The 66,904-nt window shown below is 30.8% G+C and overlaps 10 protein-coding genes and 1 pseudogene across 12 annotated transcripts in view; 8 read left to right on the top strand and 3 right to left on the bottom strand.

Moving 5' to 3' along the window:
• Positions 1-4,962: 4,962 nt before the first annotated feature.
• On the top strand, positions 4,963-5,978 carry LOC114174714 (uncharacterized). Its single transcript, XM_028059552.2, has one exon. The coding sequence runs from the start codon at positions 5,117-5,119 to the stop codon at positions 5,678-5,680; it is 564 nt and encodes a 187-aa protein (XP_027915353.1). The 5' UTR covers positions 4,963-5,116; the 3' UTR covers positions 5,681-5,978.
• A 6,951-nt stretch (positions 5,979-12,929) lies between these two features.
• LOC114174110 (S-adenosyl-methionine 4-1-methyl-2-pyrrolidinyl-3-oxobutanic acid methyltransferase-like) lies at positions 12,930-15,569 on the top strand. Its single transcript, XM_028058869.2, has 4 exons — positions 12,930-13,036; positions 13,161-13,574; positions 14,694-14,948; positions 15,036-15,569. Exons 1-4 carry the CDS (start codon positions 12,962-12,964, stop codon positions 15,399-15,401), a joined length of 1,110 nt encoding a protein of 369 aa, XP_027914670.1. The 5' UTR covers positions 12,930-12,961; the 3' UTR covers positions 15,402-15,569.
• A 1,459-nt stretch (positions 15,570-17,028) lies between these two features.
• LOC146888514 (uncharacterized) lies at positions 17,029-17,958 on the bottom strand. Its single transcript, XM_085670133.1, has one exon. It carries the CDS (start codon positions 17,956-17,958, stop codon positions 17,029-17,031), a length of 930 nt encoding a protein of 309 aa, XP_085526259.1.
• Positions 17,959-19,146: 1,188 nt separating this feature from the next.
• LOC114174204 (heavy metal-associated isoprenylated plant protein 43-like) lies at positions 19,147-20,163 on the top strand. Its single transcript, XM_028058995.2, has 2 exons — positions 19,147-19,432; positions 19,553-20,163. Exons 1-2 carry the CDS (start codon positions 19,348-19,350, stop codon positions 19,879-19,881), a joined length of 414 nt encoding a protein of 137 aa, XP_027914796.1. The 5' UTR covers positions 19,147-19,347; the 3' UTR covers positions 19,882-20,163.
• Positions 20,164-33,247: 13,084 nt separating this feature from the next.
• LOC114173489 (AAA-ATPase At5g17760-like) lies at positions 33,248-37,138 on the top strand. Of its 2 annotated transcripts, none has more exons than XM_028057931.2 (2): positions 33,248-34,487; positions 36,274-37,138. In XM_028057931.2, exons 1-2 carry the CDS (start codon positions 33,498-33,500, stop codon positions 36,811-36,813), a joined length of 1,530 nt encoding a protein of 509 aa, XP_027913732.1. In that variant the 5' UTR covers positions 33,248-33,497; the 3' UTR covers positions 36,814-37,138. The 2 variants fall into 2 exon arrangements, with proteins under 2 accessions (XP_027913732.1, XP_027913733.1); XM_028057932.2 differs by having other exon boundaries at positions 33,256-34,487; positions 36,304-37,138.
• Positions 37,139-37,997: 859 nt separating this feature from the next.
• On the bottom strand, positions 37,998-39,916 carry LOC114173997 (AAA-ATPase At2g18193-like). The gene is made up of 2 exons (XM_028058715.2): positions 38,667-39,916; positions 37,998-38,543 (listed from the first exon to the last, which is right to left on the bottom strand). Exons 1-2 carry the CDS (start codon positions 39,690-39,692, stop codon positions 38,148-38,150), a joined length of 1,422 nt encoding a protein of 473 aa, XP_027914516.1. The 5' UTR covers positions 39,693-39,916; the 3' UTR covers positions 37,998-38,147.
• A 3,150-nt stretch (positions 39,917-43,066) lies between these two features.
• On the bottom strand, positions 43,067-44,617 carry LOC114169025 (AAA-ATPase At2g18193 pseudogene; annotated as a pseudogene).
• Positions 44,618-48,965: 4,348 nt separating this feature from the next.
• LOC114169015 (AAA-ATPase At2g18193-like) lies at positions 48,966-50,680 on the top strand. Its single transcript, XM_028054027.2, has 2 exons — positions 48,966-50,048; positions 50,156-50,680. Exons 1-2 carry the CDS (start codon positions 49,062-49,064, stop codon positions 50,543-50,545), a joined length of 1,377 nt encoding a protein of 458 aa, XP_027909828.1. The 5' UTR covers positions 48,966-49,061; the 3' UTR covers positions 50,546-50,680.
• Positions 50,681-52,328: 1,648 nt separating this feature from the next.
• LOC146888513 (uncharacterized) lies at positions 52,329-54,422 on the top strand. Its single transcript, XM_085670131.1, has 6 exons — positions 52,329-53,095; positions 53,263-53,364; positions 53,455-53,485; positions 53,560-53,786; positions 53,879-54,028; positions 54,206-54,422. Exons 1-6 carry the CDS (start codon positions 52,329-52,331, stop codon positions 54,420-54,422), a joined length of 1,494 nt encoding a protein of 497 aa, XP_085526257.1.
• A 3,725-nt stretch (positions 54,423-58,147) lies between these two features.
• LOC114174225 (AAA-ATPase At3g50940-like) lies at positions 58,148-60,348 on the top strand. The gene is made up of 2 exons (XM_028059019.2): positions 58,148-59,565; positions 59,673-60,348. The coding sequence occupies exons 1-2, from the start codon at positions 58,564-58,566 to the stop codon at positions 60,105-60,107; spliced, it is 1,437 nt and encodes a 478-aa protein (XP_027914820.1). The 5' UTR covers positions 58,148-58,563; the 3' UTR covers positions 60,108-60,348.
• A 3,407-nt stretch (positions 60,349-63,755) lies between these two features.
• The window catches only part of LOC114173238 (phosphatidylinositol/phosphatidylcholine transfer protein SFH12-like), a 4,566-nt gene continuing 1,417 nt past the window's right edge, over positions 63,756-66,904 (top strand). The window contains exons 1-11 of one of the 2 annotated variants that reach the window (XM_085669540.1): positions 63,756-64,036; positions 64,157-64,259; positions 64,366-64,552; positions 64,871-64,970; positions 65,085-65,351; positions 65,477-65,554; positions 65,644-65,745; positions 65,825-65,874; positions 66,040-66,139; positions 66,256-66,330; positions 66,510-66,563. In XM_085669540.1, the coding sequence (XP_085525666.1) occupies positions 64,253-64,259; positions 64,366-64,552; positions 64,871-64,970; positions 65,085-65,351; positions 65,477-65,554; positions 65,644-65,745; positions 65,825-65,874; positions 66,040-66,139; positions 66,256-66,330; positions 66,510-66,563 (1,020 nt within the window). In that variant the 5' untranslated portion in view covers positions 63,756-64,036; positions 64,157-64,252. The remainder of the gene's footprint in view (positions 64,037-64,156; positions 64,260-64,365; positions 64,553-64,870; positions 64,971-65,084; positions 65,352-65,476; positions 65,555-65,643; positions 65,746-65,824; positions 65,875-66,039; positions 66,140-66,255; positions 66,331-66,509; positions 66,564-66,904) is intronic. The other variant, XM_028057503.2, reaches the window with a different exon arrangement.

Below are 66,904 nucleotides of genomic sequence, written 5' to 3'. Positions count from 1 at the left end.
CAATCCCAACATCTTCTAACAACTAGTATTTAGTGAAAACTAAAGTAAATTATGAGCCCCTTTTGCTTTCAACACAAAGAAACAAAGTGAACTGTGTAAAGGAGATATATTTCATCCAAAACTTGGAAAAACAATAAAAGAAATAACTAATTTTCTAACGAGAGTGTTCAAATTGAAAAGAGATAACCTTAATTATATAATTACATATAGATAATTTAAATGATAACTTAAACTATTTATTCTTATATATTTATTAATAGTGATAAACATAATCTCAAATATATATTTTTTACTTTTTATTTTTCATTGATTCTTTATTATTGTTGTATGATAACATTTTTTTTAATTTAAATATTTATAAATATAAAACCGTTATTCAAAATAAAACTTATTAAAATTATATAAAATACATGTTTAAAATTAAAGACAAAAAATATAAAAGATTGAAAGTGCATGGAAATAATAAAAGAAATATATAAAATGATAAAAGAAAGTTACAAGTACCAAAAGTAAATTATTAAAATAAATTGTCACAAATTAGACGTAAATGATTGAATTAAAATTACTAAGATTTTTATCCATAAACTTGCATATAACTTAAGATATAAGTGTGTTTCTGCAACTTTAAATTTTTGTTATTAAATAATATGATTAAGTATTAATGAATTTCAATTTTGGATTGGGAAGACCCTTTGAGAAATCTCAAGAAGAGAAAATTCTGTACCGGAGAATCTAGCAAGACAAAACATTTTCTCCTCAAATACATATGTAAGAATGGCGATAAAAAGAAGAAGTTTGAGGTCAGTGGTTCTAACTATTTATAACTTTTTATGTAATGAAAATATACAAAACTGTAATAAGCTATTTTTGTTATATAAATGTAGCCTAGGTAGTGCTGACATGGGAGCTAATAAAACAATTAAGTTTAAGATTCGCAAGTGATGAGGAGCTAATTATAAACAAACTAGAAGACATGAAGATGGAGGTTAGAGATAGGAATTTGGAAAGGAGACAAAAAGTTGTTGGGTGAGAGAGAAATAATCATAATGAAAATAATTAGTCTTAATGACAAAGTTGTTACGGGTATGTCTCATGAAATGGGTGATCCATGTCCTATGATTATATTATCTATTTTTCTTTAAAGTATCGAAGAGTGTATGTAATAAACTCACAAAAACACAAAGGAATCTTTTTTGGAAATGGAGCTATGAGCATAAGAAGATTGTTTGAGTTAGGCGGAACAATATATATAAATTGAGGGAGGAAGGAGGTTGAGAGATATTGAGAACTTTAACATAGTTGTCCTCTTAACAAAATGGAAGTGAAAATTTGACAAGAAAGATCATGACGTTTCGAGAGAGATACTTAAATCAAAATATGGGTTACGAAAGAATATGAATGAAAATAACATATCTAGGTTTGACTCTCGGTGGTGAATTATTTTTATCTTCATTTCGATCGTTTTTATTTTCAATTTTTATTGATGAGATTCTCCTCTTAATTATTTTTTAAAAGTATTGTACTGTATGACCTATTGACATCCTCATCTAGACTATCAGTCAGCAGTTCAAGGATAAGCGGCTGAAGGCCATCCGTTACAGACGGACGGTCTCTTGGATTATTGATGTGACAAATTCTCCGGAGTGATTTAAGGTAGCTCACGATCGAACGGTCTCCGTCGTTCATTCTAGTGAAATTTTGTCGTCATAACACAATTATAGGGACCTCTGTCATAACGCACGGCCTTTCAGTCGAGTAACTGCACCAGAACTAAATCAGTAAGTTAAAAGTAAATTAAGATAATACAAGTGAGTAATAAGTTTAGAAAGCAATTGGACTATGATTAAGAAAACCCTAATCACGGGCCCATGTCAAAAATTATAAATAGAATCTTATAATAAGTTGGTGAGGACTTTTACTTCGCATTTATTACAACATTAATTGTAATTACCCGAAAGGACTTGAACTGACTTAAGCATCGGATCAGAGTCTTATAGACAGATACCCCGATCGTCTGGACAAACAAACGAACTGTTGGAAGCGAGAGAAAATCGAATGGAAGAAAGAAAGAGAGATCAAACGGTGGAAATCGGTAAAAAAAATCATAAGTACAAATTGAATGTTACATATAGATGCTTAATCTCTATACCAAAAACAAACATCATGCACCAAAACAAATATCATGCATATAGTCCTAGCATGTGACATAAGATCATAGTTAACGGAATAAAGTTTCAATAATATATAGAACAATGTTGGTTAGGAACTATTTCGAAAATTGAATTGATGTGAAGGTTACCTAATATCCTATAGAATTTATTTTTTCACCGTAAGATAAGAAGAGAAAGACTTTAACCTAAATAATTCTAACATTTGTAGTACATCTTTTACCTGAAAAAATTTCAACCTTATAACGCAGAATTTAATATTTATAATTTTCAGGAAAATAATTTTAATATTACTTCTTTTAATAAGAAATATCATTTTTTCCCCTTTGGGGAGAACTTGGTCATGTGTTTCATATATTACTTCTATCGTATTCCTTAATAATCTTAAATTATACCTTTTTATTCCCAATATATATTATTGTATTTTTTTAATTATTAATAATTAAAATTAACATTATGTTATAGTTTAAACGATTTATTATAACCATAAATATAATATTTATCTATTTGAATATATTTGCTTATTTTAAACATAATACTTACATGTTTTAATATTTAATAAAAAAAATTAGGCTTAAATATTTCTTTTGTCTCTTTTCGTTGATTTTGTTCAATTTGATTTTTATTTTCATTTTTGTTCAATTAGGTCATAATTTTCGTTAATTTTTGTTCTTTTTATCCTTTTTGCTAAAATCATTTAAATATTTAATGTCTGAAAACAGTATACGTCACATGTTAATTCCGGGTATATTTGATTTTTCTAATTTTTAATTTTTTTTAATTTTAAAAAAAGATTGTCCATATGTCAAGTAAACATTGTGTCACATGTCAATGTCAGTGTTATGTGTCAATTCATGACTATGTCACTGTCTTTTGTTTAATTTAGTCCTTATATTCATTATTTACGTACAATTTAATCCTAATTGTTTGTGTGTAATGGAGCAATTTTGTTTTTTCTAAACTTCTAAATTGAGATCAAATGTAATTTTTATATGTTATATTAATATTTATATTAAAATTAACATTTTTATTAATTATTTTTGAAATTCAATTATAAATTAAATATAATTCTTAGATTCAATTATTAAATAAAATATAATAATTGTGGTATTCAATTGATTATGAATCTATTATTCGGTGGTAAGACAATTGATAATATTCAAGGTGGAACAGTATGATTGAGAAGTTAAGTAACTCCCTAAATATATCATTTAATCTCGTTTAACTCAAACAAAGATGGTTACTAAAGATAAAATAAAAGTGTATTGAAAATAGTATAAATAGGTGACACATTTAGTGTTCTTATACACTATCATTTATTATAGCCAACTAGACAAAAAAATATTTGATGAAATACCTTGTGCAGGTACAATACGACCGGACTGAAGACACTCCAGTTTGGAAGTAACAGACACCATAAAAAACAGAAGACTTCATGAAATCTATTCCACCTTGTAGCAACAAGATATAAAAAATTATTTGTTGGAATAACATAAATAATTAAAAGGTTATAAACTTAATATTTATAGAAAAAAATATCTAACTAATTTTAATTATAATTATTCATATACCCCAACTACTCATTTTCTATCTTTCTCATACTGCATTACTTGTCAAGAGCTATGCTGCCTATACATAAAGCTGTTAATACATTTTGTCAGTGCCTATCCTCTTTAAAAATTGATATAAGGATCGTATAATTATTTATAACACACACTCACACATGAAAGTCTCAACTGCATAATGTTGGTTGAAAAGTTTAATCGGTACACTCCCAATCCAATACCAGGTCTTTTACTGAAGACAAAATTTCATATGAATAAAGAAGATAAAGTCTTGAAGTGACACTACATTAATATAATATAAGATAAATGTTCTAATTTAAAGGGTCGACTAGAACAAACATACATAAATATATTTACTCATTTGTGTTTAGAAAAGATACGTGACAAATAATATAACACTAGCTAGGATAGAAAAGAATAAAAGGAAAGTAAAGTGAAAGAGAATATTAAAATATTATGCAAATACGGAAACGTCAGTGGTAATATATATAATGAATTATGAAAGGGACAAATAATTTTTCTTCTTAACTTTGAAAAATAAAATCAATTAATAGACGTGGCTACTATAAATCCAAAAATAAATATAGAGGTGCAAGAAGAAGAAGCAACCTAAAATACAAGAAATAAGTGACTTTGTTGAAGTGAGAAGAGAAAAATAAAAGATACAGATGAGTAGATAGCAGCAGGTCTGATAGTTTAATTTTGGCACGCCAGTGGTAGAGAGTTTGGGAGCAGTTTTTGATTCTTTTCTTATATTACATGCAATCTCAGAATGACTCAATATTTGACTGCTCCTTTCAACTAACTTCCTAACTTAATAAAAAACTTCTCTTTTCAATTTTAAGAAATAAAAAATCAAATTTAAAAGGTAACTCTTCTCTAATCAAATCTATTTTATTTTCTCTCTCTCATTTTGTATAGTTCGAACGCAGTGTTATAGATTTGTGCGAACTCCGCATATCACCATTGAAGTGCGTTTTGTAAAGTTCTTTATTTTGTGGATAAAGAATCTGCAGAGATTGTTGTTGAACAGAATAAGTAAGGATACATGAACTTGAGACGAGTCTTTTGGCACTTAAAAGTTACTTATTCCATGCATATACCATGGAATAAAACCTTAAACGGCTATTTAGAATGTAAATTCGATCATCCACACAAACTTACTTTATGGAGATTTATATTTGATTTGGTGTTAGTTTTAAATATAAATATAATGTCATTAAGGGTTGCATTGCATGTCAGCATGTGTAAGATATTAACCTCTTAATTAAAGAACACTGTTACTGAAGAAAAAATGGCGGTGGCAGAGTTCAGAGTGTGTATATAAGAACACGAAGACGTGAAAAGAGAAAGGCTCTCTCTCTCTTTCTTTCTTTCTAGGCCATGGATGCGCTAGAGTTGAGCAACATGAAAGTAGGGAAAAGAAGCATTGTTAACAGCATTACCAAAACACTTCGCATTATTGAACTATGCGTCGCTCTCTTCTTCCTTACGTGGTTCCTCACGCGCCTCCCCTTAGCTCTGCGACTCTCCGCCGACTGTCTCCGCAGTCCTCTCTTCGTCTTCGCCGTTTTCAACGCCATCATCGCCGCCCTCCTCGCCCAGTCCCGCCGATTCACCCAATCCCATTCTGATGAGACGGTGGTGGCAGAGGCGAAACACCGGCAGATCGGTGACACGTGTACGGACAGCGATTCAGGCGCCGCAACAGATCATCTTGATAGAAGAAAAGTTTATTTCCGGAGCCTGTCGGAGGGAGAGGGTGAGGATGGGAATAAGACGGGCGGACGAGAACTCCGGCGATCGGAGACGGAGAAGGCGCGGGAAAAATCGTATCCGCAGGATAAGCTGAGCAACGAGGAGTTCCGGCGCACGATAGAGGCGTTTATTGCAAAGCAAATGAGGTTACTGAGGGAAGAGTCGTTGGCCATTTCGCTTTATAATTAAGAAGTTAACGTTAATAAACATAAAATCAAAACCTCAATCACTCAACTAACCAATGAAATCAACTGCAGTATGCACTCTATTAATTTCTTTCTTTTCTTCCCTTCCACACTTTCTATAGCTTCTTATATGCAAAAATAAATTAAAGAATTTATTATTTTTGCTTTTATTGATGTCTTGCACTTGCTCTGCAGTTTTATTGTGGTAGAGCACGTATAGATTGGCACTTGCTCTATATACAATTAATCTCTTGTTTTGCCAGAGATCTGAACTTTTCATGTGTACTATCGAATAAAAGATCAAAGGAACAGGGTAATATGAACGCTTTAGAGAGAGCGATGAAATATCATTCAAAGAAAGTGTATATTGTTGTTTTTAGTTGTTTAAAATTGACTTAGAAAGAGAAATTAGAAAGAAAATTATGGGGAAATTACAATAACATGCTATCAGAATGAGGAAGAATATATTCGAGGATCCAGGTGGATGAGCATAATAGGGATTTTGGAAGAATTGGAATCAATACCGATCCTATTCTGCACCTTAACTATTTATTGCAAACAAAAGGTAACTGAAAACTTCATTGCTTCTCCAATTGATTATTCATGGTAATACCAATAAGAGATAGAGTTATATTCCGCATATGACGTTCATGGGTGGTGCTTCTTTTGGTCTAACCAAGAAATAAATATAATGTTCGGATAATATTATATTAACATTAGGAAAACTAAAGTATTGATTCTTTTGAAATTTCGTTACATGAAATAAAAACACGTTAATGAAATTAATGTAGGTTAGGCCTTCGGCAGCTGTTGTTATTTACTAATGTCTTTGTATGTATGATTATTTTAATATATTGCATCCAAATACATTTATCAAGTTATTTTTTAAAACTCATTTACGTAAATTACTATAATTAAAATCATTCAAAAATAAAATAAATACTCATCTGCTCGTTTTAAAAAATGCATTTTCTGATATGTATTTCTCTAATATGTCTCTCAAATAAGTTAACATTTTAAACATACTGATTTTAAGGTTAATGAAACTACCAACACACCAAACTCTCGGAGGTTTAAATAGTAAAAATGTGTTTCAATAGGGATCCCTTTCTTTCTTAGGATTGGGCTAGTCCTCTGTGATTCAGTAGCTGGGCCTAATTGTTTTGTTGGGCTGAAAGTCCATTTTATTTCTTACCTTTAAGAAAGCCGATAAGGTCCATTCCCAATCTTTTTCCTCTTTTTTTATTTTTTTTTTAATTTTCTTTTACAGTATAGTTCCTTCTCATTCGAGTGTGGCTGGTTAATCCAAAGCTATCCATATTAAACGAGAAAAAAAGAAATCAATGAGATAATTAACTCAAAAGAATGTTCACTTGGGTTTCTTTTACTGGAATAGATGGTAAAATTTATCACATTTGATATACGAGTTATCCAATAAATAAACCAATCCTAGCTACTATATATTTAATCATATTTGTTTCCGTTTGAGTTAAATATCAAGACAAATTATCGACTCAAATATTACTGTGAAATTTATTCACTAAAATAGAATGAGAAGGTCTATCACCTTCAATATATGAGTTTTCTTAGTAAGAAATTTGATACTATTTTTAATTTAAAATTTTAAGACTTAATATTTTTGGATTTTGTTTTCCTTATATATCATATTACTTTTTTATTTAGTCTTTTAAATCATACTTGAATTTCTAAAAAAAAAACGAATACAATATTATTAAAATTTTTATATATTTTTTTATTTTTCATGATATTTGATCCTTTTGTCGTATTTAAAATATATGGTATTTAAAAAATTAAATTTAAATAAATTTGTCCTCAGTGACTTTTTCCTTTTTATATTTTATTTTGATTATATTTTTACTTATTTGAGACATCAAACTTCTATAATTATATGAAAACTATAGAATATGACTGATTTTTGAACAGAAAGAAATCATAATTAAAATAAAAATTATGTCACAAGGGAATTTCACGAACAATGAACAGTTGAATTTTTTTAATATCAAATTATTTATCAGTTTTTCACTAGACTTATATTTTACAACTTTTATTACCATGATTATAATATTTTTAGTGTAAATATTGTTGGTTTTTAATTTTTTATAAGCAAATATAATAGGTCTGTTGATAATAGAAAAAAAAAAAGAGACAGTTTTTCTAAATAGATACCAAGCATTGATGCAATGAACCGTTTTAAAATATTTTAGCTGCAGATCCCATGGTGTTTCCCGGCAATAATCATGAGAAGAGACAAAAAGAGGTTTGGTAAGCTAAATAAATACTCATACAACCCTTCATCCACCGGTTGTTCCTAATTCTGTATAAACTAACCCTTGATTATGAAGTTTTATTAAATCACTTTTTTCTGATCACATGTTTGTTAAAAAAATTGATCACATGTATCTCAGTGCAATTAAAAGCTATTCAATATGTTTCTCATAAACTATATTATTCTTTTAAAGAAGAATTTCTATCTATAAATAAATATAAACCAACTTCTGATTTATTCATGTGCAGCGAAGGGATATGTCTGTTTATTTTCGATATTAAATTATGATCAATGAACTGCAATATATGTAGGTGTAATAAAAAGATTTAAACTCTTGTGGTCAGAACATAGGTTATCATTATTTGAAAGAACCGTAATTTAAACTCTAACTATCGACTACGGTTTTAACTGGACCGTAACCTAAACTTTTTTAAAAAGTTGTAAACATATCGTCGCATTTTTATATGCTATATTTTTTTTTCTTTTTTAATCGTAAAACATATTATGCTTAGTTAAATGTTAGTTTTTCAGTAGTCTTAAATTCCAGAAAAATTGCTAACAATTTGTCACAATAACAACAATTTTTTTATCTGAAATTTTTAAAACAAAACATATTCAATAAAAAATGTAACACGGATAATTTTTAACTCTACCGTTTAATATTCATTTAAACAGAAAAAATATGAATATAATTTTAATTAAAACAACGACATTTTTATTTCCTTTCACAATGACTCTTAAACTAATTTGTTTTAAAATGAAAAAGTATAAAAAATAACGTCTAAAACTAAAAGTTGTATTAAACTAAAAACTAAAGACATATTTTAATTTTCAAAATTTTGAAACTTTAAATAACTAAAACTACCCAAACTTATTGTAACAAAACTGCAAAGAGGAAGTGAGGATGGAGAGGAGACGTACAGAAATTATAAGGAAATCATGTGGAACCTTATACGTCCAATGAAAAAAATTGTTTTTAATTATAAAAATATCACAATATATTTTAATCTGAGATATTTTATGGTCAGACACTAAATCACTAACGTAAATTACTTTTGTTTTTCACAAGTGATATTATATTTTGTTTCCTATTTTTAAAGAGTGCTTTGTCCAGTTGCTTCCTACCTTAATAATTCAACTCAATTTTCTATTCCTTCTAACCCTCAATCTCAATTATCATAATCTCTATCACCAAATAATGTTGTCAAACTATTTTTATGACTCCTTATTGATAACGTCAAACGAGGAAGAATGATATATTATTTAAAGTTGTGTAATTACTATGATATACATACTTTATGATATAACATAAACATAATATTTTTAATCATTCTTTTATCTTGATGTATATAACATAGACATTTTGTTTTGAATCATTCCTTCCTCTCATATCTTAAGTCTATTTAAATTATTTATCTTTTTATCATTTTGATTGTTGGTTTTACCAAATTATTTTTCATCATAAAAAGTTGTTATTCTTTACTTTAATAGTAGTTTACTTACCCTATAAGAAAATTGTTGAATAATGATCGATTTTAATAACAAAAAATAGTGACCAATTTAGATATCAATAATTATAAATTAAAAATTATTATAATTTCAAAAAATTATAATTGATTTCTAAATTAGTAACTAAAATGATTTATATTATTAATTGATTTCTAAATTCGTCACTAACATTAGCTATCAACATTTTGATTATTAAAAAATTTGATTTTTAAACATTTTTTTTACTAAAAGTAGTCATTATTTAAGAGCTATTATATTATTCAATTTTGGATATATTTTCATTAAATTGTTACCGATTGACTTCAAATAGTTATGAGTTTCACATTTTTGTTAATCATAAAATTGTGAAGAAAAAAAAATTATTTCCGGTGAGAAAGTGACTTTGATGATAGTTATGTAATTATAATTAATTTGGTGATTATTTTCTTCTTATAATTCAAATTTATTTTATTTATTATAAAAGGTACATAATCTTATTCTCTATAACTTTTTTTTTGTTTAGTTTAATTAAATACGATCTATTTTATTTCTGAAACGTCATTAAATATTTTAGTCAAATCACGTGATTCAGATATAACTTTATAAAGTTATTATTCTTCAATGATTTGGTAATTGATGTGATGGTCCACACAACCTTAACCGATCAAATAAAAACAAAAGCATTGGGGGACAAGTAGAGGAAAACACGAAAATGATTGTGATAGTGTGAAAAACAAAATGTTAGCCTTGATGAATAAACTTAAAGAAAACCCCAAGTTGTAGTATGGTGAGGATGATGCACTTTTAAAAAACTAAAAACGAAGAACAACACATGGTCCACTGAAACAACAGATATGAATCTTCAACCTCAAACAAACTGTATTTTTTTTATGCCATTTTCATGTGAGGAGAGTGAGAGAACGTCATTGCATTACGTCAAAACTTGGATTCTGCATGGTTATCTCCACCTTATTATAAACGCGTCTTTGATGTGAACACAAATTTTGTTGATCTTCATACTAACGCCATTATAGTCATAATAGTGAATTTCGGACTCAAGCATAATGTTAGTATAGAGCCATAAGTGGTATTAAAGTTGATAAAAAAATATACATCTATCGGTGGTATTAGAATCGATAGTATGGGGTGACTGACCGCATAACTATAACCATAACAAAAAGGGGTTACCGAAGTGATTGACCGCATAACCATGGGTCACCATACACCTGGATAAAAATATACCATATGAAAAAAAAAATAAGAGACTCACCATTGAGGAGAGATGGTTGGAAATAGTTCAAGTGTGAGTCAAAAGTCTCATATTGGATAGAAAAGAAAAAGTTAAACACTATATAAGAATAAAAACTCATAACATTATTGTCTTAAGGTTTTGGGGTTAAAATGGAGTCAAATGTCTTATATGTGTAAAACTAATATCATATAATCATATAAAATCACAATTTCTCAATAACCATAACTCATATGAATATATATATATATATATATATATATATATATATATATATATATATATATATATATATATATATATATATATATATATATATATATATAATCTATCATTAGTATAGGAGGTAAAGTATATATTTGTATTTATTTTTATAGCAATGGATTCATCATCGATGGATATGATTGATTTTTTTAACTTTTTAGTATAAGGTACTTAAAAACAAAGGTGATTGTATGTGATATTAGACTCATCATTATTGATGGATATGATAAGTTTTTACCCGATTAATCCATTAAGAAAAAGATTAGGAACAAAAGAAGATAAAAAAGTTTGAGTAAAGAATATAAAGGAAGAATTAGAGGACAAAACGACAAACAATATTAAAAAAGTGTTTTGATCAATAAATTTATTACATTCTTATTAGCTGGAATAATTTTCATCAATTAATTTAGTGTATTGTGAAAGTATCAATGAATTTATATTCAAGTTTATATGGAGTAGGAAGTAGTCATAACATTCTCAATTCTGTAATTAGATATATTATTTTTATAGTTTTTTATAAAATAAATTAAGGATCAATATTATTAATAAAATTCACTTATTTTACTTTGTCACAGGTAAAAATAAATTTAAATAGTTTTATGTAAAAATAAACGTTAAAATTTCTATTTAATTTAAATATATTATTTTAGTTCTCTAAAATTATTCATCAAGATTTACTACACTAATTATCCTATTGTCATTATTATAATTCCCGTCTATCCAATTATTAATTTGTAAAATTCTCCTTTATTTTAAATTAAATAAATCATTGATTTGAGTGCTGCCTCTTTTTTTTTCTTTCACAAAATTACCTTAAATTTCAATTAATTAATTGGGATCAAGTTGATGATCATTTTTTTTTATAAAGCGTAACGATAATGATAATCAAACCTGTTGTCATGCATTTATAATAATACCATCACTATTACATTGACCATAATATATTATCAAGTTAACTCAATATTTAATTTACTTTAACATGAGAACTTTCATATTCACAAGTTATTTGTTTTTTTAGTCCAATTAATTTAAGACAGGTTGCATTAATCTATTGAAGAAAAACAAATTCTTACCATACTTATCTTTTTCATTTATAAAACTGAATCTTAGTGAGAAAATAAACACGTTGACTGCCAACATAAATACTATTTAATTTCTTGAGTGTTTATAATATTTTGAAAATCAATGAATATAAAGAAGGGATTAGTATCCACGAAGTAGCTAGTCATCCATTCTTTAATGTTTAACACCCATTATTAGAGATTTTATTAAAATATAATAGAATTTAAAATTCTAAATTATATTAATATATAAATTGAAATATTAAATACTTAACTGTTTATTTTTAAATCTTATTATTTCTCTAATTTTTTTTTTGTTAATTTTATCAGATTTTTTTCTCGTATATCTCAAATTTCATTTTTTTTTTCACTTTTTACCATTTCCAATTTTGACGTGTTCTAAAAATAGTTTCAGAAAAAATATATATTCCTAAAGCACCAATCAAACACATTTCATCCAACATTTTAGTTTTTTTAATTTATTGTGTCCCTATCGTAACTCCAATCATGTTGCGCCATCTTCGGCTTTTTTATTAATCAGTTTCTTTATATATAGCCCACGTTAACCCCGGCATTAGGCGGATAAGTGTTTTTTTAAGTATCTTGGAAAGGGTTTAATCCCTAAATTTGTTGATAAAATATGATTTATTTAGGGACAAAATTTAACTTTTTAAGTATAAAAAAACGATTGCTTATGTTTTTAGATGTATATTAAATATTGATCTACCTTTTTTTTTTTTTAATTTACATATGTCATCGTTCAATATTTAAATTCACTCGCTGAGCTCACCCATGCTGAGAGCAATATTATATATTTTTCTCACAAATGAAACGTGCAAATACCCGTGTTTCTGTATATATAGGAGTGTCATCACATGAGTTTGATTGCACTTTATAACAGCACAAAAAATCAACTACCTCGGAAGAGAAACGAGAATGGAAGTAACTCAAGTACTGCACATGAATGGAGGTACCGGAGAAACAAGTTACGCAAGCAACTCTTTGGTTCAGGTATAAACGTATAACAAGTAAAATCATCTCTTTCTTTTTCTCCGATGCATCGGTGATTATGTTCAAGACAACTTAAGAAAGATTATTACTAAACTCTGAATGATTTGATAATTAACGAGTGCAGCAGAAGGCAATTTGTTTGACAAGAGTTATGAGAGAGGAAGCGATAAGTAGCCTGTACCGAAGCATGCAGCAGCCGAAACGCTTAGCAATAGCGGACTTAGGTTGTTCTTGTGGACCGAACACTTTGTTTGTGATGTCTGAAGCCATAAAATTGGTGGAGAAGCTTTGTAGAGAACTGAAGCATGAGTCTCCTGAATACGAGATCTACCTGAATGATCTCCCTGGGAACGATTTCAACAGCATCTTCAAGTCCCTTGAGAGGTTCAAAGAGAGATTGAGGAATGAGATAGAAGATGAGCATGGGATGGGTTCATGCTTTTTCAATGGGGTTCCCGGCTCTTTTTATGGCAGAATCTTTCCCCGCAAAACTCTGCATTTTGTCCATTCCTCCTACAGCCTTATGTGGCTATCCAAGGTATCATGTAATTTTAATAACAAAATTAGGTTTAATTAGTCGGATGATACCTATTTTTATTTATATGTGTTAATTTGGTATTTGATTTTAAAGATGTGTCAATTGAGTTTCAAATTTTGAAAAAGTGTCTTAATCAAGTCCCTTTCAGAAAAAAATTATTAAAATTATTAACTTAATTAATGATTTCTACTACTAAATTTTAATATAAATATAAATACTTAATTTTGTAAGTCATTTTAAATATCAATACCATTAACGGTGTTAATAATTTGTTGCTGAAAAAGACCTATTTGAGGGATCTTTTCAAAAGTTGAGACTCAATTAACACATTTGTAAAGAAAGGTGGGTACCAAACTGACACATCTGAACGAAAATGAATAGCATCCGACTATATCAAACCATAAAATTACACCAACTTTGAAAATCGATTTAGAAAAAAAAAATATATAAGATGTTCAAAAATAGAAAAATAATAGTTGATTCCTGTCAGAAAAAAAACCCAATTTAACACTCCTTTTAATAATATAGAATAGTATATATAGAGAGAGAAAGAGAGAGAGAGTTTTAAGGTATAAAATAAATAAATATTATTAAATTATTGTTAGTTTGAGTTGATAAATAAATATTTTTTATTTCATAGATGTTAAATTATAAATAATAAAAAATATGATTTAGATAAATAGTATAAATAATATAATAATATGCCCTATGAAAAAAAGTAAAATTAAATTAAATATATCAAAATATTTATTTATTATCAATACTATTTATATAAAAATAAATATTATCTAGTGTGTTACAAAATCTAAAATACTGTTTTAAAGAAATTTATGAAGAAATTTTCACCAAAATTATACACATATTTTTAATAAAAAAGAAACATAATGTATTTCAGCGATAATTTTTTTTTTGTTTAATAATTTAAATTACGAATATTAATATCAATTTTTGTCGGTTTTTGTGTGTAGTTCTTCTTGTAGTATACTTAGTTGTTCGAAGATTAAATTTAACAACATTTGAGTTGGTAAATATGAACTAACACAGCTTCTATGTGAGTGAAAGAATGATTTGGAATTGAAGAGGAAAATAAATGATTGTTTAATATTGATGATTGATTAGGTTCCGGAAGGTGTAGAGAACAATAAGGGCAACATTTATATGTCCAGTACCAGTCCCTCAAACGTCCTCAAGGCTTATTACGAACAGTATCAGAAGGATTTGTCGTTGTTTCTGAAGTGTCGAGGGGAAGAAATGGTGGAAGGGGGTCGCATGGTTCTCACAATTTTGGGAAGAAGAAGCCATGACCCATCTAGCAAAGAGTGTTGCTATATATGGGAGCTTTTGGCTAGGGCTCTTAATCACATGGTCTCCAAGGTAAATGTTCATTAATAATCTTATTACTTAATAAATAACATGTTAGTTTAATTTTTACAATCTATCTGAAGAAGAATTTGTGGACAGGGAATCATAAAAGAGGAGCAAATGGAGGGTTTCAACATCCCTCAATACACACCTTCTCCATCTGAAGTAGAATTTGAGGTTGAAAAGGAAGGTTCATTCACCATTACTGGTATGGAAGTATCTGTAGTACCTTGGAATGCCAACGATGATGGTAATTTGTCTGAATCACTCAGAAACGGAGGATACAACGTTGCAAAGTGCATGAGGGCTGTTGCAGAACCATTACTGATAAGTCACTTTGGAGAAGCTATCGTTGAAGAGGTTTTTGACCGCTATCAACAAATCTTAACCAAAACAATGTCTGAGGAGAAAAATCATTTTGTTAATGTCACAATATCTTTGATCAGAAAACCCAGATCAGCATGATGTTGTTTGTATATTTGTATATATAGTTTCTTATTAAAACCAACCCCAAAAAAAACTTCCTCCGTTGTGGTTGCTGTGTGTCTAGTTACACTAGTCATTTTTATTGTGTTGTGCTGCTGGTTTCTCAGAGTATTATGTAAAATAAACTAGTATTTATTATGTAGTACTGTTGGCTTGTTATTATTATCAATGTGATTTATGCATATTATGATAACTAGTTTTCTTTACATGAATGGATTTTCATGTTAATTTTATACTGAGTTCTAAATTGTCCAAAACTTCTGGATCTGGAAATAGTTTCAAAACAGTCATTTTGGAATGTAGAAAATTTTCAAGAACAAATATTTCGGAACTGAAAGAATGAATCTTTTTATTGCAGGTTTTCGATGTGCATCTTCCACCATACAGTTTGCCATTAATGTTTGGGTTGAAGCACACTTTCCCTCCCTCGTTATTACTTGATTTCTTTCACAGTATCTCCATTCCTTTGCTTAACCATTTTTTTTTTAAACTCTCCTTTACTGGAGAGAATGCCTACAAAAATGTGATGAGCCAGCGGAAGGAGAAAAATGAAGAGAGAAAGAGGGTGGCTGAGGGTTTTGCATTTTAGGGTTTTGGAGTATCGGGGTAAAACGGGGATTTCAGATTTTATGAGGAGGCAGGAAGAAAATAATGGGGTGCACGAAGAAGAAACCTAGAAAAGAAAATGCAAATTGGCTGCAGCCCGTACAAAAAAACGGAAAGAAACTAAACACAAATAGGCCACAACACAACCCATAGAATAAAACGAGGAATATTTCTTCCTCCACCCATGATTTCTTCATTGATAGTTATGGAAAAGTTTAAATTATTTTTGCTTAATTGAAAAATCCATCAATATGTTTCGGATGATACAATCTCGGATATATTTTCAAATTATTTAAAAAGATAATTATTATAAGTGTTTAATAGAGAAAATTTAAGTAAATTTCTGTATTAGAAAGAGTGTTTATATGTAAGATTTTGTAGTTTTATCTTTAATTTTGTTGATAAAGTTGTAATGGAATATTATATTTGAGTTATAATAAAAGATAATTGAATTGTTCGGCTTTATATTTGTTAGAAATTTTTAGGACTTTTAAAAATATGAGAGATATATGTTATATGTTATACGGAGGAAGATGTTGTATTTTATTGATATACCCCTATATATAGAGTAAAATATAACACAATATCAAGTATAAAATATTTAGAATATCCCACCCTAATCTAAAATAATAACAAATTTCTAAAACTAAAAATATTTCCTAGAAACTAATTTAAATAAAAAAGATACTAAGTAATATTCTCAACATTCCTCTTTCCTTTAAATATTCTCTTTCTTCCATGGCATCACCTATTTTTTAATTTGGAATCATCCTTTATATTTCTTCTTATATCAAGATCATCTTTTTCTTTGTCAGGTGTGAATTTCATTGTATAGTGACATTGAACCTTTTGTAAATATTAGAATGTGAACCTCCATTTTTTATCACACAAACTTTATTTTCAAAGGAGACCTTGTAACCTTTCTCTAAGGTTTGAGAGACACTTAACAAATTTCGGGTAATCTCGGGAACATATAAGACATCAAAAATCAATTTGATACTTAGATGAGTTTCTCTGATTCGTTGATTGTGACACATGATGTTGTAAGAAGTAGTTCCTCCTCTGATTTATCTTTCACAATCTTAACATCTTCTTGAGAATCTTGATATTTGCATACCTTTTCCACATGTCCCAATTGACCGCATTTGTGACATTTGACATATGGTCTCCACCAACACCAGTTGGGTTGATGACCTTTTTTCTTGCAATGGGGACAAGATGAAAAAACCTGTGTGTTGTTGCATTTGTTCCTTCTATTTTTCTTGACTATGAGAGCATTCTCTTCAGTGTAATTTAAATTACCTTCAACTGCCACATGATCTTCTCTCATCAATCTTCGTTGTTCTTGTGCTTGCAAGGCGTGTATAACCTCTGTCAAGGTAATTGTAAATAAATCTTTTGTGTTTCCTAAGGAAACAATAGATTCCTCAAATCTTTCTGGCATCGTCACCAGAATTTTCTCAACGAGTCTAGAATCTGGAATCTCCTTTCCCAACCATTTTATCTTGTTGACAATACCCACCAATTTGTTTGAGTATTCTTTGATTGTCTCTGACTCTTTCATTCTTTGCATCTCGAACTCCCTTATCAAGTTCAAAACTTTCATGTCTCGAATCTTCTTGTTCCCTTCATATTCTGCTTTCAAGTATTCCCAAATTTCTTTGGGAGACTTTAGAGTCATGATCTTGGTCATAATCATTTGTGAAACACCTGCGAACAAGCATGACTTTACCTTTGCCTTTCTCATTTTTTTGTCTTTATGCACTTTTATTTGAGCCACGGTGGGATTTTCAGATAAGAGAACATCATCTTCCTCTACGAATTCCCATAAATCTAGCCCCTCTAGATATGTTTGCATCCTTACTGCCCATAGATCATAGCTTTCACCATCAAAGAATGGAATAGCGACATGTGACATATTTCCTTCCATTCTATTGGTAGTAAGAACAATGGTTTTGATACTACTTGTTGATATTTGTTGGACTTTTGAAAATATGAGATATATGTGATATGTTATTTGGAGGAACATGTTCTTGTATTTTATAGATATACCCTATATAGAACAAAATATAACATAATATCAAGTATAAAATATTTAGAATATCTCATTACTAATCTAAAATAATAACTAATTTTTAAAATTGAAATATATATCTAAAACAGAAATATTCTTTAGAAACTAATTTAAATAAAAAAGATATTAAGAAATATTCTCACCAATATTTAAGTAATTGCTAACTAATAAATTAATCAATATGATATTTAGGTTATATTATGGAAAATCTGTTCTTTGTTATTAGTCTAAATTTTACAATAAAAAAGTTGAACATTTTTATGGAGGAAGAAAATTTATAAAACTATTGTCAAAAAGTATTAATTGAAACCTATATAGGTTAGATTCATATTTTATTATTATCATTATAAATCTCTCAAAACACATATCAGTTATATTATTATTATCATCAAATGAACCAAAATATATAAAAGAAAGCAAAATAAGATTTTAATTATATCAAAAAAAGGTGGACCATAAAAGAAGAATGTTTTTCTTGTTGTAACACTATCCTTTTATCAAGTTGGGAGAGAAAAGATTTTGCTGAGTATGAGTTAATCTTCAATTGAATTTTTCTTATTTTTTTTCTGTTACATTTGCGTATCCTTCAATTGAATTCAATTGTTTTAAAATAACTGTGACTTTATACTTGGAAAAATAAGTTTGGTATCGATTTTACAGAAAGGAAAGGATATGTATAATGAGTAAACTAGTATTTGGTTCAACCGTTCATTGGCATTGGCCAAGTTGACAGTGTAAAATAAGTATTATAGTTCACCAAATATCAACAAAAAACCAAATAATAAGCTCATTGATCCAATCAATTGTGAGAACTTCATCAAATTAAGTTGAAAAAAATATTAAAAGTAGAATTCCAATTAATCATTCGACAATGGCGTTTTCTGTATTTGACTACTCCTATAATATATCTATCCACAATTCCAACCCTTTCGCTTTCAAGCAATGTCACTTCACAAGGACAATGCAAGTTGTAATAAATCGCAGACGGCAAAATCAACATAAAAAAATAAATCTCAGGTAGAATTACACACGACAACAGAACAAGAGACAATGTTCTACAAGTTTAGCCAAGGACGGTAAACAACCATACAAGAAAAAGCTGTTAATTTCATCATTCTTTTGTTTGGTTCACCTCAAATAATATACCTCTTAATATTCCAACACCAACGTTGTTGTTAAGTTCGCAAAGCCGGTTCTGTTATTTCCCAGTGCGATCAGAAGAACAAGGTGAGTGGTTATTTCTCCATGGTTAAGAAGACGGTGTTGAAGGTTGACATCACTTGTTCCAAATGCAAAAGGAAACTCCTCAAGACTGTGTCTTCACTTCAAGGTAACATAACCAATAATCGATGCTGTAGATATATTATTGGGATTTAAAATTATACGATTCATGCGCTGTTTTAATAAAATTATTATCTTCTGGAATTTTAAATTTTTGATTGAATTTTAGGGGTGGATAAAATTGAAGCTGATGAAGGGAAGGGTACGTTGACCGTGACAGGGGATGCAGACCCGTATGACATAATAGTTCGCATTAGGAAAGCTGGGAAGCATGCTGAAGTTGTGAGTGTTGGGCCTCCCCCGGCGCCTCCAAAACAAGACCAGAAGAAGCCCGAAGAAAAAAAGCCCGAAGAGAAGAAGAAGCCCGACCCGGTTAAGCAAGAACAAAAACCGAATGAGCCCTACATGCAGATGCCGTATTACTACCCACCACACCAACCGGTGGTGGTGTACATGAACAGATACGAGGAGCCCAATCCATCTTGCATTATATTGTAACCACGAACACAAGTGTAGAATGCTCAATTTTCAGAAAAACTCAGACCAAAGGAGAGAGAAATATAAAAGGCACAACCAGTGGGGAAAAAATGGAGAATTTGTTTGGGCTGGTTTTGAAGAAGTTATTATTGTTTTCTGGTTGATGAGAGATTGGAAATAATTTATGTTAGTGATTAAGAAAGTACTTTGCATCGTAAATTTCTAAAGTCAGTTCTTTCGTATCAATAAAAAGGGAATTGTGTACAAGCACTTTGAAGAAAAAAGAATGACGAATCATCTCCGATAGTTAGGAACACAGTTTTAAGTTTGATTCTTATTTTACATTTTTATGAACATGCTATATTAGATGCATTTATATGGTAAAATTGAACAATATTTTAGTATTTAGAAATATAATGTCAATTTATATAATTAAAAATAATAAATAATTATAATAAAACATTTATGAAAAAAGTAATAATAAAGTTAATAAATGATTGTTGTTAATAAGTTACAAGTCGATCTATTTTCAATTTTACTCAAGCATGTAAATTAATTGAGTTGGATTCGGTTTAAATTAATTTTAACATATCTAACTCTGAAGCTAGTCTACATACTTTAAATTGATCGTTATTTTACTCCAATTTTATGCTTACATTTTATACAGAATCTTATACTTATGAAAAAGACAATGTGCGAAGAAAGTTCCTCCGGAAAGTTTTTCCACGTCATTTAGATTTCGTAGCCTTCCACACACCATTTAGCCAAATTTAATGTCAAATCCAAATAAAGTTGTTGAGGGAAATGGTTGAAATAATAGGTTTCTTTTCTTCCACGGGTCTGTCTTTCGTTTTACATAAACATTGTCCAAATAGTATTAGGCGTGCTTAACACGTGACTTCACAACGCCCAACGAAATAGAATAGTAATATACTATCGATTCATATCACACATATAACTACTTATTTAATTATTTATCAAAATAATATACTATCGATTCATATCACACATATAACTACTTATTTAATTATTTATCAAAATATCATTTGTTAATTCAAAAAATTCTTCACTTAAACAATTTTTATTTTAATATATATATATATATATATATATAAAGAAAAAATAGATGTCATGGAAAGATTAGACTAAAGTCTATGTAACGCCAATCACAGTTAAGTAATGAAAAATATTCTTATGTGTAGATTAAGTTAATGTTAAGAAAGAGATAACTTTTTTTTGTGATTAGGAATGACAAATAAACCTGTTTCATGGATACTTTGAACTAATCTTCGTCATGAATCCTTGTATTGATTGAATATGGATATGAGTATGGGTAATATTTAGTTTTGTCAATTGGATATGAGGACGAGAATGAGTATGGACATATTTGTCTGTTTCGTCCCCATTCCAGCTATAATATATTCATTTTCGTCTTTTCATATATATATATATATATATATATATATAATTCCTCATCATTTTATTTATCTATTATTTGTTTATATATCTTTATTGTTTAAAAAATAAAATTAAAACAATTTTATGGATGTTGATTAATAAAAAAAATATGATTTTGTCTTTAGGACCATAAGGTTATTTTTCAGTAAGTCATCAAAAAAGTATGACAATCATAAAAAAAAAAAAGATAAATCAGAATACAGGGATTGGAGAACAGAGATATTGAAAAACGAATTGTCATAGTATCTCTCATTATTAGTATTTTATTATGAGTTATGTATGTCAGATGGTTAGATTCAAGATTCTCCTATTATGATGTTTCTCTCCTATTTAGTTTTTTCCAAATTATTATGAACTTAATTATGATTTTGGGATTCTATAAATTTGGCATGAATCCTAATTATATTTTTCCCCGAATCAATATAATCATAAATTATGAAATTTAGGAGTTTTGTGTGTTTCCACTACATATGGTAAAATTTGTAAAATTTTATAGATGTATCTTGAGTTGCATTATAAATTACAATGCATATAATCACCTACTTGAATAATCTTGAATTGAAATATAAATTAGAATATCCATATAAAAGTATGTGAATCACTGTATGAAAATAGTTTAAATAGAGAAAATAAAACGTTTTTTATTTAATTAGAAAAAAATAATTCATATATGAAAAAATGTAATTTGACACTTCTGAATATTGTGTCCAAGTTCCACCAATATATATACCACACTATTTTTTATATTTCTTCTAATTGTTATGGTTGTTATCAAATTCACTCAGATCTCGAACATATTTTTCCTTTTATTACAATTTTTGTGCAATTACGTTCAAATGATGTATGTTAATAATTATTTTTTACATTTCAATATTTATACTACTTTTATTTAAGTGTATTTTTTGATATTTTAAAAGTTTTCCTACATCTCTCAGGTATTCTTTATCTTATCATACATACAATTAATTATACATTTATTTTCTGTTCAACGATTTCATTCAATAGTCTATTAAATTGTTTATAAGACATACAATTGATATTTTTGTAATACTTTTATATGTTTTTTATTTCTTTATGTAGAATACTCTTTCGATATTTTTTATATAATAATTTTAGTTTTGAACTCATTATCATAAATGTAATTTTATCACCATAATTGTATAAATAAATTTTATTTACTATAATACAATAATTTAATGTATTTGTCATTAATCTTTTTTATCATCATTGAACATATATTAAAGTTTAAAAGATAAAAAATCTATATTAAATTTAAATTATTATTAGTTTAATCTTTGTTCTTTGTGTGATTTTTTATCAAGTGATGTATTATAATTTTGGTTAGTGTATAAAAATATAAATTTCATTAGAATTTAAGAAATTGATGTAAGAGACATTTAAAATATTTTTTAATTTGAATATTTGTTTTATTTTTATATTTTTTTGAAAATATTTTTAAAATTTATCAACTAGATTTCATTAACGTTTGCAAATTTAATAATTGTTTTGACTCTCATAAAATTCTATTTGGTATTGTAATGTGAAATATATATAATTATAATTTTTTTTAAATATTTAATATTGAAGAAACAATAATACCTTCATTTTGATATTGAATATGTGATAATATTACATTTTTTTGTCATAATTTTTTATTATGTTATAAAAATTAATTAATTGATATTGAAATATGAAAAAAACAAGTACGAATATCAATACGAATATATACTTGTTACTTCTTGTTACTTGATGGGAATGAGATGAAAATGAGATAAAAATTTGATAGTCATTCAATCTGGATATAAGATGAAGAATTTTTTTTTTCTATGAATACATATACGATAACGAAATTCATTTCTATCCAACTTCTTGTCATCTCTGTTGTGTTTAGACTATGAGATAGAATGTTACTTTGTTATCCCTAATCATTTTCTAGAAGTATAATTTAGTTTGGTGGATCAAGTTAAGACTATTTTCTTTTCCCTTCAAATATTATGGAATGGCATGGATTAAGTCAAGACCAACTATTTTTGCAGAATAAAAAAATGCATTTCTTTTTCTAAAAAACTTTACTGTTTCTCGCTGAAATTAAGGGATGGTATCAGTATTGGTGTCGGTGATAACATTTCAGCTTCAACGTTTGCATTTCTTTGAAGTGTAAACCTTGATTATTAGAAAAAATCAGTGGCACTGTGGTAAGAAAATTGAATAAGGTGCCACCACAGTATTCAAAGACATGATATTTTTCTCACGACCAGATACTTTGATAAATTTTTTTCATAAAATTTGATAAAATTTATTTTTCAATAAACACTAAACATTTTTCACCCATTCATATATTGCCACACGTGTAGGTTATCAAAAGTTTATCGACAAAATTTTGTTCAAAAATATTTGTTCTTTTCCTAGATATAAGAAATATTATTCCACAATGAGATGAAGATTCAGATCTTTCTTTTCTTTTCCATGGTTTAATTTTAAGAAATAGATTTTCCCTTATTCAATTGGATCATATTATCATAACACATAGTAAAACTCATATTACAGCGTGTATTTTCAATATTGTAGTGTTAGGGTTCAAGTCCCATCCTTTCACCCCATTGATCTCCACATAATCAGTACACTATTTATGTGGCAATAATATATATTTAATGAATAAATTATGATATCACTATAAATACATTTAAATTACTTTTAGTGAGATACTAGGGAGTATTATATTAATAAATATAATGAATCTAGTCAATAAAAGAATATTCATATCAGAATATTTAAATAAAGATAACAATGAAAAATAAATTGCACAAAATGTTCTGATTTAGGGCCTGTTCGCTTGGGATGATGACACTGTTCAAACCAATTAGGGAGCGAGATTCATGAACATTGATGTGTTCCATTGCATGGATTTAAACGGATTAGGAAGTGCGGATTTGAGGGATCTATAATTTTTTTCATCCACCATAGAATGAGCAGATTAGGGAGTAATACGCGCAAATTACCGTATTTGCCCTCACTTTTTCATTTGAAATGCAGTTCGCTTTTCATCTCACATGCACATGCAGTACAATATTCGTCCTCTGCTGCCATGGTCTGGAAAGATTCCTGAAGCAAGATTCCTGAATAGATTCTTCTCCACACACAACACAATTTAAAATGCTGCAACACGGGTTGCTGGTTTGGTTTTGTGAAGCAGAGATCATCGTGAGAGGTGAGTTACTTTGGGGTGTGGTGGTCTCTCAGAGGTGTTGTGTTGCGGGAGGGCTGTCACTGGTCTTGCGGGGTGGTGGAGTGAGTGGTGTTGGAGGTGGAGTGGCGCACCGGTGTGTTGGGGTGGTGATAATGCACTGGTTGTGAGGGGTGGTGAGGGAGGCACCGATGCCCTCGCTGTCATTATTGCGTGGAGTTTGGGAAGGCACCGGTGTGGGCACCGATGTTGTCAATGGTTGCAGGGGCATGCAGGTGTTGGGGTCAGGGGCGGAACTAGGATAGGACAGGGGGAGCCACGGCTCCCCCATTTTTTTTTTTGAATTTTTTTTATATATATTTATATATTTTTTAAAATTATATTATATATTATTTATATTAAAATTATATTATGAAAAATTATAATAAAAGATAAAATAAAAAAAAATTAATAGAGACATTAATTTATAAAAGAGATTAGGGTTTTTTTTTCTGACTATAAGATCTTTCCACTGTGTAAATTATCATGAAAGTGTATGAAGAGAGATAAATACAAATAGATAGGTTGGAAAATAGAGGTTGGAAACACAGATTGAGATTCATGTATACATTCTTGCATGATCTCTCACAAATCAATGTTAGTATCTTATTATGATGTATGTATGTTAGTTTATGATTCTTTTTAGGATGTTTCTTCCAAATTAAGTTTATCCCAAATTAATATAAACCCTAATTATAATTTTAGGGATTCTTTTATGAAATTGGTATGAACCCTAATTATAACTTTTCTTAAATTATTATAACCCTTAATTATGAAATTTAGGGATTTTGTATTTTTCGCTACCTATGGTAATTTTTTTTTTAAGTTTTGAATTTATACAGTATAGCTTATTTAATTAAAGTAGTATAAGTTTTGTTATGTTTTGCATTGTGATAATTGTGATTTGTGAATATAAATTTTATTTTTTCTAAATAGGTAAGAGGTGATAAATTTATATTAGAAAGATTATGATAAAAAGTAAAAAAATTGATTCTTTTTTTCAAAGAGGAAGGTTTGTGAGGAAGATGAAAAAGAAATGCATTTACGTTAACTAAACTTGAGAAATTTAATAAGAACCAAGAATTTAAGACAATATAAAACACATATCTAAAGTTCTTAGAGTTACATATAATGAATTTAACAATTCATTATAACGTGATCTGGGATAAACAACATCAAATTTGACAATACCACCAAATCAAATTGATGAGATACGAATGACTTGTCTAAATTGGTATTCATGAATTGGTATCATGATATAATAGCATGATATAATAGCGAATGATAGTAATATTTTTTTGAATTCTACTATTATGTGTGTTTGTTTTAAGAAGAGGAAATGAAGAGAAAAAAATGAATAGTTTTTCTTCTAAAGAAAAATTATATATAACAAATCTAATTTGGCCCCCCTACAATTTTAGTCCAAGTTCCGCCACTGGTTGGGGTGGTGAGTGGATGGCACAGGTGAGGGTGGTGAGCGAGGCGATCTCTTGCGGTGGTGGTGAGGTGTTGTGGTGTTGGGTTTGGATGGCATTGGTGGCACCGGTGTTGTGCTTAGTGAGAGAGTGATGGCACCGATTACGTAACCGGTGCCTTGTTTTGAGAAGGGGCGACACCAGTGTCGTTGGTTTTTTTTTTTTTACCTTTTTCTTGACTTCTTTTCACTCTTTTTCTTTAAATTTTTTTAACTTTTTTTTAACATTATTTAACTTTAATTTAAAATTTAATTATATAATTTTAAAAAAAAATTAATTATATAATTTTTTTTACATTCATAAATTTTTTATTTTATTTTAAAATTTTATATAATTTTAATATTTTTTTAATTCGTATTAATTAATTATAATTATTTTTATAACATCAAATTACAAAACCATTCTCTTTTTTTACACAAGAGTATTATGGTAACTTAATAAATATATCTATTTTAACATATAATTTTATCTATCATATCAATCAAATCTTTCACCAACTTTCATAAAAATTATCTCCAAATTCACTCACTTTACCCTCTAAATTCACTCAAAAAAACACAAATATCCATCCACCTAAATCTACACAAATCCATCTTTACACTCTCCCATATCCATCGACACAAAGAAACACACCCTTAGGGATGAACATACTTCCTGATTAGAACAATTATGCAAGTCAATAATGGAGGGTGTTAAAAAGTAACACAATACATATCCGCTTAATATTATTAATCTCATATTTTTGTTAACAAGTGGATTAATTATACCAATAATTTTTATTCCGAACAGTAAATTAATGGACAACAAAAAATAATATCTTATACTAATATCATGAGCATAAAAAGATACAGAACATGATTAAAAACACAATTAGAATATCCTTTATATAATTGGAATAATCTTCACGTGACTTATTTTTTAAATTTGGTTTTAATTCTTAAGTTAAATGTTAATATTATAACTGTTTTAAGAAGCTGCAAGTTTTTATTTCTCACTTTTAGGTAGATAGAGACCATCATTCACAACATCCTTGACAAAAGTAGTTTTCTCATTTATTTATTTATGCAGTATCTTTTTTCACTATTTATTTTGCATTTAATGCAAAAAGTTAATACATTAAATTGTTATTAAAATAAAATATATTATTCTTTTTAACAATGGAAACCATGTTGACTAAAGTGAAGTGCGTGTGAAAGAAGTGTTGTTTCGTAGTGACATGGGACGAAAATGAAAGACAGTAGTCGGCAAGTTCTTGGGATTTGATGAGTGGTCAGGGAAAAAGCATAAATTATACTGATTTTACTTCCTCGTTATTCATCACAACCTTGTCTTGACGTAGATAATTTGGATAAGCTTTTCTTACAAGAACAAACATTAGTGACTCACATTAGTGATTCATCACTGTTGGCAGAAGAAACAGAGAGGATCACGATGACAACGAGTTGCGAAGCTAAATCTGCTTTTGATTCAACTTTAAGTTGTCTCTTTCTCATGACATTTACTTGATCTTAGCCAAAAGGCAGAGAAAGGTGTTTCTCTATGGCATTTACTGGTCCACCTTATTACCAATTTGCGGATTCCTTAACCAGATTTCATGTAGAAAAAGGGCCACTTCAAAGTCATACTTTACCATTAATCCACTCGGAACCTACTGAGCTACTCTAACTTTCACATGTGTAGTCTTTATAAACAAATTCACAATTCCAAAGGGTCTTAGGAAACTATATATAATAAGAGTGTACCAAGACACGTATAGCACGTAGATACATGATGATGAAACATAAGTTTTATTTTTTGTTTCTGTATTTACTAAAATCGAGGAGAGGGAATGCCGACTATGGCAGAATAGAATAGAAGTGGGCTTGTTCCTGGTGATGTTGTTTATTTAAGGCGAGTCATTACATAAAGCATCTCGTACATAAGCAAGCACCATTGCTTTTGGTAGGAAGAAGACAAAGGATGTCCATTAAGAAATCTGGGAGCCCATTCGCTGTCATTTTCATGAGGCATTTGTGTGTTTTGAGTACTCGACACGTCGTGGAATTATTTCTTGAAAATGGAAGCTAACCAATCGAGAATTGGACAATACACAGTAGTCAGTCGCAGTTCACAAGGACAGGGACCCATGCTTCTTCTCCCTTTCCCCTTTCCCTTTTTTTTTTTTTTTCATCATTTTATCATTTAACAACTCAATGCAGACAAATCACAGATAAACAAAAACACACTCATGTTTGGTTTGGTCATGCATGTTTCAGTATTATAAAAATCTAATTTTCAATTCAACACGCCGACATTAGTTCATATGCGAGCAACCAAAAAAGTTAAATATATATATATATATATATATATATATATATATATATATATATATATATATATATATATATATATATATATATTATTAGGAATCTATGTGTGTCTAGAACATAATATAAAAATAAAGACTTACAAATCTATTATATTAAGATTTTGGATCGAGAGTAGTGTCAATGTTTTATATAGTTAGGTTCAGGTCTCATTGATATTGTATCTTCTAGTGAAACCTCTTCCTCTGTAAACTTAACAAGTGGTATTAGAATCCATGGTTAAACCCGACTCAGACAAGTGTGTACCCATTGTCTTAAGGTTTTGGGTTGAGAATAATGTCAATGTCTTATGTGGATGATCCTCTCTCGAAAGACCCAACATATATAAGGTAACAGTGTACTGAAATACAACATTAGTGATGCCTAGGGATGTCAAAAAAATTCGTACCTGTGGGTATCCGATGATAAAACCCGCAACGGGTAGGAAACGGATATTAAAAATGGATACCCGCTACCCGCAGGTACGAGTATTTTTGATACCCACATGTTAACGGGTCGGGTACAAATATCATATCATCTGTACCCACTAAATTTTAATTCACAAAAATACCCTTATATATATATATATTAGTAAAAAATATTCTGAGTTTTCATTCAATAATGGTGTTCGGATTCTTACCCCACATCAAAGTAGATGACTTCCATATACTATAAAGGCATTGATGTGTCTCCAAGACTGGTTATGGACCAACATGGAAGGTAATGAAATTAACACTTTTACTTAGATATTTTAATTAAGTGATTGTTAGAAATTTTGAATGAACTTCTTATGTTTTCAGGCTCTTCTAGATTAAAATTGGACAACATGAAACTTCATACAATGTTGCAAGAGGTGGACATCGATGAAGTTAGTAATTTCTTTAATATTACAATATAAATTGTTAGTGATTTTTTATTTGTTTGTTTTTCAAGAGTCAATCGGAGAAAGTGAACTTGTTAATCTAAGTACTAGTTATGGTTAAATATTTGTTTTTTAAAATATTTTTATAAATATCTGCACGTACCCGTGAATACCCGCGAATATAAAAAAAATAGGTAAATATTCGCATAACAAATACCCAACAGATATAAATACGGATACGGAACGAATATTTATTCAACGGGTGAGGTATGGAAAAGCTACTACCCCTATCATACCCGTCCAGTTGAATTCCTAGTGATGCCTCAAGCATCCAAATAACGGAATAAATAAGCAATAATATTAAATTTTGAATTATCAACGTGTCAAACACAAGATTCCTTGTATTAAAAAGGCCATAAAGTTTGCTGAAATTTCATTGGGTACGTAACATGGTTATTAAGGCTTGAAATTGGAATTGGTTTGATGTATTCACAACAACGCCTAGTTCGTTACAGGTAGTGTAAGATTCAAAGTTTTGAGACGTGTATGCTTCATTCTTCATGGGATTGAAATGCATGGGAAGTTGTAGACATGCACATGTTGTCTGGTGTGAATTATGATCGAAAAGTTTTTTGGAGGCATGAAAGTGCTTGGTAGAATCTGCATGGAATCACAGAAGAGAATCATAGTTGGGAGTAAGTGTGGTGCACGCAACAACTAAAATCCAAAGTAGCCTGACACTAACTCTGCATGAGACAGGGCGTGATGGTGGAGCAAGGGGAGTGTCGTTCGCACATTGGTTGAGATCGCTCAGAAAATCTGCTACTGATTTTGGTGACTGTTCTCTCATCTTCTTAATTTTATTCTTTCAATCAAGCACAGTTAACAACCACATATTATACCAGTAATACAATTTTAAGAAGTATTTCCATTTACAACTGTAGAAACAGAAGAAAATGTGAACGTTTTGCTGGAAGATATATAGATAAACAAAATCCATGACTAGCTAGTGTTTATGACTAATTAAGGTTGATTTTTTCTTGATTGTGATGATATCAGATAGACTTTACTTGGTATATTTTAATTTCAGGTTGTGTTTTTGGTGTAAAAAAAATATCGATTAAATCATTTTCAAGGCTTTTAAAATCAGTTTGATCATTAGAAACTTCAAGAGTGTCGCATTACGAAGATAGTGTCTGAGAAACATTCATTCTATGTTTGTCGAAACAATAAAATAAGTAAAGATAAAGTTAAACAAAAATATTTTTTGACAAACATACTTTTGATTATTTTATTTATAATTTTTTTTTAATTTTAAAATGAAGATATTTAGTCAATTAAAATGCTGAAATGACTTATTTTAGTCAAATCATTCAAACTAAAACGTTGATTATGAAAATATTAATATTGACTTTGTACGTGACCTAATAACATGAGATCTTTAACCATTTTATTTGATTTTTTTATCACAGAAATAATCGAAAGTTGATTCAACTGCGAGAAGTCAATACTAAAATAATTCTAATTACCCTAACTTTCAGTATCTTAATTTAGATGGTTGGATTAAAAATAAATGATTTTGAAAAATTAAGGAATTAAATATCTCTATAGTTTGGTAGAATAAAATTATCTTTTAACCTAAAAATAAATAAAAACACTCAAATTAAGATGCTCATTTATCTTTGAATATTTTGTCAAAACAATTTAAACTAATTTTGTAATTTTTAAAATGGATTTCAAGAGTATATAATTTATGACATACAAATTATAAAAATATTGTTTTAACAATTTTTACAGATAATTAAACACAGACAAATCAGTTAAACTATTAATGGGATTATAGAAATTATTTAATTGACCGATTATATTTAACTAATTAATTATAATAAAGTATTTTAAAAATACTATATATACGCGCTTGTGAGTTTGTTATAAACTATAGACTTAATTTGTAATTTGTGATTAGGGATGTCAACAGGATGGATAGGGTACGGGTAGTAGCTCCCCGTGTCCTATCCGCTGAATAAATATTTGCCCCATATTTATACTTATATCCGTCGGGTATTCGTTATGCGGTTACCCATCTATTTTTTTCATATCCGCAGGTACTCACGGATATTTACAAAATTATTTAAAAATTAAATATTTAATCATAAATTCAAATAAAATAAAATACATCACTGTCATAAATTTTAAATAAAGTTTAAACAAACTCAAGTTCATACAAGTCCAAATAATTATAAAAATAAATATAAAATGACGTTCAACACAATGAAAATTCTTTACTTAGTGTTTTGATCAACAAACTCACTTTCTCCGATTGATTCCTGAAAAATAATCAAATAATAAACCTCAACTGGTATGTGCCAAGTATTCTTATTTTGACAACAAGCATACCATAAACGTCATTGTTTATATAAAGTTTGATGTATATGTCCAATTTCAAAGAAGGGAAAGAGAAGAATATCAAAGGGTGTACTTGGAAGATTACAACATATCAATACTCTAGAAGAATGAAGATAAAAGACAAGACAAGACAAGATGTACAATTTAGAAAAATTTAGGTCATAATGTATTTTACTAATATATATATATATATATATATATATATATATAAGGATATTTTTGTGAATTAAAGTTTAACAAGTACGGGTATTCACGGGTACGGATATTATGATACTCGTACCCGCTCCGTTAACATGCAGATATCAAAAATACATGTATCCACGGATAGCGAACATCTATTTTTAGTATCCGTTTTCTACCTATTACGGATTTTATCCGTCCGTGGATACAGATATTTTTGACATCTCTTATGATACGCATAAATATTGTAAGTCCTCAACTTATGTTGGGTATCGATAGACTTAATTCATTAATATATATGTGAGTGTCATTTTTTCAAGTGAAAATGAGAAATGCATGAGATTAAAAAACTAATTTTAAACCATCATTACAGTGGTAACCGTGATTTTCAAATGAATCTTTTAACCTTAGTTATCTATTTTAATTTCAAAGTTGAGATTAATCATTATAATATAAGGAAGCGATTCTCATGTGGAATGTAGACAAAAACAGTATATTTAAGAAAATATTTCTTAGTCAAATATCTGTTTTAGAAAAAAACACGAGTAATTTATGACATCACAATCATAGATTGTTAGCAAAAGGTACAAATCAGAAAAAGAAAAAGAAATACTAAGAGTAAGTTTTGCTTTAATTTAATGATCGTGACCTTTAAGCAACCTGAACATATTTTTTTTATAAGGTTGTTCATGCTCTTCAAATAAAAAAATTAAGATTTATAATGATTTCGAATAAAATATGTGTTAGGTTATTTACGACCTATCTGAGTCAATACTTTGGTCACTCGACCTAACCTATTCATAAGATATATAATATATACATATACATTAATTGATCTCCCTCACTTCCTCATTACATATATATACTAATGGAAACCGTAGCAGTATTTCATGTTTAATATACTTTCTCTTTCATATGTCTTCCCTTTTTTACTTGATTGTTTCTTAAAAAAGGAAAAATAATGAAAATTTGAGATATTTAAAAAAATAATGAAAAGTGAAAATTTTAAAAAGAAAAATTAAAAATAATTAAAACTGAAAAGTTTGAAAAAAAGTGAAAAGTTTCACTTTTCAATTCAAAGAGAATCGTCCTCTCCGACAATAACATTATGTTAAAAAAAATACGGTAAAATAAAAGACGATTTCAATCTGAATGTCGTCCTCTCCTATAATGACTTAACTTAATTCTAAAAAGAAGAATCAACGAACCCTATTTTATAATTTTGTGTAATTTTGTGTGCTGAAATACAAAAAAGTCTTAATAGATCCTATAATAGGTGAATAAATGAGTATGAGCTGCATCATTTGAATAGCTAATATAATGGTTATAATTTTAAGAATAAGAGGAGATAAGTGTAGTCCGTGGTGAGTGACATAGATCTGTAAGCGTTACGTGATGTATCACAAGAAGATTTCTCCGTAGGAAGAATGTAAAGAAAGGAGGAAATGACATTATTGAATGAAAAAGGAGGAAAAAAAGGAAAAGACATGCACAGTAGGATTTCCACACATACATGCACCTTCTGCTTCCCAATAAAAACCCATAGCTGTGATCATCAAAACACAACATTTCTAATCCCAACAACATACTCCATACATGTCCCTCTATTCTCTCTGCTCTCCCAACTATCTGTAGTGTGTGTGTGTTTGGAATCTCCATAGCATTAGCCATAGCCACCGCACACCACCATGTTTTCTCCAAGAGACATGCCTTCTCCCTCCTCAATCTTCTCAGCCTACGCCTCCATGACAGCCTCCATCATGCTCCTGCGATCCATGGCCAACGAGCTCATTCCCCACCCAATCCGTGGCTACCTCTTCAACACCTTCCGCTACCTCATCAGGCCTCGCTCCCCTACCCTCACCCTCATCATCGAAGAGTCTACCGGCATAGCCCGTAACCAAGTCTACGACGCCGCCGAGGCTTACCTCTCCACCCGCGTCAGCCCCGAAAACGAGAGGCTCAAGATCAGCAAGAGCCCCAAGGAGAAGAAACTAACCATCCGCTTAGAAAAAGGTGAGAAGGTGGTCGACTGCTTCAACGGCGCCTGCTTCAAGTGGAGATTCATCTGTGCGGAATCCGAGAAGAACAACCCCAACGACCACTCCAACACCAACATCTCCGTAAGATCCGAAAAGCGCTCGTTCGAGCTCAGCTTCCCCAAGAAGCTCAAGGAAATGGTGCTGGACTGCTACTTGCCCTTCATCCTGGAGAAGGCCAAGGAGATGAAAGACGAGGAGCGCGTGCTGAAGATGCACACTCTCAACACTTCCTATTGCTTCAGCGGGGTGAAATGGGACTCCATAAACCTGGAGCATCCTTCCACGTTTGAGACGCTGGCGATGGAGCCGGAGCTGAAGAATGCGGTGATAGAGGACTTGGACAGGTTCGTTAAAAGGAGGGAGTTTTACAAGAGAGTAGGGAGGGCATGGAAACGTGGCTACTTGCTCTATGGCCCTCCTGGGACTGGTAAATCCAGCTTGATCGCTGCCATGGCTAATTACTTGAAATTTGACATCTTTGACCTCCAACTCGGCAACATTGTGAGGGACTCCGACCTCAGAAAGCTTCTTCTCGCCACCGCTAACAGGTCCATTTTGGTCATCGAAGACATTGATTGCAGTGTGGATCTCCCAGAGCGCCGCCATGGAGATGGACGTAAACAAACTGACGTACAGGTTAGTGTTTCTTACTTTCCTACTCTCTATCATATTCATTCTACTTTCACCTTTCTCTTATCCCTGTTATTAATGCATTTGGATTTTCTCATCATTGTATTGAATGAACTAAAACAGATTAGTTTAGGCACTTATCTAAAAATGCCATTGCTAATTGTGATTTGTAACAGTATAAAAAGTTATGATGTTTGTAGACAGAAAAAATATGGATTTCTTGAATCAGTTTTCGTGTCACAGTGGCTAATGCTTATGATATCATATTAGTTGTTGTTTTTAACTAAATACAAAGTAGAATTTTTGGTTAAAAAGGATAAAGAGAAACGTAGTGTGGTCGACCTCGTAAGAAAATGCGAATTGTTGTGTGTTCCTTTTGCTACATTTACGAAAAGCACCAAAGGGGAATTCTTGGCCAAAAATGGTTGTTTTCCAAAAGGCAAGCCTACCACGTGGGTTCTGATGGAAGTGTGCAGAATGCAACAATAGATAGAGTTTTTTTCTCGTGCTCCTGTTATAGAATTTGACAGGACAGGTTCACTGCTTTACCATGTGTGATTAGAGTCATTTTCTGATTGGTGTGGAAACCTTTTTCTATCATTTCTCTTGCTAGTGGAAACATGGCGTTTCTAAAAGCACGCCCTGAATTGGTAAGTGGGGACTACCGTGCAGTTTAGTAATTGGGTGTGGATGGTAATTTAATGACTATGAGTGAAGAAGTTAAATTAAAACCATCCAAAGGATCCAAAAGGGGCATTTCACTGTCAATCCACGCAATTCCTTCGGCCATTTCATTTTTCTTTTTCCTCTTTTTTGTTGTTTTGTGTTTGACAATTAGCGAGGGAAAGAGTACAACGTACCTGTGGTTCGAATGTCGTTGTTAAATGTCATTGGATGGTGGATGCCACACAAGATGATCTTCCGTGTAAAGCTTCTATTATGGACTCATGTTGCTGTCATATTTTATTCTCTGTTATTTTGGTAGGACATGTTACGGAATATTTTACATTGCTTATTTTCATCACAATTAACACCATCCATGTATAAAAAGCAACACCATCTTACTGTCGCCTTCAATTTTCTTTAACCCGCCGCGTGCGCTACTTTTTTTTCCCTACAACATCTTATCCAATTTTTAAGTAAATTTAACACCTTTCCACCTATGAAAGCAACACTATATGGTACTTTTCAAACTCCTTTTTTACATTCTAATTTTTCCACATATGTCGTATTTTATTATTATATCACTGCTTGCTATATATGCTAATTTTCGTCGTCATCTTTCACTCCACAATTACTAACGATATGGTATTTTTAAATATATAGAAATTAATTTTTTTTAATCATGTTGCAATGTATGGATTCTGAGGTTGAAAAATTCTCTGTTCTAATTAGAATGAATGAGTTCATAATTTCCCGGATACATCCCCTAACTGAAACATGTGTACATAACTAACTCACAATGAACATAACTGAAATAACTTCCATGATCTAACATCATAAGTATTTTATCTGACAATAACAACATCTTCCATTTTCTTTGACTCTCCCACTATTGAGACACTTTTGTTTTTATGGATTTGACTTTCAACATATCTGAACTTACAATTTTTTTAGTCATCTGAATGAGTTGGTCAACTGAAATAAAATAGAATTACAAGTTGGAATTGTTATGCACTTAACCTGATAATTTGTGACGGTAAAGAAAGAACGTGCACGTACACAGTGTGGTTTATGAAGTTCAATATTGTTGTTGTGATTGTTCAAGTTTGTGAGGTGAAATTGATGATAGGCTCACAGAGCATCTGATGGATGGATGCAGTTGACTTTGTCGGGGTTACTAAACTTCATTGATGGGCTATGGTCCAGTTGTGGAGACGAGAGAATAATCATATTCACCACCAACCACAAAGAGAGACTAGACCCAGCACTGTTGAGGCCCGGAAGAATGGACATGCACATTCACATGTCCTATTGCTCCTACCAAGGCTTCAAGCTTTTGGCCTCAAACTACTTGGAAACTTCCTCTGAACATCCCCTCTTTGGGGAGATAGAGGGGCTCATAGAGGACATACAGATAACCCCAGCGCAAGTGGCAGAGGAATTGATGAAGAACGAGGACGCGGAAGCAACACTTGAAGCATTCGTGAAGCTACTGAAGAGGAAGAAGATGGAGGGTGATGTGTGTGAGAACTATGGTCCTCAGAAAGCAGAACCTTCCAAAAGGCGCAAGGTTGGTTGCAAGCAAAAACGAGGTGTTGGCATTAGCAAGAGCAATATTGGTGTCACTCAAAGAAGAACAAGGAGAATGAGAAGAGAGTGCAGTTTTTAGTCTCCTCGTCCAACAATATATGGTCGAATAAGGTTGTTGGAGCCACTATACTACTTGTCTCCACAAACTAAAATCGCTGATGTAGGCTTCGGGCTTTTGTTACTTTTAATCAGTTGCTAAGAGGCTAGCTAGCTACATTTTCTATCCAAAACTTCAGACTCTGGTTGAAATGAAAGGTTAGCACTGTGTGATTGCTGGTATCAGTAAATGAACAATATATGTACCTACATGTAATTGTGTATAGTTGTCCTAACAACGGACACTGCCCACTGTATTCAAGCTACATAGGTTCTTGAGAGTAATATATTGTTAATTCATCCTCAAAGTATTTATTACATAAATATAAAAAAAAAGTTATAAAAAGGAAGTCGGTAATATACTTTTTCTTTGGTTTTTCTGTCCATGAAATATGTATGCATCATTAATTGATGCAATGAATTAAAGATGTGCATGGTGTTTTGTAGATTTCACATTAACAAATAAATGTGTATGCCTTTTTCATATGTACCATTACACAAAAAGGAGCGTGTGTGTTTTGCAGTTTTCACCACAAGCCTCTTTATATCCCGAGACATTTGAAAAGGTTTAAGACTGATACATTGAAAAGAAAAAACAGAATTTTTATATCAGATTTGCGTCGGAACATACTTTAAAAGCAGTAGTCATGATAAACAAACAAACGAAAGGAGACAAAATGATAATAAGAAACTTTGCCTTTTGTAATACCTAAATAAACACCATGATCTGTAAGTGTGTCAGTTACTGGGTACCAACTCCAAATAACAAAAAATTGGCGAAAACTATTATTGGATCTTTCTTGAACCAGTAAGCTCGTAGCAAAGCAGCAATTCGAAATGTCCAAGTGCTAAACACGTCTTCAAATAACTATTTTACATCTCATAGTAAATATCAGTCTAAGTCTGGCGCATAAGTACCACCATGTAACGAATCATCTTATTTTAAAGGAAGTTGTAAGGCAAAAGGAAAAGCGCGATTGTAGAGTATGAGTACCCTCAGCGTGTGAGAATGATCATAATTCCCTGTTTTTAATTATAGTCTTGTTGGCTTATGTTTTTGTTTTGAAGCTACCAAACCAAGATTCTACCCGCATGTGCTCTTAACTCTTTGTAAAATATAAACTCGGTGTCGTACTTATACGTATAAACTCTTAAAGTTAACATAGATTTAGAATCTTGAAATCATTTTTGGCATTGAATTTTACAACAGTTCAAGACACAAGTACCCATCTACAACACAACAGAACAAGAAGACACTGGTTTTTGTTCTGCATCTTATCCGAGTGACAATACAGTTGAGAAGACTCTAAAACATGACTAGTCTACTTCTCTCTTACATAGTCTTTCCTTGGCTTTTTCTTCGAGAAATTGAACAAGTGCTTCCAAACAAACGTCAGGATCCTCATATCTCATTAGTTGCTCTGCTACCACTGCAGGGGTGACTTCTATTTTCTCCAACAGATCATCAATTCGTTCAAAGAGTGGATGATCTCCTTCAACGCCCAAGTAATTGGAAGCTAGAATTCGAAATGCCTTGCTTCTGAGGAAGGACAAGTGAATGTGCATGTCCATACGACCAGGGCGCAGCAACGCAGGGTCGATTCTTTCTCTGTGATTGGTGGTGAAGATCAAAATCCGCTCCTCTCCACCACTCGACCACAACCCATCCATGTAGTTAAGCAGACCCGACAGAGTAAACCTGCTTGTCTTAATCTACGCAGTGATAATTAGTTAGTTATTTTCTGAACAAAATAAGAGTTCTTAGAGACAGTGTTAAATTTTAGAGAAAATAAAAAGGGGAAGGTACTGATTTAGAAAACAAACAAACAAACAAACCTTGACATGCTTGTGTTCATTTTCTGAATCGGAATCTGAAAAGTCTTTTGGTGATCGAACATGCACCTCTCTGTTGCAGTCGATGTCTTCGATGACGATGATGGAGCGGTTAGATGTCTCCTTCAGGGTTCGCATGAGGTCGGAGTTAGAAAACACAGAGGTTAGTTCCAGATCATACACATCAAACTTTAAGTGGTCAGCCATGGCAGCAATAAGGCTAGATTTTCCTGTTCCTGGGGGACCGTACAAGAGGTAGCCACGTTTCCAAGGCTTCCCCACCCTCTTGTACAGCTCCTTCCTCCGCAAAAACCGATCCAAATCATCAATGATTCCCTGTTTTTGCTCTGGATCCAATGCAAGCGACTGGAACGACGCTGGATGAGTCAAGTCACTTTTCTGCCAGCATCTTCCACCACCAATGGAATGGATCTTGATGGTTCTCTGCTTTGCTTGAATCTCCTGGAATGCGTCCAGAACGTGCACGAGATACTTGTTCATAACCACATCTCTATGCTTCTCATCAAAGGTTAGAGTGAAGCACTCCCTCTCGAAACCAGGTAACTTGCGAGGACGAAGAGGATCGCGATTATCAGATTCTTTTTGGGAGCTTTGTTCAACCAGCTTCCATTTGAGCTTGATGCCTTCAAACTCGTCCACCACCTCCTGTTTTCCATCCACCGCCATTACTATGTTCTTGTGCTTTGAAATTTTCCCAACTTTGAGGGATTTGTAAGAGTGGGAGATCTTTGCCGGGAGATACTCTTGAACGGCTTGGAAGAGTTGGTTGGTGTGGCCATCCCAAAGTTCAGTAACCTGAAGTGAGACAACGTTGCTTTTTTGACGGTTTGAGAAGAAAGCCTTTAGTTTGGAGTGTACGAAGGAGCGAACTTGTTGGGGTATGAGATCGTTGATTGCGCTTCTTAGAAGCATGATGAATGTGGAGAAAGCTGCATACAACTCGAACCATGACGAGGCAGAACGAACATTTGTGAAGGAGGAAGAGAAACCCCCCATGGAAGGTCTCATAGTGAAATGAATGGGTTGTGGTTTATGCTACAATTTCAAAGCTTGATAGAGTCACCGAGAGTGGCAGAAGCAGGTATAAATAATAAAGGGTGAGAGTGAGACCCTTTTCTTTCTCAACATGACATCCACGTAAGTCTATCAACACCTAAACCAGTGAATCGCTAGGAATATTTCATCACAATATTAAAGTATAAATGAAATAATAAGATATAAGTTAAGAATCTTTGGGACTATATGGTGATACTTCCATACAGAAATAATTTGGGATGCATATTATAACCAATTAAGGTGTAAAAAGTTTTGCACAATTGGGAGTTTATGTGTGCTTTTTTCATCATGCAAATTCTTAGAAATTTACTTTACTTATGGGAGAAACTTCTAGGAAAGTAATGATTGAGGTATTGGAAGATATAATGGCAAATGAAGGGATGTTTCTTTGCAACTTAAAAGATCATGAAAAGTTGTAAACAATGAAATAACTATTTAGACCTTTAATTCTTAGCCGTCCCTGTGGACTACTAATGTGGCATTATTGTTTGGTATCAACATTTTTTTCCATCCGGTTTGAAACTTGTCCCCAAAGTAAAGTAGACTATTTAATCTTATAAAATTAAGTTGAAACAGCTTTCGCTCATTATATATATAATAATTTATGATTTAACAGTGGATGGTATGATAAATTAAAAAAATATTTTAAAAAGATAATTGAGGCACAAAAATGAAAAAGCTCATCGAAGGCAAAATAATGCTTTGCAAATTGCAATGAGATGTGTAAAAAAGAAAGTGCGCATACATCAAGGGAGGAACCGACAAACGAAAAGAGAAGAAAATTAATAAAATAAGTTAAAAAAGATATATAATAATAATAATATCTCTTAGTTTAGAAGTTTGAACATAATATAATAATAATAATAATAATATTAATATGTAAATTTGTAGTGAAAATGTGGGTTAGACTAGTTAGTTCAGGTTTATTCTGCATTTGGTTGATAAAATATAGATTGGATCATACTGATCTGTCTTATATTAAAAAGGTGGACCGAAAAATTTAGTTAGTCTGCAGGTTCATTTTTTTTAAGATTCATGTGATAAAATTTTTAATATTTAATAAATCAGAAAACTTTAATAAATTTATATAATTTAGAAAAAACTTTGAGAAAGTTAAATGATAAATTGATAATTATTTTTTTCATTTTTTTTATCATATTTATATTTTAATATACACGATGTATTCAAATTTTAATACATTAGAAAATATATGACACTTGTCTTTTTCACTCATAAAAAATTTAAAACATCCATGTATAAGTTCAAAAGAAAAGTAATATACGCAAGTGCAAGTTTTTTTTTTCTTATGCGAACTGTGGGCCAACCTATACTGATTGCGAGTTATGTGGGACTGGCTTTTGCATACCAACAAACTTAATATTTTAGCCAACTTAATATTTTAGCCCGCCATACATTTTTTTGACGGATTTGTGATCAATCTATCTGGCCAAATCCACCTTTTCACCCCTTATGTATATAAATTAAAACCCATTATATAATATAAGGTGAATAAAAAATATAAGGATGTGTATTTGTTAGGTAACGAAGAGTCAATTCATGGACATATATGTGTTAATTCCTATGAAAATAATTTCTATTGTGATAGTCCCTTTCTATTGTGTACAAACGTAAATTTTGTCCACTGGCTATCTAATGTGATACCAATCATTGTTTTAAAGCAGTGCTATATGATGTCGATAGCTATATTGGACTTTTTTAATTGTAAGAGATGAAATAGATGTTTGAATTTTATATTCTTAGTTGTAGAAGATATAATGTGCTAAAATAATCAATGTTGCAATTATCTAAATAATAATAAAAAATATTTTATTAGAAAAAATAAAAAGAAAAACATGAAAGCATACTAAACCTATAAATAATAATAATAATAATAATAATAATAATTACGGATACAAGTATTGATATTTTTTTATTATGTTATTTAAATGAATTAATAAAAAGTTGTTGGCTCTTCTCATACAATTTTAGTGTTGCACTCCAATTTAAATATTAGATGAGTACAAAAGTTATTTTCCTTTTAGGGTATTAATGCAAAACAATTTCAATTATTATATAAAACATATTATATCTTAAAGAAGAGTACAAAATTGTTTTTAAATTACTTTAAATTTATTGGTGAAAAAAATGCATTTATGAAGTGTCCAAAATATTTTAAGAAAACGGTTTTTATCTCCCATCTTCAATATGAAGTGTTTAATATATCTTTCTATACAGACTAAAACAAATGTTTCCATGTCATCTGTTTTTTTTTTTCAACTCTCTTTTTCTTTTTCTTGCATTTCGTTATGCTCGTAAAAGTTGAAATCGAGATGTAAAAGTAGAATCTAATGTTTTTAAATTGAAATAAAGGTTTAAATAGTGATTTGATTTTAATTTTCGTTCAGAATTTTTAATTTGATCATAATTTTTTTAATTTGATATTAATATTTGTCTTTATATTATAAAAATATTTTATTAACATTTAATTTTAATAATAAAAAATTGTTAGTCAAAATAATAAATTTAAATATCAATTTATAAAATAAAAAATTATTAATTATCAAAATAGTTATTATCATAAATAAAAAATTATTAATTAGGCACCATTATTATCACACAGCTGACATATTCTAAAATATTGTGATAAAAGCAAAATATCTAATATTAGTAAATAGATAAACATATCTAACATAAAAGGTGACGAGTTTCTATATTAAACTATATTATTCTTTCAAGAACAAACTATTGATATAATAGTGTTAAAAGTGTCTTTATAGATATCCATCATCACTCGAGACTGAAAACCAAAGTCGAAAATAGAAGATGAAAGGTACTCAGCCCCTTTAGACCGAAACGAGAAAACTATAACTTGTTGATTATGTATCAGGTAAGAAAATTTTTGAATTTAAGTTGTGTAATTAAGTGAAACATATAACTAAGGAAAGTGATGATAGATTATAATTGTAATAAGAACTCCAATAATTTTCCTTTTTAATTATTTATTTTTAGACCACAAAGTAAATTAGAGAACAAATACTAATGAGACCTAAGTCCAACCACAAAAGATATTTATACTACTCTTAACCCAAAATCTTTGAATTTAAGTTATGCAATTTAAATTTTTATTGGAGAGAACAAACACTAATAAACCTAAGTCCAATTACATAAAATATTCACATCACTCTTAACTCAAACTCTTAAGACAATAGATTTATAAATATTTATCTTATTTTTATATAGTGCTCTATTATCTCATTTCATTTTTAATTAATTTTTAATTAATGTGAAAGTTAAACTCACACTTAAAATTATAAGAATACGTAATATAAAACCAAATAAACATATTTCTCGCATAAATTATAATTGATAAGTCATTACATCATTTTCTATTATTTTCTTGCCTCTTATAAGTTCAACAGAGTTACATAAAAAACACAGATAGAAACTGAGATTTTCTTTCGAATAGAGTTCACTTGGGTCTCCTTCTAGTGTTGTTTGAGAAACTCAACAAGTGCTTCCAAAGCAAGGTCAGGGTCCTCATTTCTGATGAGATGCTCTGCTACTACTGCAGGGGTAACTTGTGTCTTCTCCAACATTCCTTGGATCTCTTCAACCAGTGGATGATCTCCTTCAATGCCCAAATAATTCGAAGCCATAACCGGAAACGCCTTACCACTGAGAAAGGACAAGTGAATGTGCATGTCCATGCGACCAGGGCGCAGCAACGCCGGGTCTATTTTCTCTTTGTGATTAGTAGTGAATATTATAAGCCACCCCTCTCCACCGCCTGATCTTAAACCATCGGTGAAATTCAGCAAATTCGACAGACGAAACTTCCCACTAACCTCACCACTCTCTGAATCTTGTTCTGGTTTTGATCGAACATGCACCTCTTTGTTGCAATCTATGTCTTCAATCACCAAGATGGAACTTCCAGATACATCTCTCATGGCTTCCATGAGGTCTGAATCAGAATCAATGTAAGATAAATCCAAATCATACACGTCGAATTTCAAGTAATTGGCAATGGCTGCAATGAGGCTAGATTTTCCGGTTCCCGGCGGTCCATACAGCAAGTACCCTCGTTTCCAAGGCTTTCCCACTTTCTTGTAGAACTCCTTCCTCTTCAAGAACCGTTCTAAATCATCAACTACAGCTTGCTTCAACTCAGGATCCAAGGCCAGCGTGTCGAATGTGGCAGGATGAGATAACTCCCTCTCGGTCCATTCATAATAAGGGGACCAGGAATAGATCTCCAGAATCCTCTTCTCACTTTTCATGGCCTCGTGAGTTTTAAGGATGTGTGGGATATACCGATCCAACACTCTCTCTCTGTTCCCCTCGTTGAAGCTCAGTACAAAGGCTTGCTTCTGGGAATGGCGCGAGTTTTCCTCGGAATTCTCATCCAGCTTCCAAGTGAACTTGGTGCCTTCAAACTCATCCACCACCTCTTCGCTTGAATCCACTGCGAGATTCAGGTGCTTTTCGTTTTCTAGTTTGCCAACTTTGAGTGATTTGTAGGTTCTGGTAATCCTAGTGGGGAGGTACTCCTGCGCTGCAAAGAAAAGTTCATTTTCATCACGCCCATTGCGCCAGAACTCGTTGATATGGAGAGATATTTGATTATTTGGTTGGCTATTGAAAAAAGCTTCTAGCTTTGAGACAAGAAAGGATCGAATCTGGCGGGGTATGAGATCATTGAATGCAGTTCTGAGGAGCATGATGAACGTGGAGAACGCAGCGTACACATCGAACCACGATGAAGCTGATGCAAATGAACGAAGATTTTTGGTCTTGTTGGATAACATGGTTTGAGTGAACTTTTGGGAATACAAGAAAGAGAGAACCCGAGGATTAATGAAATTTGTGTAAAACTCAGTAGCTATTCATACTAATTTCAATTCTTGTAGCTCAAGTATTGATTTTGTCTTTTACTACTACTATTATTACTCTGCTGTAACCTTTTCTCTTTATTTTCTTTGTAAGTAATGTTTTTGTATTATTACTATTATTATTTTCAGAAATATGCTCTTTCTTTGTATTTAAAGTATATATATGGTCAAGGTTTTGATTGCTCCATTAATGTTTTTCTCTTCTCTTATAGTTATTTTTTCCATTTTGGTAATCTAATTCTATGAATGAAGCTTCTCATTTAAAATAAATGGTGAGAATTTAAAGCTTATTTTACAAATAAGTTTCCTCTTGAGTTTTATTACAGGGAGATTAATTATCTCAAGTCCGTTGGTATTTCACGTTAATAACATGATTAAAAAGGTAACTTTTTGTTATTTATTTATGTATGTAATAAAAACATTGTTTTTTACTTATGTTTTAATTTTGAAAAATATATATCATTTTAAAGCTAAAACGAGTGATGTTAATTAGCTTTCTTTATATTAGAAAATGAAATGAAGATGATCTTTTCATGCAGACAATCTAGGAATAGAAATTGTATTTATAATGTCACTCTATTCATAAAATTCCATTAATTTCAAAAATAAAATATTCAATTTGGATACCATTAAAATTTCATTTTGTCTATACTAATATATGTGAAACAAAATTAATTAGCTTCTTGATTTCAAAGTTTCTTAGTGTTCCGATTCGACCCAAGTTCGTTCGGCGAGCAGCGTGGAGCTCCGTCATGATTTTGTCCTTAAAAGACGTCTTGGACGATGGAGTGAGATAAAAGTATTTAAATTTCGCTTGACCTCTACTCCTAAACGATATGAGACTTATTAGGTGTACCGGAACACTTAACAATCTATGAGATATAAGGTTTGTATAAATAAGAAAAAAAAATCAAACTCCGATTTGGTTTGGATATGGATTAATAATAATAATTTAAATACATGTTTTAAATAAAGCTATAATAATTAAGTTTGAAATTTGTAATGAAAGTATTTTAATTTACAGTGGAATTATATAAATCTAAGATTTTCTTATTTATTTTATTTTAAGGTTTCGTTTGTAAGCAACAATTTTCAAGGAATGATGAAATACTAACACTACAAGAAAATTCTAAAATAATGACTATATTTAGTGATAGAAAATAAGTAATCATTATAGTGGCCAAATTAGATACTAATTTATAAACTAAAAATTATTGGTATCTAAACTAGTTTCAAAAAATTATAATTTGTTTCTAAATTGGTAATTAAAATAGTTTCTATTATCAATTGGTCTCTAAATTGGTCACTTACACTAATTTTTTAGGTTTTGACTACCAAATGAATTGATCACTAAATTAGTCTCTAATTAATTATATTAACCAGTGCATCCAATTCAAATATCACGGAATAATTCAAATACATACACCAAACTCTAAAAACTCAACCTTGATGGAGAACCCAACCAATAACCCAATCATCTCAATATGATTTCTATTATATTTTGCCATATTACTCAATAAAAACCAGAACAAAATTCTTATTTTTTCTTTCTTTATCAATTCAACCTCCAAACAATTTTACATACCTCATATATATTAATCACCATTACAATTAAATCTAATAATTCACAATCATAATGCATGTATCATAAATTTTCATTCATATAATTATAAATACAAATCAACAATAGATAAAGTTATTAGCTTTCCTTACCTTATAATGGTTCTTTCACATTGTTACTCACAATAAGAAACCTAGAATAAGATTATCAAAATAATACAAAATTTAAGTATATGATAGAATAAACTGAAAGTATAACTTCTTTCAATTATCCCCATTAATATTGATGACTAAAACATTAAAAGATTAAGAAATAAATAATTTTATAAAATTGATCAAAACTTACACTATTTTGAAATCTAATAAATTCAAAATATTTCTTATCTCCTTAATTTCAAGATGGTTCAATTAAATTTCGAAAATAAGAAACAAATAAAATCAAAAGAGAGAAGGAACATTTGGCTTATGTGAGGGCACAAAAATGAAATGCAAATCTCATAGATAAACTTACTTCCTTCTTCCATTAATACCGTATTATATTATTGTATTATTTTATTGCTATATTGATATTGTGGAGGCACATGAGAAGAGAACAAAAAGGTTGTGAAGTTTATCCTTTCTCTTTTTGTTATTATCGTATTATATTAGATTATTATTTTCTCTTTTTCTTCTTTGTTTTAATTTTACATCATGTTACAATTGTTGAGTTATCCTTATATATTGTTTTATAATTTTAAAATTTTATAATCTCATAAAATTATTATTTTAAAATTTTAAAATTTTATGATTTCATTGGGATGTGAATCTGATTATTACTTTAGGGTTGAAGAAAATTACCCGTCCACCCATTTTGAGTCTGCACGGACTGCGGGTTGTGCGGAACGGACCTAAGTGGGTCAGCCAGTTTAATATCTTAATTCGTCCCACATTTTTTCTTTGAGTTTGTACATCGATTTGTATGGTATGTTCGATATGCATTGTCACTTTTATCTAACAGTCACATCACCACTCGGTTAACCAACAATTTAAACAACATAAACTTAATTGAAACACATAAATTTATTAAATACTCAATAAACTATAAAAATTTATTAAAGACTCAATTAAAAATTTAAAAAATTTATCAAGGGAGTTGAAATTTAATTAAGAAAAAGGAATATATTTTTAAATATAACTTATAATTTTATAGGCAAAAATGAAGAAACAACAAATATTGTATAGGACTTAGATTTATTATCATACTACTTCAATTGTTACGTTTGTGCGGAAAGAAGTTAATACTAAGATTAGTTACACTAAGTTTAGAGAGTAAAAGCCAAAATATGAAAAAGTTGAGGCAAAAATACATTTTCCTTATTTTTTTATTTATTAATTTATTGTGATTATTATTGTAATAATAAATAGAAAAAAAGGACACCCATAATTAATTATGAATGTTTTTAAAAATATTATAATCATAAAAATATTTTTATTTCTTTTCTTTTAACAATATTATCGATTATATTACTTTAGATGTCTAATTTATAAATATCACTTTGAACTTTTTTTCAATCAGTCATCGATTTAGCTCGAAAATTTACATTATTAGTGTATTATTACATACTTTAAACCATTTGTAATTTACTAAAATTAAAGTAAAAAAAAAAACTCAAATTTAAAATAGTACAGTTTTATATGATATTACTTTTTAAAATATAAATATGTAATAATATTATGATTTAAATTATAAACATTTATAAATTAAGTTTTAATTATTTATTATAATAAAATAATTTAATTTTTAAAAATTATTATTATTAATATATTTAAGTATGGTCTGAAATATATATTAAGAAATAGGAAGAAAAACAATAATGAGTTATCTCTTGCTCTCTTGTCAGCTATACCAGACAAGGCTGTTGCTAAGTGAATGGGATTTAGGGTGAGATCATGTTATAGCGCCAAATTTACCTTTTTTTACTTCTTTAACAAAATTATTCCTCATAAACTAACCAATGAAATAAAGGGTGGGAGTGCGTGTGCGTGTTTTCCAAGTTTACGCGTATGAAGGGAAAATATTTACTTCTCAGCTCAAAAAACAATGTGCATTAGTTATAAACTCTTAAAACACAAATAAATATAAATAACCATTAATTATAAACTATTAATTTTTATTAAATTTTTTAAAATATTAATTAACTACTTTATATTATTTTAGTAAAAATAATTATATTTGAATTATTTATATTATTTAACGAGTGTCGTCTTAAATTAAAATATCATTTAGCATTTAAAAAGTTAATTTAATATGTTAAGATAAATATATCAATTATTTTAAGTTAAAAAAATATTATAATTTAAGATAAAAATGAATTTCATTTTTATGTCTAAATTTATTTACTATAAACTTATGAAATTATATCTTAACAAATAATAATTTTACACATTTGACATTATCTTTTAATTTTTTTCTTCATAAATATAAATGCTTATTTTTTAAATAATTATTTCAGAACTAAAAGTGAGTTGTTAATCATTTATGTTGATATTTTGTAGTGATGTGTTGTAATAATTGAAGTCAGAAGTTAAAAATGGATAAAAGAAAAAGTGGATTAAAAGTATCAATTTCCAACATAAAAATATTATTTTTCTAATAAATTACATAGAAAACAGTCGCATGGGGATGTGAGAATCCGCGTTAGGATGTGAAAATACGTTACTGTAATAAACAGTAAATAAATAAGTGAAGGAAAACCTTAACTTGCGATGCAAGACGGAAATCAGTATAAATGAATGATGGTGTTTGAGAGAAAATGGTGCATTCAATCATCCTGAGCTACTCCCAAATCTTGTTTCCCCTAACATTGAGTCCATATCATAGTAAAACAGCATGGGATTGTACTCCAAGAACCTTTTTTCTTCGTTTACATCGGCATCGTCATGGTTCGAGGTGTATGCTGCGTTCTCCACACTCATGATACTCCTCAGAACAGCAATCAATGATCTCATACCCCATCAGTTTCGATCCTTCGTCATCTCAAAGCTAGAGGGCTTCTTCAAATACCAACCACATAGCATAGTCTCTATCAAAATTAATCAATTTTGGGATGAAGGTAACCACGAGCGCAACGAACTTTTCGATGCTGCCCTGGCGTACCTCCCCACCAAGATTACTCACACCTACAAATCGCTCAAAGTTGGCAGACCGCAAAACCAGAAACACATCGAGCTTGCGGTGGATGGAAGTGAAGACGTGATGGACGAATTTGAAGGCGTCAAATTCACTTGGAAGCTGGATGAAGGGTCCAATGAGGAGTCTAGCTTCAGGAAGTTGAACTTTGTATTAGCCTTCAATGAGAAACAGAGACAGAGGGTACTGGATCGCTATATCCCACATGTGTTTAAAACATACGAGGCCATGAAAAATGAGAGAAGGATTCTAAAGTTGTATTCCAGAATACGTGGCTATTGGAACGAAAGTGAGTTATCACATCCTGCCACATTTGACTCACTAGCCTTGAGTCCTGAGCTGAAGAACGATATCATTGATGATTTGGATCGGTTCTTGAGGAGGAAGGACTTTTACAAGAAAGTGGGCAAGCCTTGGAAGCGTGGCTACTTGTTGTATGGACCCCCCGGAACTGGAAAATCTAGCCTTATTGCAGCCATCGCAAACCACTTGAAATTCGACGTGTATGATTTGGAGCTTTCGTCCATCGACTCTAACTCGGAACTCATGCGGGCCATGAGGGATGCATCTCACCGTTGCATCATTGTGATTGAAGACATAGACTGCAACAAGGAGGTCCATGCAAGATCAAAACCAAATGCTACTTCAGAGGATCGAGATTCAGAGTCTGAGAATGAGGGTTCAAAGGTTTGTTTTCCTGTTCTGCACTCTACATATTTGTGCTAATGATTCATTTATCTTTGTAAGCAACACAATGAATGAATGAGAGTGTTTTTGTGAAAATTAATAAACAGATGAAGTCAGAGAAGTTTACTCTGTCGGGTCTGCTTAACTACATGGACGGTTTGTGCTCGAGTGGTGGAGAGGAGCGGATTGTAATCTTCACTACTAACCACAAAGAGAAAATTGACCATGCATTGCTGCGCCCTGGTCGAATGGACATGCACATTCACTTGTCCTTCCTCAAAGGCAAGGCCTTTCGAGTGTTGGCTTCCAATTATCTAGGCATTGAAGGAGATCATCCACTCCTTCACCAAATTGATGATCTGTTGGAGAAAATTGAAATCACCCCTGCAGTGGTAGGAGAACAACTGTTGAGATATGAGGATCCTGACCTTAGTTTGGAAGAACTTGTTCAATTTCTCAAACAAAAGGTGAAGGTCAAGGATAGGAATTGTGACTGAGAGTTAAGAGGCTTGTTTTCAGTCGTAGTTTTCAGTTGTAGTGAGATTATTCTCATACATGCCTACGAAACTCGTTTGTTAATTTCACTTCCATGTGTTCAACTGTGATGAATTAATTCGTGTTCATCTCTCTTATCTGTTTCTGTCTCTCTCCTTAAACTCAGATTACTTAATATTTTATGTTGCTTACATATGTTGTTCGATAAACTATTGAAGGTTGTTGGGAGATGTTTTAAGATTATTTATGTATTATAAGAAAAAAATAATTATTAAAAGAGATCAATTTAAATCTTAATATATCTTCTCTTTATTCTATTTTTTGTTATGTAATTTACACATCAATTATTTTTTTTCTAAATTGAAATTAAGTTACTTGAATGTTAAATACCAACATCACCTATGGAGTACCACCAACAAATGAAAATCAAATGAAGAACAATGTGTAATTAAGAAAAACTAAAAGATGTATTAGATTTAGTACTATTTCTTATGCTCAAATTAAATATTTCTATTTGATTTTTTATGACTTGACTCATAAGACATGACTTTATTTTATTAGAAAAAAATATAAAGTATTTAATATATTTGAAAATGTATCAGTTATCAAGAGATAAAGTTTCGGAAATTGTGTATCAAATGAGAATGATCAAACTTTGATGAAAATTGCAAAATTCATGTTGATTGAGTAAAAAATGCTTACCAAAGGTTGTTTGAAACAAGACCCTATTTGAAGCCACAAGTAGAAGAAAGTATGGTATCATATTGAATGAGAATGTTTAGTAGAATTGGTAAGAAGAAAAGATGGAGGAGAGAATAATTTCAAGAACTGCTCTAAATAGAGTTCACCACTCCAGAACAAGAAGTAGGGAATAAAAAATCAACCACAAGTACACTAACTTCCTCACTTTTTCAAGTCCTCTAAGCGTCATCGTCTCCTAAATTAACTCGAAGACAAAATAAAAAGTTTGGATAATATTTACTGAAAGATTTTTAAGAGTGTTTATCGGCATTTATTGGCATTTATGCTATTATTATAAAGGTTAGGATGGTATGATATTTTTTATTTGGCTTAAATACCTTTTTGATCCTCATTTTCGTAGTATTTGTTGCGGATGGTCCTCATTTTCACAAAATGTTTAAAATAGTCATCATTTTTACTGTTTAGAATGATCATCATTTTCGCAATTCGTGTTTTATTTGGTCCTTTTCTGTAACACCGTTCAAATCATTAACGAAATATTATACAGGTGACACGATTTGTATTAGGGTGTGTTACGTGTACTGTACAGGTGGCTAATTAACGTTAATTTTTTAATTTAGGGGAAATTTTGCAATTAGGGAAATTTCTTTATCTTCGTCTTTCTTGAGTTCAGATTTACAGAGGAAGCAGCTAATACTTGCCATTTCATCATTGGATTGCAGTTGTACTCTTCATTTCAATTTTCTAGTTAATCATCATCAACGAGGTAAGTGGGTTCAGGGTTTTCTGGGTTGTGTTTGCTCGTGGGTTAGGATTTTCGTAATTCTATTTTTTGGTTTGTTTATCTTTCGATTGTTGTGATGTTCTGCATGGTTTCTAAATTACTTCCATGATTTTGTGTAGTTTGTGTCTGTAGGTGGGGTTCAGTGGGGTATTATTTTAGTTGGTTTGTTTGTCGGTTGTCGATGTTGGTGTAATGGTTCCCATTATTTTATTTGTAATTGATTGTAGCAGTGGTCTCCCATTACGTTAAAGTAGGCTTAATAATACATCTTTTTTATCTGTTTAATTTACTTTAGGGCAATGAGTGATGATAGGTTCAATGTTATTATCCACCACGGTGGTGAAGTAGAGGCCCATGAAGAGGCTGCTGAAGTAGAGATTGGGGATGTCAGTGGTCTGAATAGTGATGTTGAAGTGGAAGGTGAAATTGAAGTGGAAACTATGCCTGAAAGTGATGATTCTAGCAGAGGTAAATTTGAAAATAGAGCACGTCATTTAATCGAGTTATCTGATGATGAATGGCATTCAGAAGAATTACTTAGTGGGCCAGATAACGAGAATGAAACAGCTGGGGATGAAGAAAACAATGATGAAAGGACAAGATGTGTTCCATTCCAGACATTTGTAATGCCAAAAAGTATGGCGGATTACAAATGGGAAGTAGGAGCTGTTTTTCTAGACAATAACCACTTCAAGGATGCCATTAGGGCTTATGCTATTCATGCAGGGAGAAATCTGAAATTCTTGAAAAATGATAGTAAGCGAGTTAGGGTTGGTTGTTTGGGTGCACAAAATAAATGTCAATGGTCCGCATATTGTTCCTATGTTCGTAGCCGTAAGATTTGGCAATTGAGGAAACTACTTGATGTTCATTCTTGTAGCAGGGAGTTCAAGATTAATATCATCAAAGCAAAGTGGCTTAGTGAAACCTTGGACCAAACTCTAATAGAGAATCCAAAGCTAAAGATAAAGGACGTAAGACAAAGGGCTTTAAGAAAAGGGAATACACATGTGTCAATATCAACAACTCGTAAAGCAAGGGCGATGGCTGTAGATATAGTAGATGGGTCATTTAAAGAGCAATATAAAGAATCTACGACTATGCACATGAATTACTAAAATGTAATCCTGGATCAACTATAAAAATCAAAGTGGAAAATGATAATGATGAAGCAATTTTTCAGAGGTTTTACTCCTGTTTAAAAGCATGTAAAGATTCATTTGTCTTCTGTAGACCCATCATAGGTTTGGATGGTTGTTTTTTAAAAGGAAAATACGGAGGTGAGTTGTTGAGTGCTGTGGGTAGAGATGCTAATGATCAGTTACTGCCCTTAGTGTATGCTGTTGTGGAAGTTGAAAATAAAGAAACTTGGACATGGTTTTTGGAATTGCTTATTGGTGATCTTTGAGGTATTGACGTGTGTAGGACAGTGACATTTATGTCTGACCAACAAAAGGTATGTTTAATATATGTTCAATTTATTAATTTTTGTTTAATGTTGTAAGTACTAATAATCTTATCATTGCACAGGGATTAGTGCCTGCCATTCAGGACCTATTACCCACTGCTGAGCACAGGTTTTGCATGAGGCATCTGTATGCAAATTTCAGAAAAAGATTCTCTGGCCAAAAATTAAAGATACTCATGTGGAAGGCTGCTAGGAGCACACACCCAGCAGCAGTTTGGGAAAGAGTGATGTTAACAATTAAAGAGTTAAATATTGATGCTTATAGATACCTTATTGTTATACCTCCAAGGTATCTCTATTGTACAAATACTTGATTTCTATACAAATACCTGATTTTTGTACAAATACCTGATATCAATACTGACGCTATTATTTATGCAGGTTCTGGTCCAAGTCTAGATTTAGTGGTCGAGCCATATGCGACACAATTGTCAACAATATGAGTGAAACTTTTAATAGTGTCATAGTGGATGCAAGAGGCAAACCTATAATCACCATGCTCGAGGAAATCAGAGTTTATTTAATGGAAAGGTGGGTCACCAAGAGAAAAAAGGTTACAACTTTTGAAGGAAACATTTGCCCAAAGGTCCTTGACAGACTACATAAGGAAAAGGAGTTAACCAAATATTGGATCCCAAGGTTAGGTTTTTGTCTTTTTTTAACACAATCAACTTATTCGTGTACTGATATGTGTAATGATATTTGCAGCTGGTCAGGAGAAAAGATATTTGAAGTGAGGCACATATTCATGGTTGGAGATAAGTACATAGTGAATGTGGATGCTCAACATTGCAGTTGTAGGAAATGGCTTCTGACTGTTATCCCTTGCTGCCATGCTATTGCAGCAATGAATTTTATCAATGTCAATGCTGAGGACTTCATACCAATCTGTTTCAGGAGATCCACCTATGAAGAAATATATTAATCCATCATCTTTCCAGTCAATGGTGAAGTCTTATGGGAAAAAACTCCCTATCCTGACGTCCATCCACCACATAAGAGAATCTTACCAGGAAGACCCAAGAAAAAAAGAAGGTTGGAAGAGTGGGAGTTGAGAAAGGATAACACACAAATCAGCAAAGGAGGTCATAGAAAAAAATGTAGCATATGCCGTCAGATTGGACAAAACAGGAACAATTGCCCAGATAAGCCTGTGGATGAGCAGACTGCAACACCTGCTGAGACTGCACCAGATGCCCAAACTGCTGAGAATGCACCAACTGTTGAAACTCAAACAACTCAACCACTAAGGAATAAAGTGGAGAGTCAAGCAACACCATTACCAACACCAGAAGAACCATCTCAACAGTTTAGGATGAAATTACAGATTAGGAGGAGGCCATGATAGCAGCTACAAACGTCTTAGTTATTTTTTAGAATTTCTGATGTAGAATTCATTATTGATGTACTGCATTTTGACATTCCTTAAACTTCGTTCAGTTTCACTTTTGCCAAACATTGATGTAGTGCATTTTGATGAGGATGAATTAATGTTATGAATTTAACTTTTTCCAGACTTATATCAATTTAATTTTTCCCAAACTTAAATCAATTTCACTTACTTCAATGCTCAGATTAAGATGTCATTTTGAACATGTTGGGACTAATATCAACATAATCAAACTAATTCATTTATTCATTTAACAATAGTACAAAACAGATTGGACTTTAAAAGATTACACACAATAACAATACAAATAATAAAATAACAACTCAAGTGAACCCTATTACTAATTGCAGCCTCTTCTCAGCAACTTTCAATGACTTCTCCAAATCATTAATCTGCCTCATTTGTGACATGATGATGACATCCTTTTCATCAACACCACCATTTGAAAAAGTTGCAACCCACATTATTGGAACCACCACTCTGTAAATCAATAAACCAAAAATTAAAACTAATTTATTATTAACACAAAAATAAAAATAGATTGTACCCAAAATTTTCTACCAATATTCTTTGGAGTTCTTGTCATCCTCAAAGCAGCCATCTCTCTGCAACTACAAATCGGGGTTAATTCGTTTCTCGTTGAACCACCAATAGTGCACGAAGTGATACAACACGGTTGCCTCCAACGATTACAACCAGAGGTAAAGTAAGAAGATTGGGACCGTAACATACCTATATAATGGGATTGCTGGAAGAAGAAGATTGCAACAATACCAATTGGGAATGGAGGAACAAGATTGTCAAAACTCACCAACTGCCCAAACATTTCCTACCAAAACCCTAGCTCACTTATTTATCCCCAAATATCTAATTAAGCCACATGTACAGTACACGTAATACACCCTAATACAAATCGTGCCACATGTACAATGCTCCGTTAATGATTTAAACGGCGTTACAAAAAATGACCAAATAAAACACAAATTGCGAAAATGAGGACCATTCTAAACATTCGGTAAAAATGAGGATCATTTTAAACATTCTCTGAAAATGAGGACCATTCGCAACAAACACTACGAAAATGAGGACCAAAAAGGTATTTAAGCCTTTTTATTTTTTCAATTTTTAAAATGTCTTAGTGTAGAGTGGAGATGCTATGTCTCTTAAAAGTATATATTAAGACTATTTGATGATATTATTATGAGGATACATGATTTTGCAAAAATAAAATTAACAAAAGTAATATATTACAAGAAAAATATATAAACAAAATTTCAAAATAAAAATTAATTCAACTTATCCACGTGTCACTACAACATTTTTTGTAATTATCGACGAATTATTATCGATGAAAATAATTTTGTTGATGGATCCAAATATAAAAATGGATTTTATCAATGGATTTTAGAATTTAATTTATTGTGATGAATATTTCTATTGGTAATAAGTTCATCGATAAATTAGAATTTGTATCATTGACGAATATTTTTGTCTATAATTATCTATAAGTTAATTTTGTTGATAAATTTCATCAATAATTTATACTTTTTATTATTGACAAAAAATTTTATCAGTAAAATAAGTGACAAATTTTCCAGCAAGCCTAGATACAATGACATAAGTGACAAAGACACAATAGTGATCAGAGTTAGAAGAAAAAAAGATATAACAAGAGAAGAAAAAAAAAGAAAAAGATAATAAAAAAAAAACTGAGAAAGAAAAGAATTCAACTAATTTTATCAATGATAATAATTTGTTTATAATTACAAATCCATATTTTCTAACAGATTTATTATCGTCAATAATTACTAACAAATTTATAATCATCGATAATCTATAAATAAATTTGAATTAAACAAATTTTTTCTATTAAGATTGTTATCGTCAATAATTCACAATTTTTTTTGTCGTGTATCTACCTTTTCCAATCATAATAAACGTTTAAAGATTTTTCTAACACCTAACATTTATTAAGAATATAGTATCATTGTCTTTGTTCAAGTTCAAAAGTTCATGATTTGGATGCATTAAACTTGAAAACCCCGTTAAATGACATGACATGACATGTGTTTGTTGATGATCCAAAACATGAAGCAAGCAATACCTTTAATTTGTTTCCTCATTATTCATCCTATAGTACGTTATGAATTTAGAAACATGAAGTGACTGATGGATGCGGAAATGATCCACATATACAAGACTTTCAAATGGACCAGTAAATAGATTGTAAAAAGATGCGGACAAGCCGAAAAGAACAGCAAATAGTAATACAAATTGAAACAACAATTTCACCAACTCAATATATTTGCTGAATTTTCTAAAAAATGACTTTAAGACTTTATATTTATATCTTTCATACTTTAAAAAGAATTTTTTAATTTAAATTAAAAAATATAATTAATTTAAATATTTAAGTGAAATTATTCAATATATAAATTTTAAAAAATTATTTTAACATATATATATATATATAAATTATAATTAAACTTAATAATTTAGTTACATTTTAGAGAAATAACATTACTTCAATTTTTAAAATTAGAACACAATTAAATTAAAATATAAAATACTGTCACGTAGTGTTATCACTAACAAGTAACATTAATACTGATATATAATAAAAGAACTTTAAAAAAACAAATAAATAAAAATAAAAAGAATTTAAAATAATACGAATGACACGTAATATATATATATATATATATAATCTAATTAAATAATTTTAACAAAAATTAAAATTTAATTAAAAAAAAGACAATTGAATAATTAAAAAGGAAATGACGACAAAATAAGAAGTGTAGCCATAATTTTATGGGAGATGTCGGTAATAAAAGGGGAAAAAATATGGCAGTCAACTGTGTGATATAAGTAACACATGATTGATAAAAAGATGATGATATCTATAGAACAAAGAACCTAGTATTTGAGCTGAACATATTCTGGAACCCCTGTTTTTTTCTCTTTATTATATGTCTCGTTTCTTCTTGTATTTGCTAATTCTGAAAGAGAGATTCACGCTCTTGCTCACACTTGGTTAGCATTGTCAATGGCGCCTCAATTTCTCTCATTCTTTTTTCCAAATCTAACTATTTTCAGCATTAGGGATTTAGATAACTCTCCTCTTCTCTATCACCTATATTTCTTCATCCCGTTTTTCTTCGCTTCCAATAGGTAATTCCCTCCTTTTCATCTTTTTTTCTTTTTCTTCTTCTTCTTCTTCTTCTTCTTTTTCCTCTTTACTGTCTCTGCATCAATATTCGTTCTTTCCATTCATAACTAACGCAATCTCAACAATATTTTTTTCCGATCGTTGCATTTTTATTGAGTTGTTTTTCGTTTTTGGCTTATCCTTAAAAGCTAAATGACAACCAAGTTTTGCAATTTTACTTCCATAAGAACATATCACATTTAAGTGAGTTAAATATTTTCTTTAACAAAATCTGATTTCATTATATATTTTAAATATTTTTTATTTTTACTTGAGTAATATGTTGTTTATTATTGTAGCTAATAAGATGATGATATGAATTTTACCTTACATTCTCGTATTCAACTCATCCCTAACTTTATTTTTTTTTAATTTCTTAATTTATTGGTGAATTAGTTAATAGCGTGTTTCAGAGGGATTGGTTCATTCAATCATCTTGTTTCTTCTACTATCATTTGAGTCCATATTATGGTAAAAAAGCATGGATTGTACTCCCACAACAGTCTTTCTTCTTTTAAATCAGCATCATCATGGTTCGAGGTGTATGCTGCCTTCTCCACACTCACGATTCTCCTCAGAACTGCAATCAATGATCTCATACCCCATCAGCTTCGATCCTACATCGTCTCAAAGCTAGAGGGCTTCTTCTGCAAATACCAACCAAGTAACAAAGCCTCTATCAAAATAAACCAATTTTGGGATGAAACTTGTGGAGAGCGCAATGAACTTTTCGAAGCTGCCCTCACGTACCTCCCCACCAAGATTACTCACACCTACAAATCGCTCAAAGTTGGCAGACGGCAAAACCAGAAACACCTTGAGCTTGCAGTGGATGGAGGTGATGATGTGGTGGACGAATTTGAAGGCGTGAAATACACTTGGAAACTGAATGAAGGGTCCAGGGAGGAGTCTATGAACAGGAAGAATAACTTTGTATTAACCTTCAACGAAAAACAGAGACAGAGGGTACTGGATCAGTATATCCCACATGTGGTTAAATCATATGAGGCCATGAAAAATGAGAGAAGGATTTTAAAATTGTATTCTTGGTTAGATGACTTTTGGAACGAAAGTGATCTATCACACCCTGCCACATTTGACTCACTAGCCTTGAGTCCTGAGTTGAAGAAAGATATAGTTGATGATTTGGATCGGTTCTTGAGGAGGAAGGAGCTTTACAAGAAAGTGGGGAAGGCTTGGAAGCGTGGCTACTTGTTGTATGGACCCCCCGGAACTGGAAAATCTAGCCTTATTGCAGCCATGGCAAACCACTTGAAATTCGATGTGTATGATTTGGAGCTTTCTTCCATCATCTCTAACTCAGACCTTATGAGATGCATGAAGGAAGCATCTAACCGTTGCATAATTGTGATTGAAGACATAGACTGCAACAAGGAGGTTCATGCAAGATCAAAACCAAATGGTTCTTCAGATGATCGAGATTCGGAGTCTGACAGTGAGGGTTCAAAGGTTTGTTTTCGTGTTCTGCACTCTACGTGTTTGTGCTAATGATTCATTTATCTTTGTAAGCAACACAATGAACGAATGAGAGTGTTTTTGTTAAAATGAATGAACAGATGAAGTCAAAGAGGTTTACTCTGTCGGGTCTGCTTAACTACATGGACGGTTTGAGCACGAGTGGTGGAGAGGAGCGGATTATAATCTTCACCACTAACCACAAAGAGAAAATTGACCCAGCGTTGCTGCGCCCTGGTCGAATGGACATGCACATTCACATGTCCTTCCTCAAAGGCAAGGCCTTTCGAATGTTGGCTTCCAATTATCTGGGCATCGAAGGAGATCATCCACTCTTTCAGCAAATTGATGATTTGTTGGAGAAAGTAGAAATCACACCTGCAGTGGTAGGGGAGCAACTATTGAGATATGAGGATCCTCACCGTTGTTTGGAAGAACTTGTTCAATTTCTCCAACAAAAGGTCAAAGATAGTAATTGTGATGGAGTGGGGAGGGTTGTTTTCAGCAGGAGTTTTGACACCGATTCTCTTATTTGACACTCAAATCAATTAATATAGTGATGAGTAGGGATTTATAACACCACATATACCACTTGAAAACACAATTTTAGAAATATTTTAATTATTAAAAAAAAGTTCATTTTTATATTTGTAACGAAAAAGAAAAAATTGTAAATATAAATATGTAAAATTGTAAATATAGGTGTGAGATTATGTTTCTCAAAAGTCTATTAAGAATATTTAGTGATATCATTGTGGTGATATATGTTTGAAAATATTATAGCACTCTTGTAGAATTTAAGAATTAATTTCAATATTTGAAATACATTTGAGATAAATTTAATATCCAAGTTATATTAATCTTATTCTATATTTTATACAATATACTTTTGTTACTCTGAAATACAATTATAAAATAAAATTTCACAAGAAAAAAAATACGAAAAATATTCAAAATAAAAATTATTTCAAGGTGAATTTAATCCTTTTGAATAGCTTTGTCAAGAAAGTTTACAAGTTCATTCACGGGTTATTCAGCTTTATTAAGTCGCGCATTGGTATGCTAGAAGTGTCATCCAATTAGTTTCTTCTTTTTGCCCCCTTTCTTTTCATTAATATAAGTGAGTTTAAGGGATTGAAAATATGTCTTATAAAATTTTTATTAATTTTTCAATCTTAAAACAAGTATATGGAGATTTTTCTAACACCAAACATTTATTCAGAATATAGTATCATGTCATTGTTCAAATTTTAAAATTCCATGATTTGGATACAAGAAACTTGAAAATTCCATTAAATGATATGACATGACATGTGTTTGTTGATGATCAAAGTATAATGTAGTTCTCGCTTATGGTTGAACATGAAGCAAGTAACACCTTTAATTTTTTTTTTCCTCAAGTTTTATCTCATTATTCATCTTATAGCTAGTTATGAAACTGGAATCATGAAGTTACTCATGGATATGAAGATGACCCATGTATACAAGATATTCAAGTGAAGAAGTGAACATATTATATTCCACACCTTGTCAAATAATTTTTTTTATTATTCTTTTACTCTTATTTAAAGAAAAATTCCAAGAATAATACAAATTGGAACAACCATAATAAAATAAAGCATAGTTTAAGTCACATATATAGCAATTTTCCAATTTATTAATTAGGAGTGATGAGTTACAATTAGGATTGTTTAATTATGTAGCATTAGAATTTGGGATTATGATGAAAGATGATCTTATTGAAGGGTTCTCAAGTGTTTTTCCTTTTGTAACATTTAATATGTTGCTATTTAATATTTGTGTTATCAAAAAATAATTAGTTATATTTATTTTCAATATGATAAATATTTATATTTTAGCTTGCAATAACGAATACAGGATATGTTGGGAAGAGTGTGGACAAAACTGATTTAGACTAACAAAATTATGATGTTTTTTTTTTTTTTTGTTAACTTGTAGCAATAATTTGGTTGAAATGACTTTTTTTTTTCTTTATGGAATTATCGAAACAAAGTGATCCATTCATTTACACAATCTGTTTTCCATTTAAATGATTTTGGTCAAATTGGTTTTCAGTGTAATCCATCCAACTCCAATTTTTAGTTGTACTAATGTGGGTTAACAAGTTATGTTTAACATTCAATAGGAATAAATTTTTTATCTCTTTACTTATATTTTAATTGCTGCTATTTAATTAAAATTAGATCTTTATCTTTATAATTTATTAAATAAGAATGTGTATTAACTTCAATATACATCTTATTGAAGTAAAACTTTTTTTTGAATGAAAAATACTATCATAATAATTTAAGCAATTGCATTTGAAATTTGTTTATTAAATAAATTAATTTTCTAAAACATTATTATTAAATGTCTGTTTTCCCCATATATAATTGAATAAACAACCTTACATGATAAAATAAAATAATAATGAAAGTATTAAAAGCATTTCACAATAACATAAATCAAGCTAATTTTTTTGAAGTGATAAATAATTGAAGCAACTTTTTAAAAAAACTGATAAGTTATTACATTTGGTACAGTATACATTAATTTTTCTAGTATATAAATTACACTGTAAAGTTGATTTAGAATTAAATCCTTTTGATAATTTAAATATTTGTATTATTATATAGTCAATACATGGTAATTACTAAGCCACAAGTTTATTTGGTTCAGTTGTAATTTATTTTACCTCAAAAGCAATTTGTATTTGGTTCAGTTAATTTGATGATTTCTCAGACTAGTTAAGGTTCTTTCTAAATAATGTGTTAGTAAAATAGTTATAAGAAATAAAAAGTAAAAGAAATTAAATTTCTTTCGATATCTTTAAGAAGGTTATATATTGAATATTAATTACTAAGGATATTTATTTTAGGCTTAAATACGTTTTTGTCTTCATTTTCGTAGTGTTTGATGCGGATGATCCTCATCTTGACATAATGTTTAAAATGGTTCTCATTTTTACCGAATTTTTAAAATGGTCCTCATTTTCGTCATTCGTGTTTTATTTGATCCTTTCCTGAAACGTCGTTTAAATCAATAAGGGAGCACTGTACAGGTGACACGGTTTGTATTAGGGTGTGTTATGTGTACTGCACATATGACTAATTAACGTTAATTCTACAATTTAGGAAAAATTTTGCAATTAGGGAAATTTCTTCATCTTCGTCTTTCTTGAGCTCGGATTTGCAGGGGAAGCAGCTAATACTTGCCATTTCTTTATTGGATTGTAGAGGTATAGTAGGGATCTGTAAGCATGAATATTTAACTCTTTAATTGTTAACATCACTCTTCCCCAAACTGTTGGGTGTGTGCTACTAGGATGAAAAAATTTCCCTAATTGCAAAATTTCCCCTAAAATTAAAAAATTAACGTTAATTAGCCATATGTACAGTACACGTAACACACCCTAATACAAACCGTGTCACCTATACAATGTTCCGTTAATGATTTAAACGGCGTTACAGAAAAGGACCAAATAAAACATGAATTACGAAAATGAGGACCATTTTAAACATTCGGTAAAAGTAGAAATGAGGACCATTTTAAACATTATTGAAGACCATCTGTAACAAACACTACAAAGATGAAGACCACTTTATTTTATTATATAAGTAGAATAGACGTTATTATAAAAATATAAATATATTTAATTTCCATATATTCGTTTGATGAACATTTTTTATCATAAACTTAATTATAAAGATTTATACTATTATAGAATAAAGAAATATTAAATTATAAATATTTATATTTTTTTAAATGTCGTATCTTTAGAAAATTTGCGCTTCTACTTATTTTTCATTTGTAAAATTAAAAGCTATATTGATTTTTTTTATCAATTATATTCTTAAGAATTTCTAAATCTTTAAATAGTTTAAAGATATATTTATTATGTAAGTGGAGGTATAAAGCGATAAATTAGAAAATCATATAATTATTTTATTATAGTGAATAATTATTATATTTTTAAATGTTAATAAAATAATATTATTGGAGCTGTTGGTAGTAGAAAAAGGAGGGAAAACACGTGGCGGTCAATTATAGATTGTGTGGTATAAGTGACACATGATTGAAACCAAAATGATGATGAACAAAAACCTAGTATTTCGCCTAAACGTATTCCCAAACCCATCTTTCTGTCTCTTTTCGTTATGTCTCATTTCTTGTTGTATTTGCTAATTCTGAAAGAGAGATTTACGCTCTGTCTCACACTTGGTCAGCATTGTCAATGGCGCTTCACTGTCTCTCACCCTTTTCTTCCGAAACTAACTATTTTCAGCAAGAGGGATTTAGATAACACTCCTCTTCTCTATAACCTCTCTTTCTTCATCCTGCTTTTCTTCTCTTCCAAGAAGAATTTCTTCCCATTCATCTCTTTCTTCTTCTTTTTTTTTTTTCCTCCGCACTGTCTCGGCATCAACATTCCTTCTTTCCTTTCATAACTAGCGCAATCTCAACGGTACCGTCTCCAATCGTTTCATTTTTATTGGTTTTGTTTTCTTGTTTTTGGGTTATCAAAGAAAAGAAAAAGAAGATGTGGTGTGTGTATCTAATGAATTCTTGGTTGATGGGGTTGCAGGCAGGGCATTTGGGATTGTGTTTCTTTCCTTTAATGCCCTGAGTGATATGTGTGCTTGAATTCACTTGAACACAAGCGGTCAACTCAAACGACACAATGTCTGGTACTGTGTCTTCCAAAACTGGTTAACTTATGATCGTTATTGTTGTTGTTATTACTATCTTTGATATTATCATGGATGCGGCTCTTGAATGCTGTCATGTCTGCAGGTTCTTTTAAGCAGAAACTGAGGAATTCCTTAACGAAAAAGGGTAGGCGAAGCAGCAAAGTCATGTCCGTTGAAATTGAGGATGTTCACGATGCGGAGGAGTTGAAAATAGTTGACGAGTTCCGTCAAGCTCTTATTTTGGACGAACTACTCCCTGCAAAACATGATGATTACCATATGATGCTTAGGTCTCTTTTCCTTTTCTATGCATTTCCCTATATATGGATTCAGATTCTCTGCATTCTCATATTCAACTATGGACAAAGATCAGAACACTCATATTTTATCCTGGTCAATCAACTTAAATCACATTCAAAATCTCTGTTGTCTGATCTTCTTCTAATGGTTATCACATGAGTGCAAACATGACTACACTGGTTCCGTTTATCATATGCTGCATGGTTATTTGTTCCGTGTCCTGGAATGAATGTGTACTTGCTTATCATCTCAGGTCATTGATTAAAATAAGAAGTTGAAACACACTACTTTTGTACTTTGTTGAATAGATTCCTCAAGGCCAGGAAGTTTGATGTCGAAAAAACAAAGGAAATGTGGACTGAAATGCTCAAATGGAGGAAGGAGTTTGGTGCTGATACTATTCAGGAGGTACTTGAAATGACAATATTTATTTTATTTTTGAATGTTATTGCTTTCCAGTTGAGAGTTTTATTTTAACCAGTTTCCTTCCTCTTCTGGATTTTTTTGTTTCCTTTATACCAGGACTTTGATTTCAAAGAAATTGATGAAGTTTTGCAATATTATCCCCAAGGACACCACGGAGTGGACAAAGAGGGAAGGCCTGTATATATCGAGAGACTAGGCCAAGTCGATGCCGGGAAAATGATGCAAGTCACAACCATGGATCGCTATATCAAATACCATGTAAAGGAGTTCGAGAGGACATTCGATGTGAAGTTTGCCGCTTGTTCGATTGCTGCAAAGAAGCACATCGATCAAAGTACAACTATCCTGGATGTGCAGGGAGTGGTAAGAATGAAGTCATAATTTATTAAAAAAAAATGGATTGAAAATGAATCCTGATATTAATAGCAGAGAAAAAATTGGAAAATATGACAAGTTGCTAAAACTGCAATATTGAATCAATGCCACAGGGGCTTAAAAGCTTCAACAAACACGCTAGGGAACTCGTTACTCGTCTTCAGAAGATTGACGGTGATAACTATCCTGAGGTATTTCTTAGTTTTTCTACTTTGGCTAAAATTTTATTGTGAATAAATGTCATAGATTACTGAGTAATATTATGGTTTCTCAATTGCAGACCTTGAACCGCATGTTCATCATCAATGCCGGATCTGGATTCAGAATACTGTGGAACACCGTGAAATCATTCCTTGACCCTAAGACCACCGCGAAAATCAATGTGAGCATATAAACATTACCCTAAATCTGCTTGTTTGGTCAGAAAAATATACTAATGTCACTCAAACATAAATTTCCAGGTTCTTGGCAACAAGTTTGACACCAAATTGCTAGAAATAATTGATGCAAGGTGAGTGTCCATGAATAGGTGGAATATCACAGCATCTGGTTTGCCTTGTTTTACACGTACTTTTTATCTCTTTGATTGCTTCCTCTGCCTTCATTGTCCACCTTGAAGTCTTTCTGTAGAACTGACGAAAGGTTATTGAAAAGATTCTTGGTTTTGCTTTGGCAGTGAGTTGCCTGAATTTTTGGGAGGTACTTGTACTTGTGCTGATAAAGGAGGCTGTTTGCGCTCTGATAAGGGCCCATGGACGGATCCAGAAATATTGAAGGTAAGCCTGTGCTCCATTTTATTTGACCTCTTTCTTTCCCTTCCTTCTATACTAATAACCCCAGCTGTAGTTTTGGTATGAATCATTCATAAACCTATTGTACTATGGAATTGCAGATGGTTCAGAGCGGTGCTCACAAATGCTCAAGAAGGGGTGACTCACACGGCGAGGAAGAGAAATCAACCGCTGAGGTGAGATACCACATTCTAAGCTCTTTGATTATCTTGTGATACCTTTCGTTTTCATTTAGTTGAGCCTTTGAGCCTTTTCAAATGCTGTAGCATTTTGTATATCTCTTTTATTTTCTGGAGACTTTGCGCTTTCTTTCGTTTATGAAATTTTGAACTAATACGTGAGTATATATGCCTAGGAACCCGAGACTCCCAAGTGTGGGGCAACTTCCCCTCAGGTTACTCCCGTTGAGGTATGTTAAATATCCATTCTTAATATAGTTTAAAGTAGACAATTTCAGGACTTAATGTGTTTTAGATAGTAATTCCAGTGTACAAGTAAATGGAAATTGCTTAAAAGAGAAAACATGTTCTTACAGATGACAAATTATGGAACCAGAAAACATATGAACTGAACATGCATGTGCCTTTCCTTTTTTGCTAGTTTCATGAACATTTCAAGAGTTCTATTTCATGTTACTGTCTTTTAGGACTGCTCTTTTTAGTTCTGAACCTTGAGTAATGGTTAAGGAATTAAAAATTAAATATTTTTATTAGAAGGTATAATTGTGACATTTTCACTTACGAGCCTCGC

This window comes from Vigna unguiculata, chromosome 2 (assembly GCF_037176805.1).
Source record: "Vigna unguiculata cultivar grain cowpea cultivar isolate G323 ecotype 2 chromosome 2, ASM3717680v1, whole genome shotgun sequence".
Taxonomy (NCBI): domain Eukaryota; kingdom Viridiplantae; phylum Streptophyta; class Magnoliopsida; order Fabales; family Fabaceae; genus Vigna; species Vigna unguiculata.
The sequence above is the reverse complement of the archived record's forward strand: the minus strand, read 5'-3'. Positions and strand labels throughout refer to the sequence as shown.

Coding starts and splice junctions, on each gene's coding strand:
- LOC114174714 (XM_028059552.2), top strand. CDS start 5,117: ATGGATGCGCTAGAGTTGAGCAACATGAAAGTAGGGAAAAGAAGCATT.
- LOC114174110 (XM_028058869.2), top strand. CDS start 12,962: ATGGAAGTAACTCAAGTACTGCACATGAATGGAGGTACCGGAGAAACA. Junction 13,575..14,693: donor GCCTTATGTGGCTATCCAAG/GTATCATGTAAT, acceptor ATGATTGATTAG/GTTCCGGAAGGTGTAGAGAA. Junction 14,949..15,035: donor TTAATCACATGGTCTCCAAG/GTAAATGTTCAT, acceptor ATTTGTGGACAG/GGAATCATAAAAGAGGAGCA.
- LOC146888514 (XM_085670133.1), bottom strand. CDS start 17,958: ATGGAAGGAAATATGTCACATGTCGCTATTCCATTCTTTGATGGTGAA.
- LOC114174204 (XM_028058995.2), top strand. CDS start 19,348: ATGGTTAAGAAGACGGTGTTGAAGGTTGACATCACTTGTTCCAAATGC. Junction 19,433..19,552: donor GACTGTGTCTTCACTTCAAG/GTAACATAACCA, acceptor ATTGAATTTTAG/GGGTGGATAAAATTGAAGCT.
- LOC114173489 (XM_028057931.2), top strand. CDS start 33,498: ATGTTTTCTCCAAGAGACATGCCTTCTCCCTCCTCAATCTTCTCAGCC. Junction 34,488..36,273: donor GTAAACAAACTGACGTACAG/GTTAGTGTTTCT, acceptor AATTGATGATAG/GCTCACAGAGCATCTGATGG.
- LOC114173997 (XM_028058715.2), bottom strand. CDS start 39,692: ATGAGACCTTCCATGGGGGGTTTCTCTTCCTCCTTCACAAATGTTCGT. Junction 38,544..38,666: donor ATGAACACAAGCATGTCAAG/GTTTGTTTGTTT, acceptor ATCACTGCGTAG/ATTAAGACAAGCAGGTTTAC.
- LOC114169015 (XM_028054027.2), top strand. CDS start 49,062: ATGGGATTGTACTCCAAGAACCTTTTTTCTTCGTTTACATCGGCATCG. Junction 50,049..50,155: donor CTGAGAATGAGGGTTCAAAG/GTTTGTTTTCCT, acceptor ATTAATAAACAG/ATGAAGTCAGAGAAGTTTAC.
- LOC146888513 (XM_085670131.1), top strand. CDS start 52,329: ATGAGTGATGATAGGTTCAATGTTATTATCCACCACGGTGGTGAAGTA. Junction 53,365..53,454: donor GATCAGTTACTGCCCTTAGT/GTATGCTGTTGT, acceptor TGACGTGTGTAG/GACAGTGACATTTATGTCTG. Junction 54,029..54,205: donor AGAGTTTATTTAATGGAAAG/GTGGGTCACCAA, acceptor TGATATTTGCAG/CTGGTCAGGAGAAAAGATAT.
- LOC114174225 (XM_028059019.2), top strand. CDS start 58,564: ATGGTAAAAAAGCATGGATTGTACTCCCACAACAGTCTTTCTTCTTTT. Junction 59,566..59,672: donor CTGACAGTGAGGGTTCAAAG/GTTTGTTTTCGT, acceptor ATGAATGAACAG/ATGAAGTCAAAGAGGTTTAC.